This window comes from Elaeis guineensis, chromosome 13 (genome assembly GCF_000442705.2).
Source record: "Elaeis guineensis isolate ETL-2024a chromosome 13, EG11, whole genome shotgun sequence".
NCBI classification, from domain to species: domain Eukaryota; kingdom Viridiplantae; phylum Streptophyta; class Magnoliopsida; order Arecales; family Arecaceae; genus Elaeis; species Elaeis guineensis.
In genome coordinates, this window is record NC_026005.2 from 13,530,663 (window position 1) to 13,602,751 (window position 72,089).

Consider the following 72,089-nt stretch of genomic DNA (forward strand, 5'->3'; position numbering starts at 1 on the left):
AATCAAAAATCATAATTTTTAAAAAATAATAAAAATATTTTCGTCATTCAAAATTTTTAAATCAAAAATCAGAACGATAAGTATTAAATATGTATTGGAATATAGTAATCACATGAATCAATCACATAAAGTAGTGCGTTTCATGTTAGATTTTCTATATCGCCCATGATATACAAAAAATTTCACAAGGACTTTATCGCTGTAGAACCAATGGGCCGAAACTAATTTGTGAGTTACCGGGTCGCTTTCTTTTTTTATTATTTTCATATTATGGGCCCCATATTAGAAGGGACCACAAAATTGAATGGATAACATTACAATTATAAAATTTAAAACAACTATGCTATATAATATACCATTTTAAAATATCATACTACTAAAATAACTATGTACCATCTGCTTTATTATTATCAGATATTATATATTATACTACCATGTCATTGATAACAAGTTCGTCGGTTCATCACGATGATATTGGATAATGCCATATCATTACATATTATATAGTATAAACTATACGTAATATGTTACAATAAATTATTAAAGTTTCATATCTCTGGTTACAAATTTTATGATATATTTTTCATATACAGTGTCTAACTAAATACCTTATATAGTTTAAAAAAATAAAATTTATAATTTTAGATTTCACAAACATTGCTTTCCATGCCTCCTATTTATCATGCGCATCAGTGTATGTCTCAAACGTCATCTTATAATAAAAAAATGAGATGCATGGCATAGTGCAAGATGATATTGATATGCATGATGTAAGATATAATTTATTATCAAATTAATTATATTTTTTCTTTATATCTTTTGATCATTCTTATTCCAGAGAAAAAGTAAGGATTAGATGAGTATACCTTTTCTATGCGTGGAGATTAATGCTGAGTGGTTGCGTCAAGATAGTGGTTGAGGATTTTAAATCAGAAAAAAAATAAGTTGATTGACATAATACGAGATGATATTGATATGCATGCTTAGGATATAATTTATCATCAGATTGGTTATGTTCAATTTTTATATTTTTTTTCTTATTTTTATTTTGGAGAAAAAGTGAGGATTAGATGAGCATGTTTTTCTGCATGCGGAGATTAATGCTAACGGATTGCGTCAACACAGTGGTTGAGCACTTTATATCGCGTCTATTTGTACTCTAATACCTGTGACATCAACTTGGAAGTAATCCAGAGGACCAGAATAAAAAGGAACAGCACCACAAAATGAAAGGCACGTTCTCAGAAATTCCCATCCCAGGTTACTCCGCGAGGGATCATAACATCCCACGCGTTATAAGATGCTGCTCCAGGAAACTGGCAAACCGCAGCAGCTCCCAGCCTCCCACGCCCGCCTCACTTTTATCTGTCCATTCCCACTCCCTCCTCCACTCAACTCCAACTCCCTGCGATCCCTCCCCCAAAACTCTAATCCTAACAATAAGTTTCCCACGATGGAAACCGCCCGCCGCCTCCTCCGCCGCCTCCACAACCTCTTCTGCCTCATTGCCGCCCCGCTCCTCTCCTTCCTCCCCCTCCCCCCGCGGCGCCTCCCCAGCCTCGTCGCCGTCCGGGAGGCCGTCCTCTGCCTCGCCTTCCTCCGCCGCGGTCTCGTCCCCCGCACCGTCGCCGTCGGCCCCACCTCCGCCTCCCTTCACTTCTGGATCCCCGCCGCCCACCGCCCCGGCCGGCCCTCCCTCGTCCTCGTCCATGGTTTCGGTGGCAACGCCAAGTGGCAGTGGGAGCGCCAGATCGGGCCACTTTCCCGCTCTTTCGACCTCTATATCCCCGATCTGGTCTTTTTCGGCCGATCCCGATCGGATGGCGAGGATCGGTCTGTGGGGTTCCAGGCGCGATGCGTGGTGGAGGGGATGCGGCGGCTCGGGGTGGAGCAGTACGCGGTGGTAGGGATCAGCTACGGCGGGTTCGTGGCGTTCCGGATGGCAGTGATGGCGGCGGAGGCGGTGGACCGCGTGGTGATCCTTACCGCCGGGATCTGTTCCGCCGAGAAGCGGCGGGAGCTGGTAAGGAATGAGGGGAGGGACGTGAGCGAGATCCTGCTTCCCCAACGCGCCGAAGATCTTGTCACCCTCCTCCGGCGATCAATGTACCGGCCGCCCCGATGGATCCCCGCCTTCTTGCTACGCGATTTCATCGAGGTAGGTACCCATTCCCCCGCTCTTTCTTTCCATGAATCTCGAATCAAGCGTGATGCGGAAGCTCCGGTTCAAAAAAGACAAGAGACCAGCTGTCATGCATCGATCGCCGCCACGTCTCCCATCTCAGAAATGGAAGGCTCCCTCATTTTTGGAAGCTGGGGCCGTCGTGGTAGCTGCCAAACACTGTGTAGGGGTGTGCCCTCCGTTTCAAAGATGGGCAATGTGGTGGCAATCCAGGCGTGCACAGCCCTCTGATCCAGCTTCGAAAGTCATTAGCCGAACACGAAAATTGTGGTGACGAGTATTTGTTCGACACGTAAGGGAAGCCCTTTGTTTGTGTAGTTTGATGCGAGTACGCTTAATATCGCTGTTCGCTTGGTGTCGAGATTCGCAGTTTAATTGTTGCAGTCTACGTGGTTTGTCAAAATGGATAAATTGTTGGTTAGGACGATTCTATCACTTGCATTTTAGGTTATTTAATAAAATATTATTATATCATTCGATAAAATAAAAATTTTAAAAAAAAATTAGATTTAAAATAATTAATCATAATTAATTATATATTTTATTTTTATTCATACTTTCAATCAGAGGTAAAGTTTGGAAATTTTGAAACGTAATGATGTGAAACGTTTTATGATCCAAAGTCCACAATTCTAACCGATAATTTCTCGTCAAAATAGGTGGAGGCTTGGGAGCGTGGCCGCCATGGTGTCCACTGGACAAAAGCCACGTGAGACGTGACTCATGTTACTGGTCACAAGCAACCATGAGAGGGGACTTTGTCTCTCTTACCATAAAAAGAAAAATAATCATGAGAAAAGACTTGGGCGCCTTACCTCATGATAGGCGTGAACCACCCACTCACCTCATCCGGTTTTCTTCGGTCAGTGTTGACGGATGCTTTTGCTTTTTCTAAAATCGTAGCGATAGAGTTATCGGATGTCCGTTCTCCGATCATGGTCCTCGGATCGGGTTAGATCTTTCGTGGGTCCTTCACGCATGCACCCAATTATGCTTTTAAATACGGCATAGTGATATAGTGATATGGCTACCAAAAAAAAAAAATGCGGCATAGTTATATGCAAGTAGGCGACCGTCCACAATTCCGTATCCCAAATGGATATAGACGTGATCTGGTGGTCGTGCGGACCTCACACGTCCCGTGTATTAAATGATTTGTAATTCAATGCGTTGTGGGCAGGCTGCGGTAGGCCCTACTGTAAAGGGCCTCTTCGACGATCGTGAGGGTCCGATCCTAGACGTCGGTCTCTTTTTTACCGCATATTATCTGATCTCGATGTCGGTCGGCCTCATCCTCGGTGGCGTACCTGCAATTTCAATAAGAGAATCAGTACATATTCGGGGACAAACGCAAAGCGAAAAGACAACCGATGGATCGGACAGTACTTAGACGGAGGATCAAGCTCAGGCCAGCGTCATAGAGGACTTGTTCGGTAACAAGCTCCCTCTGCTTCGATACCGACATATCTTTGAGTCGGTAGAAATCCTCCCGGTCGTCCGCCTCCACCTGGCTGTTCTCGTTCGCCTCAGTCCGAGGCTCGCCCCAGCAGGAAGGAAAATCCCAAAGAGAAGAAGAGGAAACAAAGAAGAACTGATTCTTTCACCTATGAATGGACGATGGAAGATCAGTGATGAAAGAAAGGCTCTTCCGAAGATTGAAGAGCCACCACCCTCGGGCTTTAGGATGGGGTCGGAGGACGAAGAACGTCTGGAAGAGAGAGATTCGAGGGTTGGTCGGCAAAAGCTAACACAATAGGACAAAGCTGATTATTAATCGAACTGAGTTCGGCGCCAGTTGCGCCGGACAAAGTCCGTAATAATCTAGGAGATTCCGAACAAACTCCGGAATCGGGAGGCGAAGACCAGCCCGAAGGTCCTCAACATATAGAGCCACCTGGCCCGCGGGCGAGTTGTTGACCCATCCCTCGGCCCCAGGGGCGAAAAGTCGGAACTGCTCCGGGATACAATACTGATCCCAAAGCCGATCGACATTCGACCCCGAAAGCGAAGAGACCTCCACTTCCGGGGTCGACCGAAGATCATCAGTTGGATTCTCCGACTGAGCTCCCCGAGGAGAAGTCCTGGCCATGATGCCAGAACCGGGAAGAAGGAAAAGACAAAGAAGAAGAAGGAGAAAGGATTCCAAAAGAAGTAAGAAGAAGGCGAAAGAAAACAGAAGTCTCGGACGAACCTTCCAAGGAATGAAAGCAGAAGCAGCTACTTAAGACAGGGGGGATCCCTTAGGCAGAGTCTCCGCAGCAAAACTGTGAGAGTGGGGTTCTGGAAACCAGTGACCTCATATATATAGGGCTCCTCGACGGTCGGGATGAGGGCGCACCAACGAGGACCTCTCGGATGGTCGACACGTGGCAGCATCCGGGCTCTCCTCCGGTCCGACGGTTCGACGCACCCATTCCAGATCGGGTCACGTCGCCTTCATTTACTTGAATGACTCCGGCCCAACGACCTCCCGACACATGGCGACAAAACCGCGTCTCAGAATTAATCCGCTGACGATAATCCGCATTCCCGAGGGGATGCCTGACGACGGTTCGCGCTCCCAAGGGAGCGCCAGACGGCGGTTCGCATTTCTCCAGGAATCGTCTGATGCCAGATCGTCTGACATCGAATCGTCTAACACCGGATCGTCCGACATCGAATTGTCTGACACCGGATCGTCCGACACCAAATCATCCGATCCGGATCGTCTGACAACGGATCGTCTGACATCGAATCATCGAACATCAAGTCGTCTGACACCAACTTGTCCGGATCGTCCGTCGGTGAGATCAGCAGAATCAGGGCATGACGCAATAAAGATCCACTCCTTTCGCCCGACGCCCCACCTGCCGACGCTGATGAAACGCTGGCTGACGCGACATCAGGCTCAGGAGTGGGGGGGCAACTGTTGGGATATACCGACCGATCCTGATGCCGACTCACCGACGGATCACGATACTGACCCATCCTCGAGGATGGACCGACCGACCTTGCCCGTCTGACGACGGGCAACACCAACGGTAGCCATCGATCACGTCCGGTCGGAGCGTGTCAGCCTAACAGGCCAACACTGCCTCCGATCATCACTGACTCCCTGTCGGGTGGGGCACCACCGACTCTCTGTCGGTTTGGATAACCGACGTCCGACCTTTACTGGCCCTTCTAGGCGTCGAACGAGCGGCATGGGCTGCAGTCCTGTCAAGGACATGCCGTGCAACCGTCAGGGGGCGTTGCCAGGAACCTGGGGCGCCGTACTGTCCAGGATGCGAATTAATTTTTAGGACCTGTCAGCTCATCAACGACATGACAACCCCCGGTGATTTGACAACTCTTCAATTGTCTACATCACTGACGGCGGGACCATACCACCTCCTACTATAAAACAAGGTAAGGCAGCAGCTTGAGGGGGGGAGGCCTTTCTCTCTCTCGCTCTCTCCACCGCTGAGTCCCCTGATTCCTCTCTACTGTTGCCTAGTCTCCTCTGACTTGATCGTCGGAGGGTCCCCGCCGGAGGCATCTCCGGTCAGCGTGGACTTTCTTTTGCAGGTGCTCGTTCCTGACGATCAGGCGACGAGGGGATTGACCGCAACAAGAGTGGCGTGCCAGGTAGGGGGCACCCGCCTCCTGTTCGCACATGCACCCTCCAGAGTGGGGGGCATGTTGTGGGCAGGCTGTGGGGGAACCTCTTTTAATAGTCCCACATCGGGCAACTCTGGTGTGTGCATATGCTTAAGAGGGATACGAGCATACCTTTCCTCACGAAGTGCTTTTTGCCTATAAGATGAAGGATAAAATCGTGAGGCCGTCTGCGTGACGCTGGGTTGGAGGGTACAACTTCTGGTGGGGCCCGATCAGGAGCTCCAGGGACAATCTCCAGTGGGGATCACAGGACATAGCTCTCTGTTCGAATCTAATCGAAGTGAATAATATTTTGTGGGATGAAATGTGTGATCTTTGACGATCTACTTGATACGTGCACACAATACAATAGATTATACATTATATGTAACCAAAACAATCTATATGTCAAGCTTGCTCAATCACATGCTTTTCACCGGCAAGATTTTAATTTTAGTATTTCACATCAGAGTTCTGCCTAGAACAGGCTTCTTTACCCCGTCCCATATTCCACCTCTCTCCGTTTTTTCTATCTTTCTCTGTCTATCTTCCTATCCTTAATAGATGGCATAATTGTATGGGGCCTGTCAATTAGTCATTTCATGTTCAAGGCTGCACGAGGATTTAATGCAGTTTTCAGTGGATCAGTTCAAGCACGTGGTCTTGTTCTCGAAGTACAGCCAATCACGTAACCCTTCCCCGCACGCATTTATCGCCTTTGATTTCCATACAACACGAAAAGCCTGAGCATATCTGTTTACCAAACCAAGGTAATCCAACGCGGATATTGTGGGCAGATGAGGGGGGTCTTCGAGTTGTGTGCTGTGACAAGCTTTGGGGAATCTTCGACTTGTGCGCTGTCCCAAGCTTTGTCACGAGCCTCGTAAATAAATAGAGTTCGATGACAATCGAATCAGATCGGATGGTTAATAAATAAATCATCCGATTCGATTTATTTAATTTATTTACTAAATAAATTAACTATTTAATCAATCAAATTCAATCAATTTAATTTATTTATTAAATAAATAATTTATTTATCCAATCTTATCTGAAAGAGGGGAAAGGAAAAAAAATTTAGATCTCAAACAGCTAAAAATCCAAATGGCACATGTCCCTTCAACGATGGCCGTTAGAGAGGAAAAAAAATGGAAAAGGACGTAGATTCAGATTCCCTCGATGCCGACAAATATAACTATCTTCTCTCAAAAATCAATAATGAAGAAAAGATTAAAAAAAATTTAAAAAAAAAATTGAAGGAGAGTTGGCTTCACAGTTTGTCCAACCATTGATGAGAATGAAGTTTGTTGGGACAAGTCAATCGACTTTCAACTCTGATTCTACATCGGTCGTATGAACATATTACGTCGACTTACGATCGATGAGCCGATTTATAGTCGACTATTATAACCATCAACTAACGATTTGGTATACTCTTGATCGAAGACCATCGGTATATCAGAGATACCAGCTGATGCTCATTCGGATCTATTACCGACTTATCAGTAATATCAACATATAGTCGGCCTATCTACTCAATATATCCTAACCGTTATGAATGATTATCTACTACGTATCACGGTCATTAATGAGAATAAACAGTCTATTAACTCTACGATTATGGCTCAATAATTTAGCACCATAAAAGACGGGACTACGTATTTGACGGTTACATCAGAATCATCTATAAAATGGAGGTAAATGAATAGCATGGATAAGGCAGTTTTGGGTTAAGACTCTGCCACTCTAAACATTCTTATTTGCTGTTCACTCTGACTTAAGCATCGGAGGATCTCCATCGGACACAACTCTGATCTGTGAGGATTTTGTCTTACAGGTACTCTTCACCGACGACAGACGACAGGAGATTGGCCACAACAGATTAGCGCACCAGGAAAAGGATAGATTACAGTCAACCATGTCAAGAATCAGAGTACAACATTCGACTGGATCGACGAGGCAGTCTTTCTGTCGGAAAAATATTTCTCCCCCACCTCCGGTGCGAAAGTCCAATTCCTCGTATCCTATGGTCATCACGGACGCACAGATTGCTGCACTTATGCAGCAAATGAAGATTTTGACGAAGGTGGTTCAAAACCTCCAGCAGCAGCATACTCAGCAGCAGCAGTCGTCAGTGGAACAACCGGTGGCTCAGTCAGTGCTATCCAGGCACAGCCGCTGTCTTCTACGGTGCTCATCCTCATCTTCGAAGCGACCGTCTCAATATTCTCATCGAGATGGACAACTGCATTCTCGACACTCTCACTGTGCCGCTCATCATTCGCGGCATTCTACCTCACCTTCTTGTGGACACAGTATCAAGAAGAAAAAACGATCGCGGACACCTTCTGCTTCTTCTTCAAGCTCTTCAGGGGGTTCTACCTCCAGAGTTTTTCAACGACGGCTTGATGACTATGAACGCAAGTTTAGAAAAATCGATCGTCAGTTCGCTCGAATTCAGATAAAAGGTCGAAAGTCTTCCAATGACTACGACTTCCACACTGTCTAGCCTCTCTCTCGATGCATCTTAGATGAATCGATTCTCTCTCAATTCAAGATGCGGCAGATGGAGTGATATAATGGCTCTATCGATCCGATCGACGATCTAGAGAGCTATAAGGCTCTCATGACAATCCAGGAGGTAACTGACGTCCTCTTATGCATTGGTTTTTCGACAACTCTTCGGAAGGCTGCTCGAGTCTGGTATTTCGAGCTCCAGTCGAAGAGCATTAATTCTTTCGAGCAGCTCGAGCATTTTTTTGTGGTCTATTTCAATAGTAGCCGAAGACCGCCACGAACATCCAACAGTCTCTTCTCAATCAAACAAGGTGAGACAGAGACATTGAGGGACTTTGTAGCTCGCTTTAATATGGCCACACTTGAGGTCAGAGATCTCAATGAAGATATGACTATATCAGTCATGAAGAGAGGTCTGAGGGGATCTAGATTTACTTATTCTCTAGACAAAACTCTCCTCCGAACCTATACTAAACTTCTAGAGCGTGCGTACAAGTATATTCGCACGGATGGAGCTGCTTCTGACCGACGTCAAACGGACGAAAAATGTCAGAAAAAGAAACAAAAAAAAGTAAAGCTCTGGTTGAATCAAGTAGGCCGACTATCAATTAAAGAGCTTCACCTCGACGATGGAGTCCGAAGTCGAACAACTATGGCAGGTATGACTCCTACACTCCTCTTTCTACTCTTCGTGCGCAGATCTTGATAGAGATCGAAGGAGAAGAGTACTTACGACACCCCTTACTAATGAAAGCACCATCGAGGAGCCGAGACAGAAAGAAGTACTGTTGGTTCTATTGTGATCATGGTCACAATATCGAACTGTGTATCTAGCTCAAGGATGAGATAGAAGTCCTGATTCGATGAGATTATCTTAAAAAATTTCAGTATGATCGTCCGACTCAATCTCCCACCGATCAACAACCTCAGTCGCAAGCTGAAGAGACACTCAACAATCGACCAATGGCGGGAGTAATCAACATGATCTTTGGGTGACAGAAGAACTGGAGGATAACTTTCGAAGAAGAGTTGGCGAAGAAATGATGACTCGATAATGTAATTATCTTTTGAAAAGATAATGTTTGGAGAATACAAACTCTCCATGATGATGCTGTCGTTGTTTATGCAACGATAGCTAATTATGATGTAAATAGAATCTTAATGGATAATGAAAGCTCGATGGATGTTTTGTTTTACTCAACTTTCTCTCGAATGTGACTACTGATTGATCGATTTAAAAGAGTTTCGACGCCATTGGTTAGTTTCACAGGAGACGCAGTTACTGTGGAAGAAAAAATCACTCTCTCATTAACCGCAGAAATTGAACCACAACAGAGTACTGTTTTCGTGACATTCACGGTTATCTGAGTTTTTTCGATTTATAATGTCATACTTGGATGATCTGGTCTGAATGCTCTGAAAGCAATAGTCTCGACTTATCATCTACTAGTCCGATTTCTGACAAGCAATAGAGTCGGAGAGATGCGTGGAGATCAATAACTTGTCTGACGCTGCTTCCTAATTTCCACACAAAATAATCAACCTGAAGACTCTTTGTCCGTCGATAAATTGGATCAAAGAGAAAATGAAGAGAGGGGTGAATCGGTCGAACAATTAGTTCCATTCTGTTAAAAAAGAAGATTCTGAGAAGACGATCCAAATTAAATCGCAATTATCTGATCCGAAGCGATAGTAACTAATAAATCTACTTAGGATAAATGCTGATATTTTTGCTTGGTCAGCTACTGATATGCCAGGTATTCCTCCAGAAGTAATAATCCATCGGTTAAATATTGACCTAAAGGTTAAGCTGATGAGATAAAAGAAAAAGCCATTTGCTCCTGAAAGGTAGAAGGTCATCGACGAAAAGGTCGATAAGCTCCTCGCAGCTGGCTTCATCAGAGAAGTTACTTATCCCGATTAGCTCGCCAATGTAGTGATGGTGAAAAAGGCCAATAAGAAATGGAGATCTGCATCGATTACACAAATCTAAATGAAATTTGTCTGAAGGATAATTTTTCTTTACCAAAAATCGATCAACTAGTTGATACGATTTCGGAGCACCGACTCTTAAGTTTCATGGATGCCTTTGCAAACTATAATCAGATTCGGATAGCATCCGAAGATAAGGAGCACACAGCCTTCGTAACCGACAAAAGCATTTATTATTATAAAGTAATGCCTTTCAATTTAAAAAATGTTGGAGTCACTTAACAACGACTAGCCAATAAGATCTTCAAGGCACAGATCGGACGAAATATGAAAGTTTATGTAGATGATGTGCTAGTGAAAAGCTCTCAAACTACTGATCATATTCGAGACCTAGAAGAAGCCTTCAGCACACTTCGACAACATGAGATGAAGTTGTGTGCGTTCGGAGTAACTTTTGAAATTTTTTTTGAATTTTTCGTATCACAACGAGGAATCGAGGTCAATCCTGAAAAAATAAAGACTATCATCAGCATGAAGCATTCTAGTTCTAAGAAAGAGATACAGCAGCTCAATGGAAGGATCGCCGCACTTAGTCGGTTTATTTCAAGATCGACAGAAAAATGCTTATCTTTCTTCAAGACCTTGAGGCAATTAAATGATTTCATATGGTCAGACGAGTGTCGACAATCCTTCGAAGATCTAAAATGATATTTGGCATCTCCACCGCTGCTTACAAAATCAAAAGTCGGAGAAATTTTGTATCTCTACTTGGCGACATCAATGAAAGCAGTTAGTTCGGTGCTTGTCCAAGAGCATAAAAATCAAATTCAACGATCAATCTACTACATTAGTAAGGTGCTTCACAATGCTGAAGTGAGATATTCAAGAGCGGAGAAGATGATCTACGCTCTGATCATATCATCACAGCGACTCCGTCCATACTTTCAAGCACATTCTATTGTTGTCTTGATAGATCCACCGTTGAAGATAATTTTGCACCGACTTGATACGTCGGATCGAATGATAGAGTGGGCAATAAAGCTTGATGAATTTGATTTACAATATTATCCATATCCATCAATGAAGGCGCAAGTTTTGGCCGACTTTATCGTCGAGTGTACAAACCTGATAATAATCTTGAGGATGAAGCTAACAACAAAATAAAGTAGGCTGTGACTTCCAAATTCGACTTAACGTCGGCATAGGTGCTACATATTGATGGAGCATCTAATGCACAGTGTAGCGGAGTCGGACTCATCCTCATCAATTTCGAAGGGGTTATTGCTGAATATGCCCTTCGATTCAACTTTAAAATTTTGAATAATCAAGCCGAATATGAAGCACTCTTAGCCGGCTTAAAAATTATCAAGGAGCTTAATATCGATAGTCTGAAGGTCTTCATCGACTCACAACTGATTGCTGGACAGGTTAAGGACGAGTTTGAAATTCAAGATCCCATTATGATGAAGTATTTTCAGAAGATGAAAGATCTTGTGTCAACTTTAAAATATTTTGAAATCTTTCACATTCTAAGGATAAAAAATGCTCGAGCTGATGTACTTCGCGACTTGCAACCACTTCTTTTAATTCGCTGGATTGGATATTCGTCGAATATTTTGAACAGCCGAATATTGATAAAGTCAAGAAAGTGCTACAAATCACTGATGAATCAAATTGGATGGATCCGATTGTCCAGTACTTGACTGATAGAACTCTTTCTACAGATCTCTCAGAAGTCAAACGACTCAGATGAACGGCCTCACAATACATTTTGATGAATGGTCAATTATATAAGAGGTCATTTTCTCTTCCCTTACTGAAGTGTTTGGGACCGACAGATGCCGACTATACACTTAGAGAAGTTCACGAAGAGATTTATGAAAATCAATTATGGAAAAAATCTCTAGCTTACAAAATCCTTCGACAAAGATATTATTAGCCCACCATGAAGAAAGATGCAGCTGAGCTTGTCCGAAGGTGTGAACTATGTCAGAAATATGCAAATATATAATATCAATCGATTAGTCAGTTGACTTCAATTGTTGCACCATAGCTCTTCGCACAGTGAAAAGTTGACATACTAGGTCCTTTCCCTCCGACATCTGATCAGAAGAAGTTCATAGTGGTCGTCATCGATTACTTCACCAAATGAATGGAAGCTGAACCTCTGGTACAAATCTCTGAGAATAAGATAGAAGATTTCATTCAGAAATCATATGCAGTTCAGTTTACCACACATCATCATCACGGACAATGATTGGCAATTCGACAATCAGAACTTCAAAGAGTTCTGTGCGAAATTTTATATTACGCACAAACTCACATCAATCGACCATCCACAATCCAATGGAGAGTTGAAACTAATAAACCGAATAATTCTGCATGGACTCAAGATCAGACTGAATGAAGTTAAAGATCTTTGGGTGGAAGAATTATATTCGATCTTATGGGCATACCGAATGACTCCTTTTATGCCAATGGAAGAATCATCATTTAATTTGGCTTATGGAACAGAAGCGATGATCCTACTTGAGATCGGATTATCATCAGCAAGGATAGAACAATACAGTGAGCCGAGTAATTCAGAATGTCAGAGAGTTGATCTAGATCTACTTCTAGAAGCCCGACAACAAGCTCAACTTCGGATGGCAGCATATCAACAAAGAGTAGTCCGGTATTATAATACAAAAGTTAAGCCGAAGATCTTCCGTCTAGGAGATCTGATCCTAAGAAAAATTAAAGTTTCAAGATCTTTGAATCAGAAAAAGTTATCTTCGAATTGGGAAGGGCCTTACAGAATAATCGAAATACTTAGACCGGACGCATATCGGTTGAAAACCCTTGAGAGAGCAGCTATTCCTCAAACATGGAGATGTATTATCAATAAAGCTGTTCATATATACAATATTCAGAATGAAATATTGAATTTCAGAATCACAAAAGCATCAGCCAACTACAAAGTAAGTTTAGACCGATAAATGGATGGTCAATTTCTATCGACTATATTTTGATTTTTCACTGTAAAAACTGACATATCGACTGTATTTTGATTTTTCACTGTAAAAATCGACATATCAACTATATTTCGGCTTTTACTATAAAAGTCAAAATACCGACTGTATCTCGGTATCGACTATATCTCGATTTTTCACTGTAAAAATTGATTCTAGTCGAACAACTATTATGCTGACTTAGTTCTAACTAAGCAGAATACTATGCCAATACGATCCAGATCGAATTGAAATTATTCCGATCTGACTACAGTTAGTGGAAGGATATTCGGCTTGTCATCGATCATCAAATAATTAGACATACTAACCCGACTACGGTCGGTTGAAGGGTATTTAGCTTATTACCGTTTATCTTAATACCTAAAAGGTAATGTCTATTAACATTCGACTAATGAAAAAATTCTACAAGTACGTTCGGCTTACCGATCAATTTCGATAGTTAAATGGTAATGCTACAACATTGCAAACACAGAAAAGAGAGTTGGTATTTAGAAAAATTTTCTTTCATTCATTCATTGAAAAGAAGATTACAAAATTGGACCAAAGTTCGAATATAAAAAATTTTTTATTACAAAAAAAAGACAAAACATTACATCGATCACCAGTCGTCGCCTGATCTCCTTGCTTTGGCATAGCATTGGCAATTGGAATGTCTGCTGGTGCAGTCGATGTAGCTTCTTCAATCGGTGCAGCTTTATCTTCGATAGCTCCATCTTTCGGAATAGAAGGGATGATGCTGCTCAAGTTCAAATCCAGATACAGCTTTCCGATCGCATCTCGACCGTCTTCATATCCGATATGAAAAGAAACGAACCCACCTTCGAGGATTTCTTTTTTGAACTCTTCAGAGTTTTTGAAGTTCTTAATGGCATGGTTCAAAGCCTCCCTTGCCGACTCTACTTTCGCTCTCGCGAACTCTGCATTAGCTCTGGCGGAAGCTGACTCATCATCGATCGGTGCCAACCTTTCTAGGATGGCCCGATGTCTTCCACATTTAGCTTCGAGTTCTTCAATACAGTCATTCTGTTCTCATCGAAGTCGGTGGATCGAATGCTTCTTGCTCTTGATTCGTGACTCAAGAGACAGGATGTTCTGAGAAGCCGACTAAAGTTCGTCTCCAGAAGATTGGAGATCAGCGGTCAGATGGGAGACTTCTTTCTGAAGCTTCGCCTCTTGCTCGGACGCTGCCTGGAGTTGCTCGAGGGCAGCCGTCTTCTCAGCATTGGTGGCCGCCACTCTATCCATCCATGACCGATGGAAGTCAGTAATCTTTCGATAGCCGACCTCCAAGTTATGCATGTCATATGCCCGCGAAAAACAAAAGACGAACCAAGTCAGATCAGATTATATATATATATATAAGTTATGCATGTCATATGCCCGCTGAAAACAAAAGACGAACCAAGTCAGATTAGATTATATATATATATATATATATATATATATATATATATATATATATATATATATGAGTATCATCGGATAGAAAGAAGCGAACATTTCGAATACAGTTCGGTTATTTCTGTTCTCCCGATTAGTCGGGAGAAGAGCGACTTGGATGAGCCGTTTGGCCAGGATTGGCCAAGACTGACTCATGCTCATAAACTCAGATGTCGAACAGAATCGAGTGGCTTGCCGATGATCCATCATCTGCCGAAGTTGTCGGCGCCTTCCTCCGGTCTCTTGTCGGCAGCCCCGCACTTGAGAATATGGAGAAATCGGAGCTCGACTGCCCCCGAGATGGTTCTATTGGGGGAACAATCGGTGCAGCTGTTGATTGCTCGACCGTGACTTTCGCCATGGTTCGAATTTTAGCTGGTGGAGCTGCTGATGGTATCGCTGCAGCTTCATCTTCTTCTGTCGCCCCAGCTTCAATGGACGGTACTTCAGAGAGCGTTATCGGAGCCGACAACGTCAAAATCGGCTCAGGAACTAACGCCGACGGTATGTTGGATTCTCTTATCAACATAGATGGAGGAGCTGCCCGACCCATCTTCGACGGTCGAGAGGGTCTAGCTTCAAATGCTACCTTCTTGGTAGCATACTGACGAATATCGATGGTCGATATTCGTGTCCTCGATTGCATAGCTGCAATCAGAACAAAAAAATCAATACAGTTCAGAAACAAAAAAAATGATGAAAGTGATCAACTTTGTTATACCTAAGGAAGTGACCGAACTAAGATCGATATCGTAGAGAGCTTGTTCGGTCATCAGCTCTCTCTGCAGCGGTACTGCCATATCCTTCAGTCAGTGAAAATCCTCCCGATCGTCGACCTCCATCCGATTATTCTTGTTGGGGTCGGTCCTTGGATCATCCCAGTGTGAAGGAAAGCCCCAGAGAAGAGAAGAAGAAGCAAAAAAGAATTGATTCTTCGATCCATGAATGGACGATGGAAGATCGATGATGAAGGAAAGACCTTTTCTTGGGTTGAAGAACCACTAACCCTTGGCTTAGGATGGGGACGAAGAACAAAGAAGGTGCGAAAAAGAGAAGGATGAGGTTCGGTCGGTATTAACCGACACAACAAAGCAAAACTAATTATCAGCCGGACTAAATTCGGTGCCAGCTGAGCAGGGCAAAGACCGTAGTAGTCAAGCAAATTCTAGATGAGCTCTGGAATCGAAAATCGAAGACCGGCTCGAAGGTCTTCAATGTGGAAGGCAACCTGATCTGAAGGAGGAGGTTCATCTGACCATCGAAGTCAGGAGCGAACAATTAATACTGCTCCAAGATACGATACTGCTTTCGAAGCCGCTCAACATTAGGTCCGGATAGGGAAGAAGCTTCCACTTCCGAACCCGAAGGAGATTCGTCGGTCGGATTTCTCGACTGACTATCTCAAGAGGAAGAAGCCCTAGCCATAAAAGGTGGAAAACTAAAGATGACCCAAAAACGAAAAGGGGAGACGAACTCAAGAAAAGATGAAAAAAAACTTGACTTGAAAGCTAAAAAAGGAAGTGGAGAAGAAATCCTGGAGCTCTCTGGTACTGGGGTGATCTTCCGACAGAGCTTCTGCAGCAGAGAATGGTGACAAAATGCAATGTAAAAGTTTGGCTGAAAGCGATCCTATATATAGGATCCATCAATGGTCTAGATAAAAGCGATCGAATCAGAATCTCATCAGATGACGACATGTGGTAACATCCGGACCAATTATTGATCGGATGGTTCGACGCACCTGCTCATGATCGTACCATCTTACCGTCATCCGCTTGAATAGCTCCGACCCAATTATGTTCGAACACATGATCAAGATCTACTAGTCAGAATCATATTGTTCGATATCGAATTATTTTTCTGAAACGACGTCCGATACCGAATTGTCATGTCAAAATGACAGTCCAATAATGATTCTGCAGCTATCGAAATAACAAAACAGCCGAGGAACTCTCATACTCCAAAAAGACTAGCAGTTAAGTCAGAGCTCGAGGCAACACGTGACGACTCCCTTCATCCAACGTGATAGATCAAGTGATAATGTACACGTCGGATCATCTTGGACTTGGGAGTGATGGCAAATATTGGGACAAGTCAACCGACCCCCAACTTCGACTCTATATCGGCCGCATGAATACATTACGCCGACTCACGATTGGTGAATCGACTTACAGTCGGCTACTATCAACCATCAACTAACAATTTGGTTAACTCTCAACCGAAGACCATCGACATATCAGAGTTACCAGCCGATGCTCATTCGGATCTACTACCGACTTATCAGTATTACCGACATATAGTCGGCCTATTTGCTCAACACATCCTAACCGTTATTAATGGTTATCGACTACATGTCACGATCATTAATGAGAACAAATGGCCCATTAACTCCACGATTATAGTCCGATAATTTAGCACCATAAAAAGTGGGATCACGTATTTGATGGTTATATCAGAATCATATATAAAAAAGAGGTAAACGAACAGTACGGATAAGACAATTCTGGGCAAAGATTCTATCACTCTAAATATTCTTATCTACTGTTCACCAACCTCCTCTCTGACTTAAACATCGAAGGGTCTCCACCAGACACAACTCCGATCTGTGAAGATTTTGTCTTGCAGATGCTCTTCACCGACGACAAGCGATTAAAAATTGACTGTAATAAAGCTAAAATCATCGACCACCGAAGAAGAAGTGGAGGATCTCCGATTGCCGTTGAGAAATGATAAGGAAGCTAGAAGCATCAGCCATTGAAAAAATGGATGATCGAAGGAGGAGATCCAAAAACTCTAAATCTATAAGTCATATCGAAAAAGAAAAGAGAGTAAAGAGTTTTTTATATTTGAGATGGGTCCGAAGGGTGAAGCATCAATGGTAGCGATCAATTTAAATTATTTAATGCTTTAAGCTATAGTACTACGAGTTCATGGATTACAACTCGATCTGATCTGATCTATTTTAATTTATTTATTAAATAGATTAGCTATATAAAATTTGAATTCGATCTAATTATTAAATAAGTTAAATAGATTAATCTATTTATGATTCGAATCCGTTTAATCTAAATTTAAATCTAGTTAAGATGGATCAAAAATAGATCAGATAAAGTTTTACTACCTCTAAGCTAGATAATAGTAGATGATTTGATAAAGAAAATTATGCACCATCGTGTCCAAATAAACACGTAGTGCTCGGGCCATGCTTTTGTTCCATTTCTAGGCATCAAGTTGTGTAAGTGACTGTGGTGCAAGAAATATATTATTTTAAATTATTTAATAATAAATTTATATTATTTAAAAAATAAATTTTTTATTTAAAATAGTAAAAGTTATCAATTGGTCAATGATAATAAATAATAAATTTTTATTTAAATTTTTTAATTAAATTTGAGTAAAAATGTAATCTTTCCATGATGCGTGGATTTATTATTGGATGATCTAACATATATATATATATATATATATATATATATATATATATATATATATATATATATATATATACACATACATACATGCACGCACGCACACACATGTATGGATACGTATGTGTGTATTTGTATATATATATATATATATATGTATCCATACACATATGCATATATATATATATATACACACACACATATAGAGAGAGACGTGTATGTATGTATGTATGTATGTATGTATGTATGTATGTATGTATGTATGTATGTGTGTGTGTGTGTGTGTGTACAAACAGTACAATCCATCCCCTCTCTCTCTCTCTCTCACACACACACACAACTTAGGGACTGATGGCGAAGATATGGTGCCGATTTGAATCATAATCCTCAAGTGTTTTACACCAGAAACGGTTGCTTATTCTTTTTACAGTACTAACGCATTGGGAGTATGTTAAACTAAACCCAGGTGATGTACAAAGATCGGAGAAAGGAGAGGGTAGAGCTGCTGAAAGAACTGCTTCAGAAGGGGGTTGATATGGAGCCCCTTCCAGTTCTTAAACAGGTGATTCTTTGCTACCGCAGTTTCTTTAGTCCATTGAAAATTTTGTTGCATGCTAGAATTTAATAAAATAATTTAAAGACAAAATGCAGCGATAAAATTGTATAGGCTTCAAATGTTGCAACAAATCTTGCCTAGCTACTTTGGAACATGTTCAAGCTTAGCACTACGACGGGAATATTTTGTTCTTTCCACAGGAAACTCTTATTCTATGGGGTGACCAGGATAAAGTCTTTCCCCTCTCTCTTGCATATCAATTACAAAGGTACGCATTCTGTTTTTTGGTAAATGACAAAGGTACGCATTCTTCAAAACGTAGTTTGCACATGGTTTTGTTGACCATGAAAGAATGATTTACAATATGATAAAAATTGACTAGATACAACCCCCGTTTTGACTTGGGCACGGGTGAGCTACCTGGTTATTGAAGGGGGCTGAACCACCAGAGTTCTGACTTGGACTTGGTGCAGCCTTCTTTGCGTCAGCTTGCTTTAGGATGAGTTTCTATTGATTATATTAGGTTTATTTAATTTTACGAGGATCCATATAGATATGTATTTAATCTTACATCGATTATATTCATGGAAGATCTTACACACACACACACACACACATATATATATATATATATATATATATATATATATATATATATATATATATAACTAAGGAATCCAAATAATACTGTTCTTGACTAGTTTTTTAGGATGAGGTTCTACACTATTATAAATGCTATTAAAGTAGATTTAACCCATGGTCCATTTGGAATATGGGGTAAAACAACATGGGTTCATTTAAGGTTGACCTCAAGTTGGTCATTGTATTTGTGATTGGATTTAGACTTTTAGTCTAGTACAAATTTTAGAGCTTAAAAGGGAGTTTGTGAGCATCCATATGGGGTTGTTTGGAAAGATCTTGATTATTTATAAAGGATAAACAACCTAAATAATGCCTTAAATAAAATATAAAACTCTTGGATAAATTACATTTACACCTAATAGTTTAAAAATTTATACTTATCCCATTGAGGTTTATTTTTATCCAACATTTTAATTCATACTTTAACAAAATATTAGTCAAACCATTAATCTTAAATAGGATCTAAGTACCATGTTAGAAAAAATTTCAAAAGTAACCAATATAATCTTAAGTGATATAACTACCATCCATAAACATTACGAAACATAATATTCTCCTCTCCATTCAAGGATCTTTTTGATTTTTTACATAAGTTAAATTGATTTTACTAATGCTGTTAATTTATCTGGTGTAAATATATATTTTACAAACTATTAAATACAAGTGTAATAAATATAAATCTCAAAAATATTTTTATGATTTATTCTAACACCTCCTTTGCAAGCTTTTTTGATGAAATCTTAAGTGATATAACAGCCATCCAAGAACATAATGAAACATATGTATCCTCCTCTCTATTCAAGGATCTTTTTGATTTTTTACATAAGGTAAATGATTTTACCAATGTTGTTAATAATCTGATGTAAATATATGTTTTACAAACTATTAAATGCAAGTGTAATAGATATAAATCTCAAAAATATTCTTACGGTTTATTCTAACACCTTCTTTGCAAGCCTTTTTGATGAGATCCTAGATTCATTATAAGTTAAAATGATGATGTGTACTTATAGATTGAGGGTCCAATGACTCAAGCTACTGTAGCTTAAGCTCCATTGAGGCTTCTACCCTAGGCGAGAATAGAGCAATGAATCTCAAATCTCAAATTGCAGCTTTCTCCAGTGGATATGTCCTTTGCATCAATAACAATATCTAGTTTGCTTGTCGAGTGCTTCATCTCAAAAATCTGGAGCTTAGTGGAAAATCACAAAGGATCAAAATACTTGCATATTTTTCCTATTTCCATCATCAATGTTTGAATGAGAAAACCATATAGAGTGCTTATTGCATAAGGTCAAGAAAAGTAATAGAAAATTCACAAGGTCATGGTTGCTAATTAATATGCTCAAATTGCTAACTAATATGTTGGTTGTATTAGCGTGACACATGCTTCGTGAAAGTAGTTTCTATATTAATTTTATTTGTAAAACATCGGAAGCTATCCTGGATTTTGCATAAAGGGAAAACATGGAAAGATTTGTTATTGGGCGTGGAGGCTAGCAAGACCGGTCTTAGGTCCTTGTAGAATAGGTTCGGCCCAATCCATTTGACGCGGATTGCTGACCTCAAAATAGGCTTTGCTGTCGTCCAGAGTTCATCGCAAGCTTTGCCTGCTTAGTCTAATGGGTTATGGTTCTATTTTCTTAGTAGAAGTCCAGTGTTCGTAGACAACAACCAAATGATCGGCGTGAAATGAGTTTTTAAAGTCGGGGCTTAGGTTTCAACCCTCTACTTGGAAAACCTAAGCATCATATCTGGACAACAAACACGAACACATGGGAGCTCTTGGCAACATTCACTGGTGCCACCCCAACCTAGATTATCTTGCCAATGACACGGTTCAACTCGTTTCCAAACTCGTGTATCATAGCTCAACCACTCCAGCCATCGATGGAATTTTTTTTTTTTAATGATAGATGTTACAGAAAAAATATAATAAAAGGTTTTGCAGGCCACTACAAAGCCTATGCCGATTTGGCAGTGAATTGTCTACGATCCAAGTATATAGCTCGTATACCTAGCTTGTTTTGGTGGGCTAAATGAGATGGTTTAATCAGCAAAATGCCTTGTTCTCTAATGCAAGCAATGTTAGGTTTATGCTACCAGAGTGCACCATCATGATGTTATGAATTGCACCTGTTGAGCAAAGAGGCTCTAATTGATGATGTGGCAACTAAATTATAGGCCATAATCTATATCTTTCTTCTTAGGCGTAAGGCGGCACACATCGGTAATCAGAGCCAACATGTCCATTTGAACATAAGTTAAAAAATATGTAGCATCTTGGACTGCTACTGCGGTAGCATTTAATCAACTCCTTGAAAGCATGACTTCCGGTTGAATCAATATGGCCTCCGGAAGGTTTTGATTTGTTTTACACCCATCTTATCCTTCTTCACCTTTGTGGTGCGTGCGTGGTGATTGGCTCATGGAATTTTTTTTTTTTTTTTTATCCGGCCCCGTGCGTGAGTCAATTACTGCACGCATCAATCACCGTGTGTGGTGAACAAAGAATTTTCCTTTCAAAAAATTACAAATGGGCCCTGAAAACCAGTGGCCTCATTTTTTTTTTTGCCGGATGCACTCTTGAAAAAAACTCATGCTCTCTCAATATCTCTTCTAATGAAAGCAGGCATTTGGGAGCGAAGTCAAGGTTGGAAGTCATCAAAGATGCTGGGCACGCGTTGCAATTGGAAAAACCCGAACATGTTAGCCGCCTAATCAAATTGTTTCTTTTGAATGCAAAAGATACCAAATCCACTTAGCCTGTGCACTGTTATTGCTGGTAAATTATGATGCAAAGCTATGATATCTGGGGAAAGAGGAAATGGCCTCTAAAGCATGGTTTAAATGGCCATAATTTTTAATTCCTCTCTCTCATCATTTTTTTTTTTTGATAAAAATGTCCGGAGGAGTTCGGAATGTACCCTTTATCTTTTGCCCCAACGCAGTGGGTTGGTGTGGGACTGTGTGGGCAGGTTGTCCCCAAGTAAATGTTTATAAACAGTAGTTCGCCTTGTCAAAACAGGTAAAATGACCAGCTCTAATGCTTTCGAGTCTTCCGCTTTGTTTGCATGATTTGTAAAACCGCTTCTCGGATCTGATTCTCCACTCCACTCTTTCTTCTGTTCACTCAACAGACGACTTAAAATTGCAATGTTGATGCTGACGCATCCATTTGACTTTATTTAGCTTAATCTCTACCAGGTAGATACCTGAGGCTGACCTATCCTGATATTTTATATTTAGGGTAGGTTGCATATTTAGTATGTACCTACAACCACTACCATCTTGATTCAACAATTTATTTCTATTTATTGCACGAAGACATTGTATAACATCTCGCATATCACAATGAGCAATCACAACCAGCAATGATAAATTGTGGATTATTCATAAATTGTGCAATTGGTGCTTGCACGTGAGTGATCATGAATTAACAGTCTCATATGTCAGTACACGAATGTATGTTTGGTCTTTGAAACTTGCGTTTGCTACATAGTTTTAAACCATTTATCGAGTTGAGTGTGCACGTAAGCTCGTCTTTGATAGTTAAAGGTGATTTAACAACTCAAGGGCAGAAGTTAAAAACTCCCAAGCCCAAGAAGGGTCAGCCATCCAAGTGAAAATTACTCTTAAAATAAAATCAAAGATCATACTATTGCTGGGTGTCGTACTTTCGTTTTAAATTCTGCCCTTCTAGCCTGTTCGTGTGAAAAAAATGGGACAAGGAGAATAAATCCATGTTGGGAAACGAGAAGGAAGAAAGAAAAAAAAAAAAAAGTAACGTAAAAAAAAAATGAGAATGAAAAAAAAATGAGAGAAAAAAAAAAGAAATAAATAAAAATATAAAAATATAAAAAAGATAAAAAAAATAGATGATATACACTATTTATGGATTGAGATGGTAGGATGAGCAAGTAGTGTTTCATAGAGAAACATGAAATTTAAAGATTTTAATGTTACGTGATCAATAAAGTCAAATATGCTTAGAGGGATGGCTCTCCCATTGGTTAGTGTGGTGGTATCTTGTTCATCCTATTGTGTCATGAGGATATCTTTTGGATAAGAAGTTATGTTAGTATTTTTTTTAGGATTGGCTTCAGAGCAGGATCAAAATAGGAGTGAAACCAAAATGAATATGGACGGATATAAGTATGTCCATATCTATATTTATTTTATCTGATAAATATAAATATGGATACAGATATCATTCAAATGTAAAAATTTGTATACATATTTGTTTTAAATGGATATTGATACAATTCGGATATTAAAATTATAGATTTAATTATAAATATAAATTAAATAATTAAATTTTATGATTATCAAATATATTATTAAATAGATAATAAATTAAATCAATCTTATTTATATGGTTATATATATATATATATATTATAAATTAATAAGTATTATATAAAATTATATAGAATTAAAAATAGATTCAGATATTCGGATATGGATCAGGTGATTGTCTATCTATATCAATATCTATTTTTTTTTAGAGATATAAATATTTGTTAAATTCTCAATGAATGCACGGTGCAAAAATAAATCAGGACATGTATTATCCGTAATACTTTCATCCCTACTTTAGGACATAGTGTATCAGCTCAGCGGTGCATCGGATCAACAAGGACATTCTGCGTATGTCAGCATAGCAAAAAAAAAAAAAAAAAAAAAAAAGGCGCTACGCTTTCTTCTCGTGCCCCACCACCCACCTCCGGCCGCGCGCGACTTCCGCTTCCGGGTCCTCTTCCTAAGCGAGCTCCACACGCGGTGCGGCCCCCTTCCCTCTCTCCGCTTTCTTCTGTACATCAGATATGCCTCCAGAGTTGGTCATTTAGTTGGACTTTATCGCTCAAATCCAATGATCACAATCTTTTTACCTACCGGCTCCCTCGGCCATCAAAATCCAATTTTTCGTCCACCTGCCAATGACTCGAAATCCGACGGTTTCCGTCTCCCGCGGGACAGCATTCTCCAGTTGTATGGTGCACCCCAACGATGGTATTTTCGTAATTTCATCAATATCCAGTGCCATATTTTAAAGCCCTCCCCCTTTCCGGCCAAAACAACCATTATCAGTTATCTCGCTCCCCTTGACGTCCCCCGCTTCTTCTCTCTCTCTCTCTCTCTCTCTCTCTCTCAATTTTCCAAAAGCCCCCTCCAATCTCCATAATTTCCTCAAACGGCCCTCCAGCCTTTCTCTGTCTCTAAAATTATGACGCGTTTGAGCCTCGTCCCGTTCATGGAGTCGTTCCTACGCCTCTCCTTCATCTCCGCCGGCCTCCGCCACCGCACAATCGCCATCGACGCCGAGACGACCCTCCGCTGCTGGATCTCCAACTCCCTCCCCATCCCTTCCGATTCTCCCCGTAACAGCCGTAGCACTAAGCCCCCGCTCGTCCTCATCCACGGATTCGGCCCCACCGCCACGTGGCAGTGGAGCCACCAGGTCCGCCCCCTGTCCCGCCACTTCGACCTCGTCGTCCCCGACCTCCTCTTCTTCGGTGGTTCCACCACCCGCTCCCCCCACCGCTCCGAGGCCTTCCAGGCCGCCGCCCTCGCCCGCCTCCTCGACGCCCTCGGCCTCTCCAAGATCTCCGTCGTCGGCACCAGCTACGGCGGCTTCGTCTCCTACCACCTCGCGCGGGCCCTCGGCGCCGAGCGCGTCGACCGGGTGGTCATTGCCAGCTCCGACATCCTCAAGGCCGCCGGCGACGACCGTGGCCTGGCGGAGCGTGCCGGCGTGGAGAGCGTCCAGGACCTGATGCTCCCCCGTACCGCCGCCAACCTCCGGGCGCTTATCTGCCTCGCCGTCCACCGCCCGCCACGCTTCTTGCCGGAATTCCTGCTCCGCGACGTCGCAGGGGTACGTAGCTCTCCATCTTTTTCCCGTGGTCGTTGCAAGCGGTTGGGAGTGAGCTTGGGTTGTATCTTTCGCGCGAAAGAATGATTCCCTTCTTTCGTCACATCAACCGTTGGATCGCACAATATCCATTATGAGATCTGTGCACGCTGAGATTGGAGTGCAAGGCGAAAGGAATAAAAAGATGGATCATTCTTTCGTGCGAAAGATGCAATCCGAGCCCGTTGGGAGTTGGGTAGTTCTCGTGCACCTGCGGAACAATTTCTGCTGGCTTAAACGTGGCATCAATTTATTTATTGGCACCATGGAAGGAACGATAATATCTCTCGTCCTTACGACCATGTTCACGTTCCCTACGTCCGTAGATGCGGCGGTTAAAGCGTTGCAATCCAACGGTAGATCCACTCTGTAGTAAAGAGACCAAATTAATTTTGCATGCCACTTGGTATGATTTGGCGTCGCCATCTAAAATTAGTTTGCAGGTTCTCGTAGATTACAGCCGCAGTATAAGATAGTGGGTAGATGTGGGTGGGGGTGTTGAACAAAAATGCCTTGTTAGTTCGGAAATGTTTTTTGTAGACGAGCAACAACTTTATGAGTAGTGATGTGACCAGTCACGCTAAACAAATTTAGTACTTGAAAGAGTGATCGATCTAAATTTTTCAAAAAAAAAAAAGAAAAAAAAAAAAAAAAAAGAAGTGTGGTCAACATGAGTAGTGAAGGGCCCAAAGGATAGCAGAAATTTCGATAGTGAGCTTTCTACCTACTAGGGACCTGCCACCCAAATTTTATTAGGATTTCATCAAATTATATGATGTCATTACTACTAATTCCCAATTGTTGAAGGAATAACAGGTTGCAGGTATTCTTCAAATTTTTGTTGCATCATTATTCATTGACATTTCCTACACCACGTCCATTTGGCAAGTTTGTGTGTTATAATGGGAACATAGCTGACCGGTTTTAAATTCTGCATACAGCCACTGAGTAATATAGATTAATACCATCTCTTTGAAATATGTGATCAATTTTATTTACTAGTCTGTTTTGTCAGTCATCAGCTCCATTAATTTAAACAAATGCCTCTATTCCTAGTTGCTGTTCTGAACTTGACAATGAGTAGAAACGTGAAATAATATAATTATATCGAGCTCCATGGTGGTCTTAACTCTTAAACATCAAGGCTGCATTGATTTATTAAGGTAGGTGGGTTCGGTAAGAAATTTGTGCTCGTTGGGAGTATGAATGAGCATGCATGCTTTCATTGATTACATTAGCTGGGATCAAATTAGGAAAAAGAGACATATGTATGAAAGAATTTATTTTCTTGAAAAGAAGAGGAAGCAACAGATGCAGCAACATGTGGTGGAATTGGTGTTGCAGATCAAATCAACTTTAAAGAGACAGCAAATTTCACTGATACTGGAAACAGATGAAGGTCCATAAGTTTACTCTGCCTATCAGGCAATGTGGACCATTTTATATATGTGCTTTGCTTTCATCATGAAGATTGAAGCTAACAGATCTAGATATACATTTGCTCACAAAGAAAGCAACGTACTCAAAGCTCTACTGTATTTTGGAGATGCAGATGAGACCTTCATGCCTTTAACTATTTCCTAGCTAGCACTTGTCTGTGAGAAGTAGATGACTGGATCAAAAGGTAGATTCTTGTTGATGTCATTTGCGATTTACTTTTCTATTTCAAGAGACGGGAGTATTTGATCAAGTTGAACAACTATAAACAACTATGGTTTCACTGATTTTAAATGTATACCTGACAGATGCCTGTGATTTAAAGGGAAGGAATATTTCGACTATTGGGAGTTATTGAAGAGGAACCGCTTGATAGATGCAAAGAGCATGAAGTAACGACTGGGATATATAGACATTTGGTATCATGCCTTCATAGTGGTCATATTAACTAGTGGATGAAAATATAATCAATAGTTAGATTAGTGTAGACACTAGAGTGGGCAAGAGTACATAGAAATGGAGAGGGAGGGGGAGGGAGAGAGAATTGCCTTTTGGTGATAGGTGCATCACAGAGCCTGTTAGTCATGTGATTCCTACTAGATCACAAAATTGGTTCCAAATTTAGCATGAAGGCTCAGTATCAGTTTGACTTTCTTCAATCATTCTGTTTCTGCTTGTTGTTTGTGATGATAAAATTGCTTGCACCTGTAGCCTGTGTAAATTAGTTCTTATCCTTGTCCACAAGCTTGTCATTTCCATGAGAAGTGGCTGATGGAATGGTTGTGCAGAATCTTTTAAATAAGAACCTAGAAGAAAAGAAGGAACTGATGAAAGCAATCACTCTAGGCAACAAAGATGAGTTCCAACTTACTCCTCTCCCTCAGGTGAGAATGATGTGCATGCATAATTGTAGCTGAAGTTGTCAGTAGCCTTCTCCAGCTAAATGATTTCTTTCTACTTCTTCTAGGATGTTCTAATCATATGGGGAGAGCATGATCATATTTTCCCCTTGAATAAGGCTTATGAGATTAAAAAGTAAGTGACCACTCCCCTTTGTTTTCCATCTTTATCATTCAAGCTAAGCTTACTGAATTATTAACTTGAATCAAATGAATGGGTGCAGGCGTCTTGGAGAGAAGGCGAGATTAGAAATTATGAAGGATACAGCTCATATGCCGCAGGTGGAGGACCCAGACCAATTCAATGAGATCCTCCTGAACTTCTTATTAGGTATTCCTAGGTCTGCAGTGTGAATTTTGACCTATGATGCTTGAGAGCCCCCCGGGCTCCAATTTATGGGCACTACAATATTATTTGGACTTGGATCAAAAGTCCAGCCTTTGTGTAACAAGGTGTTTAAGTTACTATGTTCCCTACTATTTTATGGTTAAGCAAGTTTTGTAGAGTAAAGAAGCAACAAACAAGGGAAAGGAATGGCTTATATGATTTTAGGATCCGAGATGTACCATGCATGCGAGAGGTAGCATGCTTGGCTTCACTCCTCCAACTTGATTATAGAGTTCTATTATTCTAGATTTCTTTTAGGACTCGAAAAGATTATAGATTTTTTTTATTCTTTATGATATTTGATGATTATTATTTTGACTTGGAAAGTTCAGTAGTTCTTTTTGTTTACCCCTCCTTCCTTATGATAACAATTGAACTGAAGTGGGGCTTGCCCTAATTGTGACACCCTTTTGCTAAGAAAAAAAAATGTTTAAGATTTGATTCTCATATAAATTCACTAAAAGAATCTGGATCCGAATAATTACAGTACCAGGAGGTTTCTCTCTTTTTCTTGCCAAAAAAATAAATAAATAAAAATAAAGTAAGTTGCATTTCTCTCATTCATTTTTTTTTAAAAAAAAATTTATGGAAATGGGATGGGGGACAAATCCGTGTGAGAGCATGACTCAAACCTTGGTTACTAAAACGGCTTTGGACAATTAGTTGGAGCATGATTTCCGTCACAACCAAAGACGACAACAAAAACAGGACTTGGAGATCGTTCTGTGAATGTCAGATGGATCGTTTTAGGGGCATAGAGTGCTGGAACCTGCTGTATGTCTCCAAAGAGACAACGTGGGACAATTTTGGACATCTCCATCAGAAAATAGAAAAAAAAAAGGAACTATTTGTGACATCAGATTGTCCGGAGCCAATGTGCTATTTTTAATGTTGCAATGAGCAAAAATGTAGACAAATGTTCTTTGTTTGGAAAACAGTATTCTTTCCTTTTAAGATGATTCTAACTTTCTGGCCATGTATCATAAGCACCTAGCAAATGAGGTAGTCTTCTGATTTTTCACATATTTTATTTTTGGATACGTACAAGTGTATTATCTGTAGATTGGTATGAATCAAATCCAGTTTTACACACACACACACACAAAAAATAAAAAATAAAAAACAAAATAAAAAAGAAGAAGACCTTTCGTATCAAAAGTTTGGTTGGATCAGTAATCTTACCTTCCATCAAAAGAAAAGAAAAGAACAATTTGGAGGTGATTACTTTGTGAGCTCAATATTTCATGCATCATATATATCCTTCTCTGCCTATCCAGAGATTGACAATTACCTTTATGCATAAACTAGCTATTAATAGTTGTTGTAATTATCTATGGTTGAATAATCTTTCTAATCAAATTACCATGCTTACATTAATATTAGACTTTCTTAAGCATCCTTTCAAAAATTCATAAGAAAAATTATCCATTTAATCATGAGTTATGACGCGATATCTGCAATACTCCAACTCTTGATTTCTAACCTGCTCTGTGAGATCAATAAAATGTATTAGAGATTATGCAATTTGAGACACCAACCATGCATTCCCCTGCAGAGAATATCCTAAGAGTGACAGTCCTCCAAGCGCTTCAAGCTGTTCTATTACCGTTTTGTGGATGCAGTGTACTTGATGTTCCCGAGGGTGAACAAAAACTCATGCGAGACTGCTCATTACTCGTTACTTGCGTTCAGAAGGGTTCCCTCCATGCATCAAGTCCCAATGAGCATCTCCATCGGCCCTTGTTAAAAAAAAAAAATTTCACATCCTTAACTTGGAAATGAATACATTTCACATTTTTCTAATGCGATCTGTATACAAATTGAAATTCCATGCATTATTGTTATAAATACCTCAACTAAAACATTATTTCGATTTTATACCAAAAAAAAAAAAAACATTATTTCAATAACATGCATTGTGGAAATCTTGACCAACCTTTATTTGTTCCATATAATGATCACCGTAATATAAAAATAGCTAAATAATGACTATGGGTTAGATAATTTGTTAACGCATGTTAATCAAGTGGAGGGACTAAATGTTCTGGCCTAAGGTTTTTAATATGGCTTGGATATGGTAAAGAACATGGAGAGATCAGGGTTGCAACCAGGACAAATTATGTTGGATTGATGGCTAACTCTAACATAGCCCAGCCTTTGCATTAACTCAATCTGGCCGAGCCATGGGTTGGGATTTCTTGCACCCAATCTCATCCTAAGCAAAACTAAAATCAGATTAGATCAATATCATGTTTAAATAGGTTGGATAAGATCAATTAGTTTGGTTGGATGTATAAGTTATATATGAGTGGAGAAAAGCTTTAAACAAATTTATTAGTTAAATAACATATTTGTTGGAGTTTTTGTTTGGGTACACCCATGCAAATTTTTAATTCAATAGAATTAATGATATAGTTATATGTTTTATATCAAAATAATAAAAAATTTATCAGTCTACCAGATTGGATTGGATCAAACCAATACAAGACTTATTTAGCATTGGGTTAATCTTAATTCTAGTCCAATCCCAACTTGAGATCAAATTGAGAGTAAGATGCTTAGAGCCAAAATTTAATTGCAATCCATAAAATCAGCTTGACCTGTCCAGCGAGTTATTTGAGTTTGTTGAGTCTAGTTTGAGTCCAGCCCAAATTGCACCTGAAATTAAGAGTAACCTTGGCCCTTTATTTTGGGTCTTATTTTTATAATTTTATTTTTTACTTCTTTTTTATCACGCTTTGTTTATCAGGAGTAAGAATATCACTCTTTTTTTAGTATCTTTCGGTCCCACTAATACAACAAAAGAGAAAAAAATATTAAAAGAATTAAATAAAATTTAGTATTTTTCTATATTATTAATAATACGATAGAAGAAAACAATATTAAAAATAAGATAAAATTAACATTATGGAAATCATGATTTATGAATGGAATTTGGGTTGAGGACACGTGTTTGGTCGCTTCTCTCTCTCTCTCACAGTTTATTTTTCTTTTTAATTTCATTATTCTTTGTGACTCGCCTTTTGCTTGTGTCCTCGAGACAACTGAACTCTTGTCAGCCTTTAGATTCGCCACGTTGGAGTTTGGAAGGCCGAGATTACGTATAGGGTTGAGAAAAGGACAGTCAAAGAGAACGACCGCTGACGACTGGTGAGGGTTTCCGATTGGAATCTTGAGGCAACGGCGCTCGGGCGACGAGAGTTACGAACTTACGATCTTCCCCCATCCGGCCGGCCACCGATCCCCGCCGAGGAGATTTTGCTCAACGAATTCTGTGAAACACTTGAGAAATTCGAGGGATCTCGTGTTTTCTATACCCCATTTCCCACATTTATGCCATCCAGTTATTGTGAGTTTTTTTTTTTTTTTTTCCGAAATCTCTTTCTTTCGTTATAGTAGAAGATTTTCTGCTGGTGGATTTGAATCAATATTTACGGTTTCCTTTTCGTTGTATTAAGTTCTAATTCATATAGTGGCTGGCTGAATTATTTCGCAGAAAAGCAAAGAATTCGAACAATTTCAAGTTGTTTGAATCAAGTAAAGATTTTGATTACAAAATTATTCCTTTTCTTGATACAGATAACAGTAGCATTCTTAGTTTGCTGGTTTGACATTTTAATCTGTAATGCACTAAAAATATTAATGTGTATTTTGCTGATCTACGGGAGTATCTCCTAATAAATTTTGAATCATTTAAGCAGCCCCTGTCGCTGACATCCAAATACCCGTCTTATTGTCGTTTTTCAGTTATTCATTTGTAAGTTGGAGAATCTAGTTCTAATAAATTATACTGTTTCTTGACTGCTCTCTGAAAATGGAAGCTTACATCCCTTAAATTCCAATGGTGCATTTCAAAACACGTATCTAGAGCATGTTTTGTAGAAACTGGAATACCACAAAGAGCAGTAATTTTGGCAATGAACTTTTAAATGAACTTGGCAAAATTCTGATGATCACTATCTAGTTCTCAGAGGTAAAAAATAATCCTCAATTGGCTTCATACACTTTCCAGATTGCTATCCCATTTTTGATACAATCTCTAAGCTGACCATTCATACAGAGTCTGCTTGAAATAAGAAAAAAGGAAAAAGAAAAGCTCTTCAAAGTTGGCGAGGAGCACGTGAAGGCTAAGTGGGACATGTGGATTTGACTTGCTTGTGTTCAGGGGGCAAAGCTGTGCAAAAACCCAATACGACTCTTCAAGATCATCTCCATCCGTTGCTTCCTTTGATTCGAGGGGCATATTGTCATTACAGGACTGGCTTACATGCCTCTTTCATCTCCTATATCAAAACATAGCATCACTCTAGGATTTTATTTTAATAAGATAACTTAAAAATGACAAGTTTTTCCCATGCTTGTTTTTCCACAGCATAATTACATGTGCATATTGTAACAGTAGGGGATGGAGGAGAAATATAAAAGGGCTCCTAAGGAACATTTGAAACTTAAACGTCCATCAAGGAGAGCTCGGAAGTGGATGAGGATCAATATGGTACTCTCTATAATAGAATGAGATGCTGCGTGCAAAGTGATGGAGCCATAATAAACCTATATGCTTTGAGTTCATCTTAAGGGATGTACTATACATTTTGAGCAAAGAGCTAGAGCTTTATCTCTAGAAGCCAGTCGTGAAAAAAATGAGGTGAACTAAAAAGATAAAAGCTAGAAATAGGAACTACTGAAAACCTTCTTGCATGTTCTTTGCAATTAGTTATTGCAAAATGGTCCCCCCTAAGTCGTCATTATCAACTTGTTGTTATCTACCTCTATGTTGCTCTCTCTGTGTTAGCTCTAACATATTTTTGGTTCATCCAGACATGTTGTAGCTTGCAGATGGTTAGCATCGACTCATCCAGATTCTTCTAGAGATGGAGTTATCCTCTATGCAAAGTTCACCACGGAAACCAGACAAAATGCATATTGTATGATATTCATGCTTGCCATTGTTCTTCACAGCATGGGTTCTTTCTGCAGCAGACAAAAACCTTACAATGAGGCAGATGCTGAAGAAAATGAACAAGTAACCTTCTTCACTGTTTAAAACATTGAGCATCAGCATTTGATGGTTTCATTGGCATATTTGACCCTTTAAAGTGCTGCCTTTCTTATGTTTTACATTGCCTAAAGATTTTTATGCCCATAGCCTCTCAGTTTGTTTGGCCCTTTTGTCTTATTTGAGCATTTTCAGGCTGAAGAAATTGAGAGGCGAATTGCTCGAGAAACAAAGGCTGAGCAACATATCCATAAACTTCTACTTCTTGGTATGGTTGAATATTTATCATTTATATAAATATCATGAATATTTAGGATATTACAGAGATGCCTTCAATCAAGATAGATGGTATTGAGAATTCAAATTAGAAGCAGGAATGTGTATTTCTTATTTGTGCTTGTGGCCTATGCTTTCCTAGATCAGTTTATTGGAAATAATGACTAGATAATAACAAACTTGCAATTTCATGCACTCATTGCCGATAAACCTAGATGTTGTATACTCTCAATGATCTGAAACTGTTTTTCTTGCTAATTCTTCCTAGTTTCACACTAATAAAAGAATGCATATTCTTGGTATTGATGAAAATGGCTGGGAAAGAAAAATTAACTGATGATGCAGAAAATTAGTACAGATTCCATGAAGGTTAATTGATAGACTTTTGTACTTTCTGAAAGAAAGAATTATGAAAATGCCTGAAGAGAGCCAGAAGATCTTGGCACACCCATGCCTCTTCCTGAAACAAGATTGAAGATAAGCAGCATGTATGTATGTGTATACATACTCACATGCATAATACATGTGTGTGTGTATGTATGCATGTGTCTGCATTGTAAAAATGGCATTCTTTCCCACTTTTCTTTCTTTCTCCTTTTTCGGGCTGTGATGAGGAAAGAGCTCTAGTTAGTAGTGATGGGTCTGAATCAGGGCTTGTTGGCTATTGGAAAAGTTAGCATCAGTGTAAGCACCAAGATTCGAATGCGGTGGTGTCGTGGCCTTATGGATCCATATCTGGATGCAGTGGCATATGGTTGTGCTGGTGCTGAATTGTATAGCAGAGAGTGGAGCAAGGAACTGAAAAGAGATACTTTTGTTATGTAGCCATTAGAGATTACCAGCAACTCCAAGAGAGTTACATGAAGTTGGGCCTTATATATTAAAGGAGCATGGCTGTTGCAAATTCTGCAACTTGGTGTATTGGAACATTTACATGTGGTATTTAATCCCGATAATAATTAAGAGATGATGGAGGATTAAGCTGGGTAGGAGGATGAGTGATGCTGAAGTGCAATTGATCTCTGCATGACATGCTAAATAGTTTGATAACGAATCACTCTTTGGGTGTGCCTATCCTTAATGACATATCTTTGCAGTGATGGAGTCAAGATTTTGGAGCTAATAAATAGTTTGTCAAGAGTTGCCATCTCAATGATTTTGTTGGCTTGAGAGTAAATATCCATGGATGGTCATGGCAACTAGAGTTTGGGAAGTGTTGGTGCAAGGAAATTGAAGGAAGGTTTTTGTGGTTAAGGAAAATTGTGATTGGGAGCTGCACAGGTTCGTGCAAGTTGGTCTTGCTGGTTTCAGACTATGATGAATGAAGATTTTATGTTTTGTTTTTCCTAGTATTGAGAGACAAGGAAGATAGCTTGTGTGCCTTCTTGCTTTCTGCAATGCCCATTCCTTGATTTTTTGTAGATTCAAGTTTGTTTGAAGACTTGTCCTACATGACCTATACCATCTTCGTTGCATGTGGGCAAATTAGTTGGCTTTTCCTTGTTCTGTGATCAGCTAGTGCAACTTCTGTTCCTCTAATTCCTCTCATTCTTAAACTTTTCCTCTCTAACATCGCTATAAATTCTCTAGTGTATATTCACTACAATAATTTTACATTGTTAATATAGAAATGTTCTTCTGACTTTGCAACTTATTACCTACAGGCATGAACATGCAGAAAACCTTTTTATGCTTATAGTCATAACTGTTCTATTTTTAAAATATAAAGATATAAATGTGATAGTCTAATAGATAACAAGTGACGTGCTGAGTGGTACTGTCTCCAACTAGCTAAGTCTTACCATAAACTTTTTAAAAAATTCATTTTAATGTGTTCTGAGCCTGAGCATAATAGCCAGTTATGCTATTTCGTGGCCTTCATCTTTGACAAAAGAAAGCACCACCCATTTACCAAATTATGATAAATGCTAAATAACAGGAATAATCTGAAACTGATATATAAGTTCTAGATTCATGTTTTTATATTTCGCTCTTCTTGTTTCGATCCCACTATCTGTATTCATTTGTAACTTGTATTTTTGCACACATGTAAGGTGATCCTTTCATTATCTTATTATGTTGATGATTTTTTTCTTTTTTGATTCGTAGGTGCAGGAGAATCAGGAAAATCTACAATTTTTAAGCAGGTCAGATAATTGATTCCATGACATTATTTCTGAACAAAATTAATTTTGACATGTCTCGTGGTTAAATTTTCTTCAGATAGAACTATTTGTTCAAACTAACATCATTAAATATAATGACTGGATTTTTTTTTCTGCATTTAATTCTGGCATTTTTTTTTTCAGATAAAACTACTCTTTCAAACTGGCTTTGATGAGGCAGAACTTAGAAGTTATACATCAGTGATCCACGCTAATGTGTATCAGACAATTAAAGTACGCAATACTGAAAAGGGTGTGTTTGTTTGTTTCACTTATTCAAGTAAAGTGTCAAGAGCTTGGAAGAGTTGAAAATTCTTTCAGTGTGATCGCTCATATTCTCTGCTTTCCTGAGGCTAAATTACTTGGACATAAACAGATATTATTTGATGGAGCAAAAGAATTGACACAAAATGAATCAGACTCATCGAAGTATGTTGTATCCTGTGAAAATAAGGTCTGTTTATGCCTTTCCTTGTTTTAAACTGTCTCTTGATTCTTCATGCATATCATACTTGCATGCATGACATGCCCACAAACAAGAGACTAGGAGTTGAGCTATTATCTACATTTGTCTACTTGTAATTTTGTCTTGAGGACTAAAGCCTAAGAGCATTGTTCATTAACGGGAATTTCTTGCTTACACCATAACTTAGACCAGGAACTTGATCATGAGCCCTTAATGTGAGAACAATATGTAATCCACATACTTTTTTCGGACTGTAGTGCAGTCAAGCCCAATATTGTATCATTGTTGTTTGGACACCTAGCTAACATCATGCTGACCAGAACTTGCCTAAATTGCCTTATGCTTTATATTTCATCATATTCGCACTAATCTTATAATTGCGATGTATATGAACTCCCAGAACTCTAGGAGTTTGAGATACGTCTAGTGTTTCATGAGTTTTTAATCCATAAATACTCTGAAATTGATTTTTGATAACTGGCAAACACTTGCTGCATTGCTGAAAGCATGTTCATGCCTTGATTTTCTTACTCCTCTAGAATGTTTTTTTTTTGCAATGCTATAGTCTTTAAGTGAAAGACACTTCTTTGTAAGAGAGGTCAGGTGTTTAGCATCATGATTGTCATCTACTTGCATAGATTTTCTTTTTGTTTTATTTTTTGTGAGGTTTGGTCTAAGTCTAGAAAACACTGTGATCTCTTTGACATCAGGATGTTGGAGAAAAACTATCTGATATTGGAAGCAGGTTGGATTATCCATATCTTACCAAAGAGATTGCAAACGAGATAAAAACTTTATGGAATGATGCTGCTATTCAGGTAAATTCTCGCCCATGCAATTATCATGCAATGGTGAAATTTTCATAATTCTATTTGTAGATGGGTCATAATGCTCATCTAATCATTCTTGATTGTTGATCTTGTATATTTGCAGGAAGCTTATTCTCGTGGAAATATACTGCAAGTTCCTGATTGTGCTCAATATTTCATGGAGAATTTGGAGCGATTATCCGAGACAGATTATGTTCCAACAAAGGTTTAGTATATGCAAAAATTACTCTGCCCTTATGTCTCAGTTCAATATTGTTAAAATTGATACTGCAATTCTTTTCTAGTTTTGTTCAGAGCATTTTGATTATGCTTCTGCATGCCTCTGCTTTTTCATGTTATCAGAAATCATGTTGTAGAAGTGGAATTCACTGATCCGTTCAGAAACCTTTCATTTAGTCATAATTGATGTAAAGGGTGGTCTATATTTCCCAACTGTGTTTCATATTAATTTAATGAGCTCATGTTTTAAATCCAGTTTGAGCTAGGTTGATAAGTTGTAACAGATGAAGGGATATCTTATTGTTGCCATTTCTGGGATTATTCGATTCCAAAATATACAGTGGAAGAATTTAGGGTTCACAAAGGGAATTAGAATGGAAGGCAGATTGAGAATTGTGAGGAGAAGGTTGGACAGGAGGCTAAATATACATTGCAATGTTAATTCGAACCAGTAGATAAGCTGGATAAAGAGAAAAAATAAACCTAGAGTCATGGGCAGAAAGGGGTTATTGCTTATAGTATGGGACCTGAAGTTCCATAGGTTGGGTACATAATCTTAAGAATATAGGCCGGAAAGGAAAATGTTAATTAATTGTTCTTTGGTTTGTGACAAGTTTTGGAGATTATTAGGTGATATTGGATTAGAGGTAGATTGTTTGGGTGATATTAGCATTGTTAAAGGAGTTTAAACAGCTTTTGGATTTTTGTTACCAAAAAAAAAAGTTTTGGATTTTCTGTTATAATTTGACAAACAAAAAGCAAATGAGCTCTTAAGGGCCTTCGTGAACATAAAATTTGGTTATTTACGTTCTTGCATTCTTGGATTAGGCTCAAATAGGTTAGAGTAAATGGTTAGATATTCATCTCCGTAAATTTTAGCCTCCTTGTGGTCAGGGTAATTCATACTTTACATGAAATTCTGATACAGAGGGGCAAAATTGTTATTTATCTTGATATCCTTTGGAGCCTTTTGTTATAATTTTCTATTTAATTTGTTTCTCTGCTATTCATCTATAATTCAATTTGGAATCACTTTTATGAATGGCAAGTGGACGGTGGTTGCCTATTGGCTGTACTTTTGTAAGAATGTTTTTAAGTCTATCTCCTCTTCAAGAGTTGCACCAATCATCTTTCAGCAATATAGTGATGCAAGATAGTTGATCTTTCCTTGGACTTTTCTCATTATGCTTCTTTCACACCCTGGATGTTGCAGGAGGATGTTCTTTATGCCAGAGTGCGAACAACAGGAGTTGTAGAGATCCAATTCAGGTGGTCTTTTTGCTTACCGTATCATTTCAACAAATAATTTTCTGCTTCTTCATATCATCTCATTTATGTATCGATGAAATAGTGATCTAAAGTTTTCCTTGAGGCTTAGCTTGATAATTTCTGTGAGTGGTTTTCTATTATTTAAATAGAATTCTGAAACTGAATTTTGAGTATGATAACCTTGTGATCTGTTGACCCATTGTTTTGAACATTTCTACCTATCAACATTTACCTTCTATAATATGTATTATGTATTCTATGATTCCATTAGTTTTATGTAAGGTGAAGATGTGCATGGTTCATGTTGTACTCATCTCTGATTTTCTGGTTAATGCACTTACTCCTTACCGTATTTTTTTTTTTTTTTTAAGTTATCACCCTCAAAAACCTATTTATTTTGTTAATACTTGTCCCAAAGAGTAAAATATTATGGGTGTTTGACACAAGTTCTCAAATTATTTTGACCTGTCCATGTTTATTAAATGGAGTTGTCTTTCTGCAGCCCCGTAGGAGAGAGTAGAAAAAGTGGTGAAGTTTATAGGCTGTATGATGTTGGAGGCCAGAGAAATGAGAGGAGAAAATGGATCCATCTGTTTGAAGGTGTTAGAGCTGTAATTTTCTGTGCTGCAATTAGCGAGTAAGTCTTCAATATCCTATATTATATGAATCCTGCAAAGCTTTTCTTTTAAATTTTAAAGTTTTCATGATATGAAAATTCGTGAGTTCTTTGATATTGTAAAACCTCCACTTTGCATTTGACAACTTTAAGGGTATCACTTAAACGTTAACATTGAATACCCATATTATGTCAGAGTTATAAGTGCAGTCAAAGTGCCTCTAGTCACGTGCTTATGGGGTCTCCAATGTTTTTTTTCGGAAGCCTGTCTTCTGATTAAATATGTCTTCTTTTTTTGGCTGCTGCTATTTGCTTTTTTAAGGCATACATTTTGACTGTTCTCTGTCCTAAGTAACTGCTGTATGCTTATGTTAATCCATGAGTTGGAATGGCAGTTTACCTGTGGCACACTCAGATGTTAATATAGTAATAAATATGTACTTGGGGGCCACTGGATTGGGCAATGCATTTATTCCATGCATGAATGTTTTGACAACCAAGGTTCCTTTTTATTGAGAGTGGCTTTTACAGGTATGATCAGATGCTTTTTGAGGATGAGACGAAGAATCGGATGATGGAGACGAAGGAACTCTTTGACTGGGTCCTGAAGCAAGCATGCTTTGAGGTCTTTCTGTAGCTTCCTTCGAACTTTCTAGTCTTTATTTTAGAATTCGGTCTCTTGTGTGCCCTTTCTAATGTCCATAAATTGCCTTGAGCAGAAAACATCGTTCATGTTATTCCTTAACAAGTTTGATATATTTGAGCAGAAAGTTCAAAAAGTAAGAGTTCTACTGCTGATCATCTGTCAAATATATGCATTTATGCAAAGACACTGATATTTTGTTTTCCACAGGTCCCCTTGAACGTTTGTGAGTGGTTTAAGGATTATCAGCCCATGGCATCAGGAAAGCAAGAAGTGGAACATGCATACGAGTAAGTAGTTTGGCGTTTTAGAAATGCAATGGCTGATCATCCAAATCCATTTTAGGATGCCTATGACATTTTACTAGAAGAATTCATATCATAGGAATAAAGAGATACCACTGCATATCTGTGTGTAAAGAAAATGAGCTTTCCAGATGAATTATGTGCTTTATAGGGATTCTTTGTGTTATCATTTTTATTTTCTTTAACTATTCTATAGAACCTCTACTGTTAAATGAGGTTTCAACATGGTTTGTTGGTTCCATCATTTGTTTGAATCATTTGATAAAGGGGAACCATACTTATCAAATGCAGCTGTACTCATTTCCCAAGTTGTATTCCAAGTCTCTGTCGGTTATACGAGGACAGCAGAGTCAAAGGTAACATGCCATTTTGTAAATAACTGGACTAAATTACTTAATGAAATCATAATGTTTAGTTCTGTAGAATGCAGCAACATACTTCAATAATTTCTTTGACTTGATATTTTTGGTCATAATGGACTTCCTTACCTCCTTGATCATCAGTCAGTACTGCATCATCTCAAATAACAATGTATGTGTTGGAATAGAGAAATTGGACAAAGTCATTTCTAAATAGGACTAGAGCTGATGAGTGGAATAGAAAGAGAGGTGCTTCTGCCATGCGAATCATGACTTGATGACTTTCAAGAAAAAAGGTAGATTGCTAATGAAGTTTTGTGTTATGTGCTTCAGAATGTTGGCAACTGAAATATACTGACATAAATATGACAAATGTGGGAGAGTTACAAATGTTGAAATGTAGGTGTGGCGGATTTAGGAAGAGCAAGGTGAGAAGCTGGTGAGAGGAATGAGGCACAGGGTTTGCCTAGCCCCCTCAATTGCGGAGAAAATGACTAACCTTTTGAGATTGTATTGGCAGAATCTTCTTGTACCTTGTGACTAGGGTAATACACCCACTTTGGAATCTTTCTGGAATCTTGAACCTGCACCTGCTTCTTAAATACTTCTTTCTTCAAGTGTTTCTAGAATATCCATTTTCCAGCAACCTTTATCTGATCAGGCAACTGAGATATGGACGTTAGAGACTTAGTAATAGGAGATACCAGAACATGTGTAGATGTTAAGAAGTGGATAACCCTTGGTAAGAGTAAATAGAAAGGGTTCTTCAAGGCAAATCCTATCGGCAATCATAAAGCTTGATCTATGCTTGTAGCTGGTGCACTGTTGGAACTGCGTATTTCCTTCAATTCACATATGTTCTATAAGAAATAAAATGTAAACTTTGTATTTATTTACACATGCACGTGTCAAACTTAATTTATGGCCTTTTCTTTCTCTCATCTTTACTTTCAATTTCACATATTTTGTCTCAATATCTAAGCTTCTGGCAGGTTTGTGAAGAAGAAATTTGAGGAACTTTACTTTCAAAGTACCAAACCAGAACGTGTGGACCGTGTCTTCAAGATCTACAGGACAACCGCCTTGGATCAGAAACTTGTAAAGAAAACTTTCAAGCTGGTTGATGAGACCTTGAGGAGGAGGAACCTCATTGAGGCCGGCTTATTGTGAGCACTCCTTTCCGAACATTTAGTGTGCTGATCGAGAATTTTGCTACCTATTTGTATTTCTTTTTGCCCTAAATGAAATCCTTCGTATATCCTCCACCGGTAAAGAAAATTGAAGCCTTTGCATCTGTTTGTTGCCATTAGATTTGTTGTTCAATTTACCCGAAGATCCTTCATTTGGCTATAGTTGAATGTACATCATTTTTCCCCCGCTTTTATTTTCCTGATGTCTGGGTTCTTAGACATGAATTTGTACTTGAACAGAGACTGGATCACTTTATCATTCTCTGATTATATTTTCTCAATATACATATGTTCTCAAATTGTCCAAAGAATTGTGTGATGAGACAACTTCCGTGTGTATAGAGGTGAACCAACTTTCCTAGACCCTACTTGCTGATTTTAATTTTGTAGAGTCATCAGAATATATCCCACTTTCATCCAATGCAGCGGCCGCAAATCTGTCAGTGTGTTGCATGAAATGGAAGACCTCGCATCTGCCACACCAGACCATCGAATATTTGGACGAGCAATAAATTTTACTCTTGCCCATTTCGTCCAGAAAAATGGGATTTTTATCCATAGGATTTCCAAATCCTTTGGGCCAATACTATTTTTTATTTTTTTTTGGTAAGTCAGAATATATTAAAGAAAAGCAGGGGAGCATATAATGTTTACAACCCACAAAAATGGGCCAACCACAACAGAGACAACCCAAAAAAGTGGCCCAACCAGAAACAGACAAAGCCCAATATGATACAAGAAATAGACACCCAAAAATTAAAGAATATAACATGCTGGTTTGTACAGAGAAAGGATCAGTTGCTTGAAGATCCAAGGTTACTTCCAACAGACAGGTGAGCAAAAGGTATAAGCATGAAGAATGATTAAAGAGATACGTGGACAGTATAATATATGGAGGAAGAAAGCAGCATGCTCCTAAATAATATTAGCAGAGAGATTTTGCTGGAGACTAAGTGAAACAATTGTTAAAGAAGTCTGTTCTATAGAAGACAAAGCAAAGTCAGTTGTGCGAGACTATGAACCCTTGTAGTAGATGAACCTAATAACAGTCCAAATTGAAACTTAGAGAAACTCCCCACAGATAGCTCCAATGGTATCCTCCTGGCATCCTTCAGGAAGACAATGTCAGTAGGAGGAACCTGCACACAAACAGAAAAATACTGTCTATGACTGTAATTTAACTGATTCTTCCCCTCAGTCATCCAATATGTCAACAAAGGATTCTTCTTTAGATGAATTAGCTTATAGGGAAGAAGCTGCACATAGGTATCAGAGCACAAAAACCATAAAAGAGCTAAACAAATGTTGTAATTATTGAACTTAGAGTTGACATTTGCCCAACAACAATTCATTTGCTCCCAACATTTCAACTTATGGCATGGCCAACATAGCTGATCTGGAAAAATAGGATCAAGATACATCATTAAGTGAAAAAATATCATCCAAACATAACGTATCAGCATCATCATCGTTCAAAAAGATTGTCCCTATAATCAGACAAAAGAATATCCATAAACTTAGATCGTAAGTGATGCCAATATTAAATTCCATACTCCTAGCTTTATTGGCCAGGTAATCAGCAGCTCTATTAGCTTTCCGGAATATATGAGTGACCCAAAAAATTTGAAGGGTGTGCCTCCAAGAATTCAAATCCTGCAATAAAAGATGGAGCAACTTATCCATTTTGGATTTTTATTTCAATCATTGCACCACCGACCAAGAGTCACCCTCCACCCATAGGTTCGATATATGGAGCTCATGAATAGCAATCCTGTATCCCATCCAGGCAACCAGCATTTAAGCACTAGGAACAGAAGAGGGTGACAATTTCTTGCTTCCAGCTCTCAGTAGTTTTCCCAAATGGCCCCAAATAATGCAGGCAGCTGCAAATCATCACAAGTAATGGAAGCATCAAAATTCAGCTTTAGGATACTCATTGGAGGAGAAAGCCAACCCACTAACTTTGGAATCATAGGTTCCAGCTGAGTTGAAACATTAGCTCTCCAGTTCAATGGTATACCCCCAAGTTGCATTGAATATCCCTATCTCACAAAATTCGGCAAATTATACATGGCATCCCTTAGAGTTTGGGAAAGAGGAGATAGTACATAATGGAATAGCCTCTGATTACGAGCTTTCCATATAGCCCACATCATACAAACAAGTGATTGCCTCCTCCCACGGTCAAGATGAAAATCAAATATAATATGCTCAATGTACTCCAGAGAAGTTGGATATAAATTTAAGCTTGTAATATTGTTAAAATTTTTCCAACAATCTTTAGCATAAGCACAATCAACAAATATGTGCTGACAATTTTTCACCATATTAACGCACTATCCACAATAAATCTGTTCTGCTGGAATAATATTGAAATGATATAGTAATTCTTTTGTTGGCAACTTTCTCCACATCAGTTTCCACCAAAATATTTTCACTCTGAGAGGGACCTGAAGCTGCCATAATTTCTTAAAATAGCCATTATGACTACTTCCTGAATTTTAGTACAACAACATATTAACATCTTTCAATCTCACCTTATTAGCTGTTGTAGGCTCCCACTGTATCTGATCCTTCCAATCTCCCAAGGATAAAAGAATTGCTTCCACTTTATTTTTTAATTCTGTAGGTACCAGTTCTGATAACATGGTATCATTCCATTGTCTGTCTGATATTATCAAATTCTGAACCTTCCATTGCTCACAAGCAACATCCATATTAAGGACTACTGGAGACATAGCCAATGGCACAGTAGAAATCCAGAGATCATGCATAACATTAATATCCATTCCAGACCCAATAGCCCAAATAAACTGAAATTGAACTTTAAGACCTTGCTCAACAATCCTACTCTATATAGTTAAACACCTCGATGGTTTAGTATAATTATGCCAATTTCTTGAAATATATGCTTGGCAGTGACCAATCTCGCCCATAAAGAATTTGGATTTAAAATCAACTGAACAACTATTTTTTTCAAAAAAGCTTTCTTTCTCTGAACAAGCAAAGATAATCTAAGCCCACTACGTTGCTTCAGAGAGCAATTTTTTTCCCATAAAAATGTTCTAAACTCTTTCTCAATCTTCTCTAAAATAGCAATTGGAGTCTGTATGGATGCCAAACAATAGAGAGGTAAGGAGGATAAGATTGATTGTAGCAAAGTTAATCTTAGAGGATAAAATTGATTGCAGCAAAGTTAATCTCCCAGCAAACTATAGTGCCTTCTATGTCCAACTTTCAATTCTTTTAGTATTTGCTTTCAATAAAAAAATTAAAGTCTGACACAGTCAGTCGATCTCTGAACAATGGTACCCTAAATACCTCCAAGATGTTATCTTTTCAGTCATATGCAACATATTACATATACATCTCCTTGTCCTCTTCTGTGTTGAAGGACTGAAAATAATATAAGATTTATGTTCATTAATAGCTTGCCCCAAAATTAAACAATAAGTCTCCAAAATTATCATTATTCAAATATAATCTTTTGTTGTTGCTCTCACCATAAGTAAAATATTATCTACATAAAAAAAATGAGACAAATGAAGTCCATTTATTTCCACTTTATAAGGTCTTAAGAGATTTTATTGAACTATCTGAGCAAGTATCTTAAACAACATTCCAAAGCTCAAAATGCAAAAGATAAGAAGAAAAGGGGCATTCCTGTGGCTGGTTGAAACTTTGAGACAGGCCCTAAGAAACTAACCCAACAACCATACAAAGTTTTGGGTGCAGCTATGCGACACCGGGCTCCTCATAAAAAAACAATCTCATGACCTGTCCATGTCCATCTTGGTAATCCATCACATAGCCTGCCGTTGCGTAACTCCACTCTTAACGCATTGAACTGGAAGTGGTTCCATCTGGTGCCCAACACTACATCGGGATCCAGCATCCAACCTAACAACCGACCGTTGCGCAGGAAAGGGACTCCACTAGTTTCTTGGCCATGACTCGTTTTGATTGTATTTGTCTATGAAAAGACTTCTAGAGAATTGCAGGTGGTGCAAAATACCACTTTAGAATTTTAAATTTACTACAACAAGACAACCGAAATATCAAAAAGGTCTCTAGGTCTTAGATAATGTCCCCATTTCCGAGGATTTAGTTGATGAATGAGAAAAATCCTAAATCCTTTCATGGAACCTAGAAGCTTCAAATAGTTAACATGTTTGAATTAATAGCTCAATTACCAACATAGGCGGTCAAGAAATGTTTATCTTGATTCTTGACAGCGACTTGCTATAAGATGATTCATTAATTTGAACACAAAATTCGTCACCTAAACTCATTAAATTGCCACCATAGGCTCTTCTTTTGGGGGAAAAGTTGTACCCGACGATGATCGCACCATTTCATGGTTCAATGCAACAAAGGGCCCTTGGATTATTTCTTCGAGAAGCAACAAGCACGTTTATTTCTTTCGTTTGTCTCTTTCTCAAAGCAAATCCTTCCCTTCGAAGTGTATCCGTAGTCGGCCTTCTGAACCGCCAAGAGCTTGAGATGCACAAAACTAGGGGGAATATAAAATATTTGTTCAGGTAGGAAGCTTTCAGCATAAGCATTTTTTTTGGAAATGCACCACGAATTCATTAGCTTGCGCAGTAAGTACTATTTTGAAGGCATTATGGGCTAATTCTTGGTCGAGGATCCATTTGGTTGAGATAAATCATATTATAAAATAATTTCAAATTTTTTAAAAATTATTTATTTAAAAAATTAATTATAAAAATTAATTTTTATTATCTAGATTAATGAAAAAATTATTTCAAAATTAATATTAAAAATTTATTATATTTAATTGAAGATAATCTTAAACTTATAAATATATCCGTCAATATAAAATATTTTTTTATCATTTCTAATCTATTTTTATACAATAACTATAATCACATAATCTTTTACATAATTTTATCTATATTTTTTATTTTTTATAATTTTTTTTATTGAATGAATTTAAAAAATAATCAAAACAAATTTAACGGCCACATATTTACTCTATTTTTTGAACTTTATTCTTCTCGATATTTTTTATTGACATCAATATCTCATTTTGTACCTCTATTTATTAAATATATTGAGGATATTTTTGTATTATCATCACTTCAAAATTTACTAATACCAATCTCTCTATTGTATTTATTTTATCTTTTTTTTTTAAAAGTATAGGATCCATCATTGTTTTTATCATCTCTCTTCTATTTTTTATATAAAATATAATATTTTAATATATAATTTATTTTTATAAAATATAATAACCTATTTATTTTTTTTATCATCTCTCTATTGTATTCTAACTTTGGCTACGGTATCAGCTACAAATGTTACTGCTAGCTGTCTTAGTTGTGGCTTCGATAGTTTGTGATGGGCCATATGTTTGTTCCTCCTAGTTCATCTTGGCTAGAGAGGATCAAGACGGCAGGTATTCAACCGGTATATCATCATTATTTTGAGGCTTTGTGCTTGGACTCTTCCTTCATAATTATTACTATTGTTAACATCACACATACATATATGTTTTAAGAATAATTTTTTATGCACCTCAAAATACATATATGTTTTAAGAATATTTTTTTATGCACCTCAAATGGTGTAAAAAATTCGACATAGAGCATACTATTTTATTCGATTGATCTATATGGTCATCACTTTTCAATACATATTTAATACTTATAAATTATTAAATATTTTATATAATGAAAGTAATTTTTTTTTATTATGACATATCTTCACAAAAATTATGATATCCCTTCAAAAAAATTATTACATCCTTATCTTTGAAAAAAATTATGACATCCTTTCTTAAAAATTATGATACTACTTCACAAAAATTATGACATTCCAATACTAAACAAAACATCGAAAGCATGTATCATAATTTTTTTGGAGTGTCATAATTTTTAAGAAGGAGTGTCATAATTTTTAAAAAAAGATGTTATAATTTTTTTCAAAGAACAGGGATGTCATAATTTTTTTGAAGAGATACCATAATTTTTGTGAAAGAGTGTCATAATTAAAGAGAAGAGAAATATTTTCGTCATATAAAATTTTTAAATAAAAAAATAATCTATAGATATTAAATATATATTAAAAAATAATAATTATATGGATCAATTGGATAAGACGGTGTGCTTCGTATCAATTTTTTTACACCACACATAATGCAAAAAAAAAAATTCATGTTTTAATCTTTTATATTAAGATTCTTTAAGGCATGTCTGCCATTGCTTATGCCTTTCAAAAAGCTGCTCACAAAAGAAGTTAAAAAATTTAAATTTTTTTAAAAGCTTCTTCCGAAAACATCCTTTTAATTTTTTTTCGCAGAAACACTATATTTGTTTGTAGAATTTTTTTTTCTAAAAATTAAAAAAAAATAATCAATTAAATTTTGATTTCTGACACCTATGACATCTCAGATTAGGAGAGATCTCGATCACTGAGTGCTTCCTTACATGCATAATATAGTCGTAATGATTGGAATATCAAAAATATTGATGGAGCTAGCAGTAGCAATTTTTGGTTAGATATGGAATCGGACAGAGTGGATGAGAGTTTATCCACTACTTCTTGATATCTGAAAATTTTTTGATCATTTTTTTTCGATGACTGTTCGATATATTTATTAAAAAATGAATAATATCGTGGATTAGATAGCATTGTTTGTTATCGATCACAGCGGAGATTGGTTATGATGCAATAGAGATGTGCATCCATAGATATTTTGTAAGATTTTATATATTAATTTTTTGGATTATACCCACGTTAGAATAGCATGGCTGTTTGTTTATATATATATATATATATATATATATATATATATAAAGTTTATTAACTGATTATATGATTCTCAAATAAAATTTAATTTAAATATTTGATTAATCTCATTTAAAAAGGTGTGAATTTCTGGTTACCCAGATGAATGAATAAGTACTAAAATGTGTGTTTTTTTTTTTCTCTCTTTTTGTTAATTCTCAAAATACCCTACTCAGTCACTGTCAGGGTTTTATGCAGGCGTATTCATGGTACGGCCGCGTGAGCGATCCGTGACAGCGATGGCAGAAGATCGGATCATTGGTCCCCGTTAATAACTTCACCCTTCAACTTTCAACGGTCAAGATCGGTAGTATTGTCATCGCAGGATATCCAACGTCTGGAAATGGGACTGATGTACAATTTAGATTGTGCTGGGTAGATATATCATCACAACCCTAATCCTAAATCCCCCTCTCCTCTCCCCATTTTTACCCCTCCCCTCTCCTGTCCTCTCCGCCGCCGCAGCGCCGCCTCGACCGCAGCTCGCACGGACGGACGCGTTCCAGTTCCACCGCCCGTCGTCGTCGATTCCACTCGTCGCCGGTGCGCTTTTCTCTCCCTCTGTGTTTCGCCCTCTCTATCACCACCACGCCCCCTCCCTTCTCTCCTGCCTCTCCTTCTTCCCTTCTCATGCCCTTCTCGCTTTCCATAGACACAAGATGGCCAGTCCCTTGGGCTAGGGTTAGGGTTTACCACCATCAGGAGGAGGAAGTTTATCGGGATCATTTTTTTTACCCGTAATGTAGTTTGGCCTGATAAGGGCTGATTTGCACCATTTCTTGCTATAGATCCTTCTGTTTTAGGCAATGTGGGAGAGAACGGAAATGCTTCACCCGAGAATATATTCTTATGCTTCTCTTTTTCTAGATTGTTTGCTTTTGTTCTTGTTAAAATGGTTCCATATACTGTGATATGGTATACATCCGTGTTATATGTCACTTCTCTTTGGTTTACTTTAAAGATCGCTAAAAGTTAAATTTTGTTTATCATAGAAAGTGGCGTTTTCACCTAATCTGTCCTTACGTAATCCCTGTCCTGAGATTTCTAGGGCATCGGGGGTCCACCGTTATGAAGCCTCAGGAATGACTGCTGTCACACTAAGTTCATACTTTGGCTATATGCTTGTGGTTGCCATCCAATCTTTGGTTGATGGCATATTATTGCCCGATCCCTGTTTCTTATTTCCACCCAATGACTTGGTATGGCGTTCCTGCTATTTGTTCATACCGATTCTGTTACCATGTCTTTTGTGACCGCTCCCTTGGTCCCCGCTACCCCACCCTCTTCCAAGAAGACAGGAAAAAAAGAAAAAGGAAAAGAAATCAAAATGTTGAAATAACCATGACATAAACGTAGGTGATTCTGATAATTAACATTAAATGTATTGAGATCTTACCTTTAAGTTTTTATCCAGGAGTTGCTAAAATCCAGGTTTTCTGTATCAGTGTTCTTGGATCTTTGCTCATGTGCATTTCCAGCTAATTTAACGTAGCCTAACTAATGTCCTTAAATATCTTGTGTGTTGAGGATCCACCATCCTCAAGGCTCAAGAATGCATACTTTGCTACATGTTTATCAAAATTCTTTTGATAAACCTCTCATTGTTTGTTTAGTGGGTGAACCTGCTCATTTTCTAATGTTTGGCTAATTTTACTTTGACTTGGAATCCTAAAAGAAAAAAATAGATGCAAAATGTCAAGAACTACCCATAAAATTTCAAGAGAACAGATATTAACAAAAGCCTAGATAAGAGAATAAGAGATGAAATTGGTCTTGGTTACTCTCAAAAAGAAATTTGTGTTGGTTGGGAGAAGGGAAATGAAAAGAGTGCTCAAATTGAATTTTTTTAATTATTTTTCAGTGTTCCTTTTTGTCGGGGCATTGGCTTAATACCAGAAGGTCGCTTCATCCATGTTTTGCTGGTCTTCCTTGAAAAATCATGATTTTGATATTTAATTTTGGTATTATAAGTATATGCTTGAGTCGTTGCCAAAGTGTAATTATTATTTTATTATCCATAATAACAGTGGTCCCATTTCTGGAATTGGATTGCTGCTGGAGCTGCTTTTGCAAAGTCTTGAGATTGCACTTATACAATTATGTCTTTACTATTGCTGCATGCTTGCTATTAGATATTGGCCTCTTATTGTTTGTTTTTGTTGGTCAGCATCGGTTGGTTTTTATGCTCTGATATTCCTTTCAATGGATATAGCTCTATTGATTCCATATGTGCAGTTGTGTTGTTGTTCCTTTTGATATTTTTTGCTTGTTTTTATATATATATATGGTAATAGAGAATCATTGTTTTATAGATTTCAATATGGAGACTGCGGCTCAAGATTTTCACCCTCGTACATTTTCAATCAAACTATGGCCACCCAGTGAAAGTACGAGATTGATGCTTGTGGAGCGGATGACCAAGAACCTTTCCACGGAATCTATATTTTCCAGAAAGTATGGACTCTTGAGCAAAGAAGAGGCCAGTGAGAATGCTAAACGGATAGAGGATGAATGTTTTGCTGCTGCTAATGAACATTTTAATAAAGAGCCTGATGGGGATGGGAGTTCTGCAGTTCAGCTATATGCCAAGGAAACTAGTAAGCAAATGCTGGAAGTTCTTAAGAGAGGCCCGAGGCCAAAAGAGGATGGAGAAGTGACTGTAGTTAGTGAGTCTCGTGCACCTGGCAAAACTGTTTTCGATATCTCTGGTGGACGTCGGGCTTTTATTGATGCTGAGGAAGCCCGGGAACTCCTAAGTCCTCTAACAGAGAAAGCGGATTTGTATACAAAAATTTGCTTCAGCAATAGAAGTTTTGGTATTGATGCAGCTCTTGTTGCAGAGCCTATCCTCACATCCCTCAAAGAGCAGCTGAAAGAAGTAGACCTTTCAGATATAGTTGCAGGGAGGCCAGAAGATGAAGCTCTTGAGGTTATGAGGATATTCTCGTCGGCCTTGGAAGGTTGTGTGCTGAGATATCTGAACCTATCTGACAATGCTCTAGGTGAGAAGGGTGTCAGGGCATTTGGAGCACTTCTAAAATCCCAGAACAGCTTGGAGGAGCTTTACGTAATGAATGATGGGATATCTGAGGAAGCTGCAAAGGCCCTGAATGAGCTTGTTCCATCAACTGAGAAGATTAAGATTCTGCATTTCCATAACAATATGACTGGAGATGAAGGTGCAGCTGCAATCTCTCAGATCTTGAAACGTTCTCCTGCACTGGAGGACTTCAGATGCTCATCAACGAGGGTGGCCTCTGAGGGAGGTATTGCATTGTCTGAGGCTTTGGAGGCTTGTACTCATTTGAAGAAGCTTGACCTCCGAGATAACATATTTGGTGTGGATGCTGGGATAGCCCTAAGTAAGACTGTCGGAAAGCTTGCTGGCCTTACTGAAGTTTACCTGAGCTATCTCAATTTAGAAGACGAAGGGGCTGTTGCGATTGCCAATGCTCTGAAACAGTCTGCTCCTTCCCTTGATGTCTTGGAGATTGCTGGAAATGAGATCACAGCCAAAGCTGCCCCAGCATTGGTAGAATGTGTCGTTTCAAAGCAGTTCCTCAGGAAGTTGAACTTGTCAGAGAATGAACTGAAGGATGAGGGTGCAGTTCTGATCGGCAAAGCACTGGAAGGTCATACCCAGCTCAAAGAACTTGATCTGAACACTAATATGATAAGGAGGGTTGGGGCAAGATGCTTGGTTCAGGCAGTGTCAAGTAAACCTGACTTTGTGCTTCTGAACATCAATGGTAATGCCATCTCTGATGAAGGCATTGATGAACTGAAGGAGATACTGAAGGCTGGTAAGAACTCAGTGGGTGTGCTTGGACCATTGGACGAGAATGATCCTGAGGGGGAAGGTGAAGAAGAGGGAGAAGAGGAGGCAGAAGGAGAGGAGGGTCCTGCAGGAGATGAGGGGGAATTGGAGTCGAAGCTTCAACATCTCAATGTAGATCAGGAGTAAAGATTGCCATTATACTGAGATACAAGCTTCAGTTGTATGACTCAATTTATGCTCTATGGACTGGTGTACTGTGAAATATCTTGAAAATGGCAGTAAACATTTTCTGGCATGTTGACTGTCATTGCTGTCACAGTTGAAGACCAGCTTTTGCTGGTGCTTGACAACTCTATATTAGGTCCCCTGTAGCTTAGGTTTGACCTTTAACATGCCTATGTTTCTCTTATTGTGTTGAATGATTTTGGATTCTCATGTCCCTTGGACTTCTTGCTGTGTTCTTGTGGTTTTGTTATCCTGTTGGTCATGATGCTCTTTTTGCTTTCATGGTATTTGGGGGTACTACTGCTCATTAAATATGGTTTGTCCTGCTGCTGCATTTCCATCTTAATTGTTGGAGGGTTCCAGTTATAGTTGGCTTCTGCTTTCATGTTGTTTGAGGTAATTACACTTTCTATGTAGTGTGTCATTTTGATCTTTGGACTACCAAATATATCGGGGGTCGAGTTTATAATGTCTGACCTGACAGTGGGCAAACAAACGTTAGATGGCATTTGATTGTGTGGGATTATATAAATGCTTTAATATGTGCATGTGTCCTGTTAGTACATCTGGCATAGTTTCTGGTGCTTGCCACGAAGAAAAACTTTTGATGCAGCTTTTAAAAAACCATTATTCAGAACCAACTTTTAGTGGGGAAAAAATGCTGAAGAGAACCATTAACAGTAACCCAGGGTGATGCCGGTGAAAATTCCGGTGTCGAGCATCCTTCGTCCTCGGGAGGCATTTGATGTGTGGTCCGGATAGGGATAATGGTCATAGTGTTGGAATCCTCTCATGCTGTTTCTATCCAATCCTTACCGGTCCGGTCGCTCATTGTGCATTCAAGTAAATTTCCAGAATAGTGATTAGTGGGGCTCCACTTCGTGGTCTTCCTGCTTCACCACCATTATTAAGCCGGGGGAAGGCAAAAAGCATGAGTTATGTATCTGAAATTTTTTAGCAACAAGCATGCGGATAATCTAATTAATTTGATTTTTTTTTTTTCCCCCCTTAGGCCTCAGATGACCTTTTGACGAGGGACTATACGTAATTAAGTAAATAACAACTGATGGTAAGATATAAGCTACAAGAAGGGTATTGGCCTCGAAGCTGGAAGAGGACCCTCCCTCCACCTTTGGCGAGATCAAGGTCTCCCGGCAGAAGGAGCCATCGTTCACAAACTGGAAAACTAATAGGAAAAAGGGAAGCCGTGGCTATCTAGAGTTAAATCCCTTTAGCTCCTTCATAGACGCTAATTTTTGGTGACTTCCATGCCAAGATTGGACTATACTTACTATAAATTTCTAAACCGCGGCTTTTCATGTGGAGGCCTTCAGTCAATAGTCTTTATCCTTTTTTTCTCCGATAGATCAAATTTAGTAAAACAATCTAGAATAAAAACATCCGTGGAAATCAGCAAACAAGATATTAGAAAATCCAGTAGGTCCTTCAAAGCGTAGATCCCGTATGATTTCCGATCTGAGTCAATATTGTCTCTACCGCAGACATTTTTGTTTTTTCACCCAGTGAAGCAGATGGATCTTTGTCTCATATACATTTAAGAGCATCAAAATATAATCTGCAGTCCCTGTGGGCAATCACCAACAAGTAGAGAAGTGATAGGCCACATGTGATGGGTATGTTTCCTTCTCCGACCATGTTAGATGCCCTGAAAGAATCCAGCCTTTGAAGTTCGGCCATAAGAACATTTGTAATGCAATAGCTGTCTACCTCCCATTACCAATACCTTACAAGTATGATCTCTGATAACAAAAGCTGCTCCTCCACCAGTGTCACGCTACCATCAAAATTAATCCTTGGAGGTTTCTAGGTATGATCTCTGATAACAAAAGCTGCTCCTCCACCAGTGTCATTGTGCGACACGCTACCATCAAAATTAATCCTTGGAGGTTTCCTTGGAGGTTCCTAGGTGATATGTATCTGTAACACCCCGGCCCAAAATTGGGCCCAGAATCAGCCACGGCACACAAAAAAAAAAAAAAAAAAAAAAAAAAAAAAAAAAAAAAAAAAAAAAAAAAAGAGAAAACGGAAAGAGACTCCCGAAGGGAGTCTTCTTCTCCGTTGAATCCCGATCGGAGAAGAGTTCTAGGACTCTTAAAACTCCAGGATCCTCTATGAATAAGCCTCCCCTCTCCCTCTCAAACCTCCACCGGCGATCTTCAAGCTTAAATCCTCCTCTTTTCTCCGTGGAACCCGCGGCAGCTTCTTCTTGTGTTCATCTCAAAAACTCGTCGGAGACCTCACCGGAGTCGGAGGTAAACCCGTCTTCTCCTTCCTCTCTTCCTTCTCCTCCTTTCCATGGCCTCGTGCACCCTCGCCGGCCATCGGGATCGCCGAAAAATTCATAAAAAAGGTGAATTCTGTTTTGCTCTGTTTCGGCCGGACTCTTCCCTCTCTTTTCCGACCACCGACGCCGCCGGTTGCGGCGTCTCATTCTCGAGACCAGACCCTCATCTCTCTCTCTTCTCTAAAGGTATTGGCCGTCGGTGACCGGCCAATGATCGGAAAATAAAAAAAAAGTAGCGATCCCTTGTTTTCCGATCTCTTCTTGATTCTCGCCGGCCGAACCTTGCCGCTGGCCGTCCCTTGCTCCACCGCCGCCTCCACCTGCTGCCGGACCTCCGACGAAGCCGCCGCCTTCGCCGGAGTCGAGCCACTGAACCCTCTCTGGTCCTCCCCCTATTTCGGCCCAAGGGAGGCCGCGGGAAGAAGAAGGAAAAGAAAGAAAAGAAAAAAGAAAAAGAAAAAGAAAAAGAAAAAGAAAAGGAAAAAGAGAAAAAGAAAAAGAAAATAAAAAAAATAAAATAAAAATAGAAAAATAAAAATAAAATAAAATAAAAAGAAGAAGAAGAGAAAAAAATTTTCTCTCTCCTCTCTCTACCTTCTCTCTCCAGTTTCTCTTTCTAGATTCTCTCCCTATTTTCTCTCTCTAAATTTTTTCTCTTTTATGGATTTTGTCTCTCTAGAGTCTTTCTCATTCTTTGATTTCATCACAGACCGTAGAATAAACTTGAGATGAAAATAAGATGATCTGAGATTGCTCCAAAATTCGTGCGGTAGATCTGATCCCAGTTCGATCCTATTCGAAATTTGTAACACTTGATTCATATTGAGTCACCCTGATAGGACCTCTAATGATCTCGATCATGAGTGCCTCATCGGAAGGATACGAAAGTTTCTCTCTCCACTTTCTCTCTCTAAAATTTTCTCTCTCTTCATGAATTTTCTTTCTCTAGAAGTCTTATGGATCAGTGGAGGATCCAGATACTTAGATAAATCCTAATTTTGATTAATCCTAAGAGAGGTCCTTGATTTGTGTTATCAGGATCGATTATCGGTAATTTCTCTATATGTGATTCTTATATTGATCAGGGTCATGAAGAGATGATTGTCTGCATATGATATCGAGTGGAATATTTTGTTAAAGAAATTCATAAATCAAAGAAGAACATTGATTTCTGTGCTTGGATCAGTCACCGATAAAGGTAAGAATCCCTGTACATGATCACCATTATAAATATACTATTTTACTGTTGGTCTTGTATTATTGATTTTGCATCGTCGGATTTGAGATCGATGAATTTATTATATCTGAGATATTGTTATTTGATTTTGAGCATGAGGATGTTATGTTAATATATATGTATCAGAGATTGATGGCATGATTATATGGATATAACATATCTAAATTGATCATAATGCAAATCGGAATTGATTCGATGAAATCAATACATAATGATTAAATGAAAAAAAAGAGATATATGGTATGGACTAGCCTTGTCATATAGAACAGCCGGCCAAGAGCTTATGCCTGGGACAGCCTCCACTGGCTTACAGGTGGATCAGCCGGTCAGGAGCTCATGTCTGGGACAGCCCGCCAGGAGCTGCTGCCTGGGACAGTCTCTCACGGACTTTCGTACGTGGGACAGCCGGCCAGGAGCTCATCCTGGGACAGTCTTGAAAGGCTTTTTAAGTGGATTCGATCCGGATGATGACTGAGGTATAGACTTGGATAGTCCAGAGCCAGAAAGAAAATGTTAAAAATCAGATGATTATGAAAAGAAAAATGAAAGATAAGACATGAGATAATTGTTGAACAAAAGTATTTCACCTGTTAACATATGATGATGCATCTATTTTAATAAGACAGAAAATTTATGGATGTTGCATTATTCTGGACATTGAACATGAGATTTTATATTTTATTATTTATTTTTATTTTTAAATTATATTATTATATCAGTGTGATATGGAAATTCTTACTGGGCTGTAAAGCTCACACCCCTTCATCTTTCTTTTTCTTCTCAGAGTTACAAGATGTCCATGGTTGGCTATGGTATGGATTTGTGAGTGAGCGGATGTATAGATAGAGTACCGTTGATACATGATCAGAGGATTGAAGGAATGTTAATTGTAATTATGTAAGTTTTATAAATTATTATTGAAATTAAATATTATGATTGTTAAGGTTGTAATGATTTAATTTGACCTTGCATATTTTTTAGGGCTTGCTCTAAAGAGTGTGCGGCCATCACGTATCCGATCCGGATGTTAGGTTCGGGACGTGACAGTATCACCGCAGATGGGAGGATGGAACGAGGGGCTGGAAGACGGGTGAGATGCAGCAGCAGTGTAATGGTTGGTTTGGAACACAGCTCCACGGAGAATGAGTTACCGTGGGTAGAAGGGGCCACTGAAAACATTCTCATCAGGCAAATGCATTTTTACATTATTTTCCCGTCTGTCCAAAGATTCCTAAAGGGAGCATCTAGTTTCAGTAATAAAAGGCAATTAACTAGGAAAAAAAAAAAGAAGAAGCAACAAGCCTTGAGCTTACCATGTTCAGAGCTCAGATGAAAGAATCGGTGCCCTGTATATCGATACAAACTGGTTTATGAAATGAATTTCTAGAAGTTTATTCTGAGAGTTGCACACAACACAATACAGACAGCTTAAGCCATAACCAAGAGCAATTGCTTCTGTAGTTCATCACACTTATTTATTTATATTCACTCCACAAAGCTAACACTACAGTCTCATTAAGCAATGACAGCATCTTTGTGGAGAAATAGAGTTCAGAACATTTATTTATTTATATTCACCCCATAAAGTTAACACCACATTCCCATTAAGCCTTGACAGCATCTTCGTGGCTACTCACCTCAGCCTTGCAGCTATCCACTGCCATAGAGGCTAGTCTTGTCACCTGCCAATCCATTATTATCACAAGCACCACCGCAGCCACTGCTCTTCATTACACTTCCACAACCGCCACCACATCCACCACCGCAACCACCACCACAGCCACTGGTCTTCATTACACTTCCACAACCGCCACCACATCCACCACCGCAACCACCACCGCAGCCACTGCTCTTCATTACACTTCCACAACCGCCACCACATCCACCACTGCACCCACCTCCACAGCCACCAGAATTTTCACCACATAAAGCATCTCCACAGCTGCCTCCACATCCACTGCCACAACCTCCAGCTTTTTCTGCAGCACCACCACAGCCTGAAGCACAACTGTTGCTCTTGGCTGGCGTCGCAGCACTACTGCTAGTCCCAGTCATGATAGCATCCATTGCCTGCGAGGAATTCATGATCTTGTCTTTTGAATTTTGCTTATCGACTTCCAGATTTGAATTGCTTCTCTCCTTAACATTCTTTTCACAGGCAATGAGAGAACTGTGTCCTTCTTTCTTCAACATGTCTGCGAGAATAAATGCCAGCAGGATCCCCGGCAACACAAACCACTCTTCACAGACCTGTAATTATTTGCGTAAGGAGAATTATGGGAGATTTCAGCATAAGTTAGAGGGAAATAGATACGGACAGGAAGAAGGATCTGTGCTACCTTGATAGACTTGGATTTCATGTCACACAAAGCAATTGCTTTTCCATATGGGTTTTCAGCACAGAACTCTACAACTGTGATAAAGTTGCGATCAGTTCGCTCCTTGTAGTTTTTGGGTTCATACTTTAGCTTTTTACCAAGAAAGAGTTTTATCTGTTCCATCACCAGAGAAGAATGTCATTACTGAAAGTTTGGTTACTGGGCTACATGGTCGAACCTTAGAAGAATAACCACAAATGGAGAAAGAGCAGAGGTCATAAGAGGAAAGGCAAGGTGCAGAAGGCTTCAAAAGTTATTATGCCAGATAATCCGGTCATTATAATTTGGTCAAGAACATAATATTATTTTTTTCTCAATAAGAGACAGTCAACTGCGCATAGGTAAGCAGACTTGCAATCCTTCTGCTGGTATAAATTAGTATCTGAAATCATCAAACTTACAACCCTACCTCATGTTGTACCACCAACAAATGCAGCAGCCAACTGGTTAAAAGATTTGTCAAAGCCAAAATACCAATATGGTGTAAACGATGAGCTACCGTTCCACACACATAACTTTGGCACACAAGTCCACATGATAAATAGGATAAACAATTTTTTTTAACTACTAAATATACATTTCAAGGCTGACAACTGTTATGTAATGTCTCTTTTACAAATTTTAGTTAATTCCAACATCCTACACCTTAAAAATGACACAAATACTGCCATTGGCTAAGAGATTGTCTCATTTGAATTACATTAGAAGTCTCTTAGACCTGGAATAAATATATGGTTCCTTTTCAGAGTCAATTATGAAATTTCAGACTTAGAAAGTTATATGTTTGTAAAGCTATCACACACAAAATATTCATAGGTCTGATAGATTAAAGGAACTTAGCCGATTTAGCTAGGTTAACATGTAGTCTTTCATTTTTTGGCTGGTGTTAGAGTGTCGGTTTGTCAGGTTGGGTCTATTTTGATTTTCCTCTTGCCAATGGCCTTCAAGAATGAGTTATGGTGACAAATGTGATGAAGTCAAGAGTGAGTGTTTTTTTGGAGAGAATGAGTAGTTTACTTCCCTACTAATCAGCAACACCAAAACAACTACTTCGTAGTTTAGTCACCTATTTCCTCTGCTCCATTTTTCAGGGGAGTTTGCAGGCTTCTCATCTGGATCCCCTCTCAATCGCACATTAAGATTGTATATAATCGAGTTTTAATATTCTTTCTATTCAAATCTCAGCCCAATAGATTCATGAAGGTCAAGAAAAAATATTACAAATGTTGTTATTTCATCCATGGATAGATCAATAGCATGCAACAGATTGTGATGCAACAAAAAATAATAAAAGTAGCAGCAGAGATAACTGTGATGAATCTCATGAAAGCATCAGAAGCCTCACTGTGTTGGAAAAAGTAATAATTATGCTAACACATCCTATCATTGGCCACACTGAATGGTGGAAGCATCATCAGGAACCATCAAATGGAGTAATGCACAATTCCAAAAGATCAGTAAAAGTACCAGCAGAATGACTGTCATGTAAACTAATATTTCACAAGAGCTAGCAGAAGAGATATGCCTACCTGGTGTTCACCATTGAGTTCAAGTATATGACCATGTTGGTCCGTACTCTTATCAATACTAAAGGACAGATTAGAATCATTCAGTGACCATTTGTTTTCTGCGTACTCTGCTAGCAGACGTGGCTTTGTTGATAATTTTGTTACTCCAATCACTTCCCTCTTGAAAATAGAGTTGTTACTTTCCTCTGTTTTCTTATAATTCCTGTGGTAATAAGTTCCACGCCAAAATAGGAAAAAAGGACCATCAATCTAATAAAATCTAATGCAGCATGCGAATTAAGAAAAACTGAAATGATAAGTGGCAGCATTCCCACAATTCCTCATCCACTTACACATGCTTGTTGAGGTGGCTATCATGAAAAGTATTTAACCTTTCAGTAATATGATAAAATGACATTTTGTACTGGTATAACATAAATCTTTCTGATATTTTCTTTTTTATATATAATTTTTTCATTTATATTGTATCCTTAGGTTCTAGCACTCTGCATACTGTTATATATGGAACCATACATGTGGATTTGAGGAGTCTAACTTTCAGATCTGCTAATATCAAGGATGCTCAGGGTTAGTAATTAATCATGAAGTGAGCATACACTAAGTCCAGGTCTGTGCAACAGTATGTATTTGAGTGCCAGGCATATGCACATGAAGGCAAAACATGAATGGCCATATAACATGAAAGACATTTTTGATTCTTTTCATGAAAATGTAACCATAAGCAAGATAATTTGTTTGAAGTTTGCATTCTACCATTTTGCATGCCAGAAGTTTTCTATTCTTTTCATGAAAGTTTAACCATAAGGTAGAAAAAATGTTTGAACTTTGCATTCCAGCATTTTGCTAACTGATACACAGCAAAAAAAAAAAAAAAAAAAAACAAAGGACAAGCTGAGTCTCAGATTCTCATATTAATTCCTGCTAATATCTGGGATGCTTGGGGTCACTAATTAATCAAAAAGGAAGCATACACCAAGTAAGCATGCACACAGGCAGGCCAGCTGGTGGGGTGGCTTGTGCACATGTGTCAAGCATGTGCACATGAAAGCAAAACAAGAATGCCCATACAATACAAAAGAATTTTCAATTCTTTTTTAAAGAAAATTTAAACTTCAGCAAGAAAATTGTTGGAGTTGAGCAGAAAAATATGTTATGATTTTGCATTCATCAGGATGGCATATATATATACAATAGTACAAAGATTCAGAAAATCGGAATCCCATGATGTTAGTGTAAGAAATAAACAGAATCGGGATCCCATGATTTAGTGCACATGATATATATTACAGAAATTTCACTGATACTCCCTAATATGGTACATTAGCTGAAATTTTTTCTTGATATTCTCTGACATTTTCCGATATTCTCTAATATTAGCTGAATGTTGGGATCCCATGGTTTTAGTGCACATGATACACATTGCAGAAATTTCTCCAATACGCCCTACTCTAGTACATTAGCTGAAAATCTTTCCAAATATTCTGTGATATTTTCTGATAATTTTTAATATGGTATATCGACCGGAAATTTTTTTGATATTCTCTGATATTTCATAATATTCTCTAATATCAGCTGAAAATCTTTCCTGATATTATCTAATAAAAATGTTTTTGAAGTTGGTGCATATTATACATACCTCATTCGTACACTAATTACTTCATTTCCAATGTCATCCATGAAACGAGTCCAGCTTTTTATCTGTTGAGTCTTCCCAGGAAGTGGGAAGAAACAAGTGTTTGCGGAGAAGAGTTGTGACCTGACCATGTGAAATGTACGAGGTGCAGGGACTGGAACGGTAGAAGAGGCAGCAACATGCAGACAAACCGGTTTTGAGTCTACATGTCCAGAATGGGGCTTTAGTTCAAACCATTTCTCTATAGACAAGTTGGAATCTGGATTTGTCAGGTCTTGAAGGGAAATTGAGGTTGTCCCAATAATTTTTGCTGGCTTCGATGAAAATACATTGGAGGTTGAAGTGGACATAAGGGTCAACATCAGTTCTCCAGTAGGTTCGCATTCGAAACCAGCTACCCGTTTCTCCCCAGATTCAGAGAAAATACTTAGTGTACAGCTCCCAGTAAAAAACAAATCTGGTCGTTTCTTGCTGAAAGATACAAACAAGCTTCCTTTTTGATGACTGGCTGGCAAATTTCTTATTCCCACAATTTCCAAAAGCACCTGTAGGAAAAGAACTAATTTACAACTAAAAAATTGAAGGACACAAAGATTACAGTGAGTATCTCCTATTCAAGGAAATGGGCATCCAGAAGAAAATGACCTCGATGACTTGCTTGACAGGATTCAAAATTTTAACTAAATTCTTCTTAGTTATTGATCTTCATTTTCTCAAGCAGCACTAGATAGACTAACAATCATCAAACATGATAAATTTGCCTAAAATTTTCTGAAAGAGATGAAAATGAGGAATAGGGGTATGCATGTAAGAAAATACCTCAAGTTTTTCACTTAAATACAAAACATGCATTTTCTTTTACATAACATAAATTTTCAGAATTCAGATTACACTATTTTTTATTCTAATAACAGCAAATTGATTAGGATTCGTGTTAAACAAGAAATAAAATCCAAGATACAGGTAGAATTCTCTTATTTACCAAATGTCTGATGATATGTTTAAAATTCCAAGGAGAGTATTAAAAAGCCACTATTTGACACTTGACAGTAAGCGGACATATGAATATACGCTAAAACAAAATGCTAGAAAGTGTTTGGCCTACTTCTGCTTGTTCCCTTGTAGATTACATTACATGTATTCTGCACCTTATAGCATGTCTCCAAGGAGAACTTCGTATTACATGCAAGTAAAATAGCGCTAAATTCTTGTAGACATATCTCACCCTCTCATACTCATTTTCGTCTTCCTAATCAAATGTGGGTTGGTTATCCATCATTGCTCAAACAATACTATTACTCCTGGAATATAAGAATGGAGCAAAGAAGCAAATCATGCTTACCTCCACCACCATTGTTCGAGGAAGAGGAAGGTAATTCTCAGATTTCTGAGAGATAATTTCATTTTTGCTATAATAATTAGATAAATATGGAGTTTCCACTAGGGGAGATGGCAAACTTCCTCTGTACATTGCCCCTGCCCTCCAGTATCGCAAACCGTATGTATCCTCCCATTGCTTCGTAGTTTCACAAAAGCCAACATCAAGTTTCTTTCCTTTGGTTCTGTTAGAGTCTGTATCATCATGCTCCAACACCCTCCCCAGCAGCTCTACCATGTCATTGCAATAAGAAAGGGAATGCAATTGGTGAGAATGCCATATGAGATCTATGTCATAAGTCGGTACGCAGAAGCATTTCATTGATTTCTCCTGGTTTCTCCTGATCAGATGAAGAAAGCCTTTATATCTGGCCACAGCTGCTTTGAGAAAGCAGTCTTTATGCATGCTGGCACGCCAGACCTGTCAAGAAAAAGAGGGATGTCATCTCTGTGTCAGTAAGAATGATGATCTCTCACTAAGCTGATAAAGAACTATGAGGAATAATGCATGGGCACAAGGCATCAGATAGCTGATAGACTACCAAGTCATTAAGAGCAACCATTATCCTTCATACTTACACCACTTTTATGGGTCCTAATTTGCAGAGTTATTATCAATTTGTTGGTGTTCCTTGTAGAAAATCCTAAAAGACATCAAACATTCCCAATGAAGACTTCAGCAGAACCCTGCAAGGGCTCCCAAGTATATTTCAGACAACAACAATGTGAACGCATTATAGAGTTCAGTTTAGATTTGTAACTTCACTAATATTATATATTGTGACTACCAGAAGACCACAAGCTCTAATACCTGGAAAACGAAGCATATGATCACTCACATAGTCCCTTCATTACTAGCTTCATCCTGAGTGCTTTAAAACTAAAATGAACCATAACTTCAAGTTTGTTGAACAACAATAAACATGTTTTCACTAAAAGAACACCCATACACGACAAAATTAATTGGAAACACTATTACTCTTTCCTCGATTTAAGGCATACCAAACTACAAGTTATGACGACTATTCCAGATACAAACTTGGAACATACAAAGGACAAGTAATGTTAAGTTGATCTTTTCTTAAATCATATGAAAAGAGAATTAATAGGAATCATATAATCATATTGCAAATAGTAATATTCATCCAAATCATCAAGAAACAAAAATAAACATGTTATTTTTTATTGTCATGTAGTTATTAACGCTGACCTAAAACTTTTAATTGTATAGGGTTCTACACAATCCATAGTGGAGGTTTAGCACTTCTTTTTTTTCATGTCTCGATAGATATACAGACACTAGTATGACAATCAAAAGAAGTAATATACAATTATGTCCTACCTCTCAAAGTGTATGTATTAAGAAATTCAAGTTCTTAAAAAATAAACTAATGAGTGCTTCATCAAATATTAGATTGATGATATATTGATTAATATTAAATACAAATCATGAATCCAAACGAACATACTATAGCATCAGAGTTGTAAATTTTCAGATACTTACTACACACAATGGGCGGAATACATCTTTTATTTAGAAAATATACTATCTTTAAAATATTATCGTCATTAATAAAAAAATATCATTAATATTATCAGTATTATTAATTTATGAATTTTATTATTTTTACTAAATAAAGTTTTACTTTCACTTAATGTATTAAAATATAATCCTCTAAACCTGCCGCCCATATACCTTCCTTTGAAGCCATTTAGTCTAGTAATGTAAATTGTCAGATCATAAAAAAATTATGCTTTCGCTTGATGCTATTTATGAAAAGACCAATTGAGTTTAATATCACTCTCGATGATATATCTATATCTCAATAGGACATACATTTTACTTGGTGAGAGAATGATTTATATGCAGTTGGATGCAATGCTTGATGAACTAAAGCATCTCTGTTTTACTTCTAATGGCTCTCCTCTACTCTTCAATGCAATCCGGTCTCCTCTATAGGTATAATTTCTCCCTTTCTATTATTATGATGAAAAGATTGACAAAGAATCACAAAAGGGGAGTATAAGAGCAAAAAAACAAGTGCTTGTTTTAAAAGAAACCATCTTCCTCTTCTCTCTTTATTAAAATTAGGAGTCAGCATTTTTTTCACTCTTTCTTCCTCCTTTAATGGTATGCACCCCTCTTGATATTATTAAACATTATTAATCTTCTGAAAATATCATTTATAAAAATATTGGTTTTACTAAAATATATTATTTTTATTAAAATACTACTAGTATCATCAATATTATTAATTTTACTATTTTTAATTCTAGACCTATCGAAGCTTTCCAATTTTGGAAAAAAAAACTTTACCATCATTGCCAAAGCTATGGCACACACCATCACCGCTGTTAGACTCTTCTGTCCATTCAATTTAAAACAATTTTTTCCCGAGAGAGATACAAAGGAGCCCGATAGTTTAGCATACATAGAAAAATTTAAACTATTAGAAAATGGTAGTATGGACAACATCAGGTGAGGTAAAAAAAATTGATGCAAGGGCTCACCAAAAAAAAAAAAAAAAATCCACCTTGGATTGGCTTCGGTTGGTTGCCTCCACACAACCTCATCTGTCCGATCAATGGGCTTGCAATTCCTTTAATTAATTAATTGGGAGTGTCACATTGGGACCATGGCAAAACCAATCATAGAAATGCCCTTCGTTTTTCCTAAACTACAACAATGCCCTATAGAAACACTTCCACATGGAAGTAAATTATAGAGCATTTCCGCATGAGAGTTGCATATGTGGTGGATAGAGGCTCTACATGTGTGTGTGTGTGTGTGTGATTACCGTAAGCAAGCCAAATAATTCAATGGAATAATACAAAATCCAGACTTTAAGTCATGTAATAATACCTCCCCTTTTTTTTTTTTTTGAAATGAATACCTCTCCTTAAAAGAGGCATGTGTTATCACAACAATTACTTATGCAGTCACAAATTTTTTATGCTCATAGAGTCATCACGACTGCCAACTAGTATTTCACCAGAAATTAATGACAGTCAGGCTAAGGATGTTGATATTTTTTCTTTATCTTTCGGTCTAATCCCTTGCAACTGGTATTCATAGAACAAGAACTGATTTTTTGCTATCCTTAGAATCTTTTGATCTTCCTCACTTTAAAATGCACAAAAGATAGTGCAAATTACTGAACAATAAAACTCCAAGATTCTGACTAAGAACATGAGATGTTCAACATAATACTGAAATATACAGAGTAATTGGTTTACCTACCTGGTAGTAGAAAGAAGACTGTCTTTTAACAGCCGAAACTAAATCATATGTGATACTTTCTACAGCTTCAACATACATATCAGCATTTTTGCCCAAAGAAGGATTGCTATCATCAATTTCGAAAGGCTCATCTGGATATAGTTCGGCCCATTTTTCTGCTGTTTGATGTTTGGATTTTCCTTGAACAGAAGATTCAACATTCTGGTTGCCCAGGATTCTCCCATAGACTTCCTCACAGTCCCTTCTGTATTGAACCTACATTTTGAGGTACGCAGTTAGATAAATCCTCTCTCAATGAAACTTGAGGTAAAAGAAAAAAAAAAAAAAAAAAAAGCAAAAAGTGAATCCATTGGATTTGAATAGAATCCTTATCATAAATGGTCACCGGATTAAGTCGATGGCAGTGCCATATCCATTCACAATCAAGAGGGATGACCAAAGACTGCTCTACAACTCCAGATTCAGTGTGTTTTGCAAGCAAAGGAAGCCAGAAAGCCTTATACCTGGATATTATAATCTCCATAAGCCAGAAAGTAAAAGATAAATCTTGGTACCATATGAAAATCAGATTAGATCAACAAAGACAAGTCCAATAAATGCAGTCATCCAGCACTTGAAAGAAAAAACAAAAGAAATGGTTTATGATGTATTAAATAAGTAATGATTCTGAATTTATTTGCCAACTCATCAAATTGTAATGTGGCAAAAAAGAAAAAAAAAAGCAATGAATTTTAAAATTTTTGAGAATTCATGGATGGATTCAAGAATTCTGGAAACATGTAGACAACATTTTTCAAAATGATAATAATTCAAAAAAGAATCAGATGAATGAGCTGCCCATAAAGCTCACAAAATTCTGATAATTATAAAAAAGAATCGAGCATATTTTGAGAGTCTTTCTACACCTTAAATAATCTCACCACTAATGACACAGAAAAGATTTCCATGGACAAAGCAAGAAAACATAACATGAAATTAATTCTTATTTCGAAAATAGAAGTGGGAAATCCGAGATAGGATTCAATGACTCCATGAAAGTGACCAATTATGTTGTAGAAGAAGTTGACTCTTCCCATCAATTAGCAGCGGTGAGCTGAGATTATGGCCATCGCATCTCTTTCCTGACAAATCCCATCAAGTCTTCAAAATAATCAATAGATTCCACTTTCATAAACCAAGCAACCATATATCATGTTATCGTAAATACACTAAATTCAGTCATACAAGCACTTCCAATTTTTCCATAACTACCCACATGCAATGCACGAATCCACTATAAGGGAAACCAATCCACTCGCTTGACGATAAGAATTTTTGCAAACATTCATAAAACTCCAAGGAAAAAACAAAATTAAAATCTGCAATTCTCCCTCCTTTTCCTCTACTTTTTCGCAAAAAAAAAAAAAAAAAAAAGGACACTTGTTTCAAGAATACAGTTACATTTCCATGCAAGACAATTGGCCATGTTGATGAACTCTTTGTTGGATTTCTAGAATGGATACCTGTAGATCGCCCGGTCCAACAAGGGGCCGTCATAGAGCCACCGCCGCCGGTCCACTGCTGCAAGAAAATCCAGCTGCCGCTTGGCGGCCGAGACGAGATCTTCTCCAATGACGATCTTTTGGGCCTCGAGCCATTCCAATTCCTGATCTTTATCCATTCTTTCTTACTTAATCCAAGAATACAACTGCGATTAGACAGAGACATCATTAGACCAGGATGGTATCAAACTAATTAAGAACTCGGATGTCTTCATACCCTGAGAAATTAATCGGAATACATTGTTTGGAATGCATACAAGACTTTTCAAGCTCAGGACTCAGATTTGAATCTTTTAAGACATCACTTTTTAGAAGGAAATCAAAAGAATAATTCAATACCCATTAAAAAGGTCTTAAACCAGAAGAATGATGTTTGGTTTCGAATTCGAGGAGAGAATTAAGGAGAGAAGCGACTCCCGAGAACAACCGAGGAAGGGAAGAACTGAAGAAGGAAGAGCGGTGGAAGACTTCCGGTTTTCCTTGGAGAAGACGAAAGAGAGAAGCAAACGCCTATCGTACCTAAACACGACACGCTGTGGTGGTCCCACGCTCCCCACCCAGCATTAATGAGATCTATCCTCCCGGCATAGCGCTTTCCATTCCCGCGCTTGCATTAGTGTTCATGTACTTAATTATGACTAACATTTATTATTTAATATATTTAATTTGTTGTACTATTGTAGTATATTTTAAAATTAATTTAAAAAATAATAAAATAAATATATACCATGAACACTATAAGACCGCTGCTAATAATACCGATATTTAATGATAGAAATTTTATAAAGAAATTTTTGTGTAAAATTTTTTATACCCGTAAGTATGATGAACATTTTATATTTATATTTTAAAAAAATTATAATTTGTATATCATGCAAGTCAGCATTAATGGTTGAAATTTCTGTAGCAAGACATGATAGTTTTTTTGTTCACCATTTAGATGGTAACATTAATATCAAAAATTTATGTTCAATCAGCACTAAAATTTATTTCTTAACATATAATAAAAATTCAACCTAATGTATAACAGAAATTTAGCTGTAAAATTTTTTTCTTGATTATAATTTATTTTATTACTATATTATATTTTAATAATATTAAAAAATTTATATTTTACATATTATGTAGATAATATTTTAATTATTTTTTAATGTTAAAATACAAAATTAGGGAAACCAATCCCTCACGAGGATGACTTTTTTATCATTAATTGTATGTGGTCAATTTTTTTTCTCTCTCTTTTTTTTTTATTGGATGTTTGGATAAGAGAGATGAATATGTTATTTTCTTGTTCTTTCATAAATATATTACTGACACGCACAAATGAATGTTGCCAATTGTTGACCGTAGTCCCTACAATCAGTTGTGATGGACAAAATTAAGCAGGTTATTGTCTTGATCAAAGAAAGACTATGCCCAATTAGAAGGAATTCTTGGATCCCCACTGGACTCCGATAGAGACTATTTATTTAAAGAAATATATTTGTGGTATCAAATTGTCTTCTAATGGCTTCATATTATTTTTTTTTGAAATAAATTTAAATATAAATATTTCCAAGCTGATGTGTAGTTAGTTGTCTTTATAACATGAACTGATAATACGATAAAAAATCAAGGAGCTTTATATGATATTTTTTTAAAAAATTGAGTCATATTATCATCATTGTCATTGTAACTTGCAACTTCTTCCCACGAAGATAAGGGAATTATAGTCGCGGTCATAATCACTTGCAACTTCTTCCCACCGCCAGTGGAAAAAATGCTTGATGGATCCAGCAATGAAAGAAACTCATGTGACCCTGGATTGAGTAATAGTTTATGGCCTAAACCATTATTTCGGTTGGCTTAGCCACTGCCATGCTTATAAGAAAGATGGTGCCAAATCAACTTCTCCCCTGGTTGAACGATGCCATTGCTGTTCTTAAGCTATAACATTTTATCAATTATTTATTATTTAATTTTTGATTACTAGGCTAGTTTTGAGGGACACCAGTGCCTTAACTCCCAGGCACGAAACAACTATTTAACAGACTTGTAGACTTTTGCTTAGATCATATCATGCATGTGCTTTCTTAGAATAAAATTAGTTTTGAGCCCTCATGTTATGCGCAGACTCCAGATCATATTATTACTTATTTTTTAAAATAATTATTTTTTAAATTAATAAATTAATATGATAAAATCATCTCCATCCAAATTTTTGATATTAATTTATATTGTTGGTTACATCATTTAATTGTGAGAGGAAATTTTTATTGTAAGAGTGAACTTTAATCATATCATTTAATTCACATATATAAATTTTAATTCAATTTTTTAATATTATAATATTTTTTATTTAATTAAATAATATTTTATAGAATTTTTTTGATCCACATGACATTCACAGATGATAAATTCGTGCTTATATGAATAGCTTAAATTATTATTTTATTTTTTTTAATTTTTATTTATATATATATATATATATATATATATATATATATATATATATATATATATATAGACCTCGCTCTTCCGACAAGACTGAATTATATATATGACCCCAAATCTTCAAATTATTTAATTTTTTCAAATTTTTATTACAAAAATACATCCCTTTTCTGGTTTGCCGAGCCGCTTTCTTTTTAATTTTTTACTGATTTAATATCAAATTTAGGATCCTGACAAGAATGCTCCCGACTCTTTAGCACGCTGCCGAAGAGCCGTTTGCTCTTACGTCTTCATTGAGAGTTTGGGAAAAAAAAAATAATAAAAAATAAAAAATAAAATAAATAAATAAATAAATATATATATTTGATTGAAAATTTAAAAATAATAATAATAATATTTTTTTCAATTAAAATTAAAAGAAAATATTTTAATCAATTTTTATTATTATATTTTAAAAAGAATCTAACAAATATAAAAAAAGAATCAAAAAAATATTTTATTTTTTAATTTTTTTATATTTTTTATTTTTATTAATTTTTTTCATTCACGAAAGATTCGATGGGACGAGAGACTTAACTGTTTAGATGAGATATTTGAAATAAATTTTAATATTAAAATATAATATTAGATAAAAATTATAAAAAATTTATTGTTTTTCAATTTATTTTTTTTAATTTTATTTAATTTGAAGGAGAAAAAAATTATGAATTTGAAAAGATTTATATTTTTTTATTTTTTTATTAAAAAATTTTTAATAAAAAAATAATAATTTTTTTATTTTTTTCATTCTCCTTTCCCAACTACCAACTAAGACGTTATGGTAAGTAGAGCAGGAGGGGGAAAAATATCTCCACGCTTTTCTTTCAATCTCTATCAATAATACTTGAATTGGAGCAATCGTTCTGCTACTTATGTGCGTTATACTCCCATGGTTTGTATTATATGACAAGTAACTCGTTATAAGGGAAAGATTTTGTTACTACAATAACTTGTGCAGATTAGGTTCTGAAATCGGAGAACTGTAAAAGAAGTAATTGTACGAATTGCGAACATACAGGTTATAGCGATCTATGCAACATTTGTACAGTTTCAACAAGAGATAGGGCTAAATTATCACCGTACAAGTCATGTTATAGAAATTGAACCAAAGGAGGATTGTATGGAGACATCCACCAAAAAAAGACTACAGGTCAATATTCGTGATTTGCCGTTTGCGATGGAAGCTAGTGCATATCAGATTCCATATAACTATAGCACGATGAATTATTGATTAGAATTATTTTATTATATATATTTTGGATCATTTAATAAAAAATAAATTTTTTAAATTTATAAAAATGCATATGTAACATATGATCGCACCTTACATAGGGCTATTTGTCCCATGACGGCATTGTCTAGCACGGAGTTGGGTTGTACTGCGGGCAGTACACAGAGACAAAAATGGTTGTGTGCAGTACATGGTAGTACAAGTTGGAGCGCGCGAGCCATGAGCAATCAGTAACCTGGCCCAATTTATGTAATATAAGGCCAATTCTTTCGGTTGCTCCAACGGCTTCCATCCAGAAAAGCGTCACCATATATATATATATTTTTTTTTGGTAATAAAGCGTCACCATATATTAACCCCGCTACGTTTTAGTTGCAGAAATAAACGGAAGCTAAAGTTGTTGCAACATTTTAGCGCTGGAATCTAACCCGACCCTCAGATCGTACGGGTCGGATAGTTTCTTTTACATGTTTTTTTTTTTTAATGATGTACATCATTGGACCATTCAATATCTATACAAAATCTGTAGAGATAGATGGAAACGAGAATTTGAAGTGTTTTGAAATCTATACGAAAATGATCCAATAATTGATAATTATAATGCTAAATTTTATCAGCTCACGTAGAGAAAAAAAAAAAAAAAAGCTCAGGTCACTATCTCATGTGTTATATGTTACAGTAATATTAGCCTATTAAATATGTTGAGATAAAGGAGAAAGGACGTTCGGACGCTATAATTTTTAAAAAATTATAAATTTTATTTATTTATATAATTAATAAATATATAATATAATTTTTAAAAAGTATATTTCTCCCATCATTTTGATAAATAACTTAGGAGGCTTTCATAAATAATAAAAATTTAAATAATGCTTCACATAATTGCTATCTCATCCAAATCGTAGATATAATTTAACATGTCCATTGCCTATGAAATAATATTTTAATTCAAATCTTCATCTAAGTTTAAAAAGTTAATGTTTATCATGTGTGTGTATTGTTGCTGCTGAAAATGATCGAGATCGAAAAAT

The 72,089-nt window shown here is 37.6% G+C and overlaps 4 protein-coding genes across 6 annotated transcripts; 3 read left to right on the top strand and 1 right to left on the bottom strand.

Annotated features, from left to right (window-relative positions):
• Positions 1-1,271: 1,271 nt before the first annotated feature.
• LOC105056425 (guanine nucleotide-binding protein alpha-1 subunit) lies at positions 1,272-41,402 on the top strand. 2 transcript variants are annotated; one of them, XM_029267950.2, is made up of 16 exons: positions 1,272-2,158; positions 18,595-18,690; positions 18,885-18,952; positions 32,924-32,987; positions 33,156-33,228; positions 35,346-35,383; positions 35,546-35,635; positions 35,778-35,855; positions 36,578-36,685; positions 36,801-36,902; positions 38,130-38,185; positions 38,688-38,822; positions 39,333-39,426; positions 39,521-39,580; positions 39,655-39,734; positions 41,101-41,402. In XM_029267950.2, the coding sequence occupies exons 1-16, from the start codon at positions 1,301-1,303 to the stop codon at positions 41,276-41,278; spliced, it is 2,178 nt and encodes a 725-aa protein (XP_029123783.1). In that variant the 5' UTR covers positions 1,272-1,300; the 3' UTR covers positions 41,279-41,402. The 2 variants fall into 2 exon arrangements, with proteins under 2 accessions (XP_029123783.1, XP_010936916.1); XM_010938614.4 differs by lacking the exons at positions 1,272-2,158; positions 18,595-18,690; positions 18,885-18,952 and adding an exon at positions 31,088-31,313 and having other exon boundaries at positions 32,783-32,987.
• On the top strand, positions 24,130-28,276 carry LOC105056424 (uncharacterized). The gene is made up of 4 exons (XM_010938611.4): positions 24,130-25,204; positions 27,466-27,561; positions 27,645-27,712; positions 27,801-28,276. The coding sequence occupies exons 1-4, from the start codon at positions 24,554-24,556 to the stop codon at positions 27,928-27,930; spliced, it is 945 nt and encodes a 314-aa protein (XP_010936913.1). The 5' UTR covers positions 24,130-24,553; the 3' UTR covers positions 27,931-28,276.
• Positions 41,403-48,499: 7,097 nt separating the features above from the next.
• Positions 48,500-52,337, top strand: LOC105056426 (RAN GTPase-activating protein 1). The gene is made up of 2 exons (XM_010938617.4): positions 48,500-48,654; positions 50,424-52,337. Exon 2 carries the CDS (start codon positions 50,432-50,434, stop codon positions 52,073-52,075), a length of 1,644 nt encoding a protein of 547 aa, XP_010936919.1. The 5' UTR covers positions 48,500-48,654; positions 50,424-50,431; the 3' UTR covers positions 52,076-52,337.
• A 4,686-nt stretch (positions 52,338-57,023) lies between these two features.
• LOC105056427 (glycine-rich domain-containing protein 1) lies at positions 57,024-67,846 on the bottom strand. 2 transcript variants are annotated; one of them, XM_010938619.4, is made up of 9 exons: positions 67,695-67,846; positions 67,317-67,501; positions 66,200-66,317; positions 65,815-66,069; positions 62,539-62,994; positions 61,200-61,741; positions 59,564-59,765; positions 57,996-58,148; positions 57,024-57,906 (listed from the first exon to the last, which is right to left on the bottom strand). In XM_010938619.4, exons 2-9 carry the CDS (start codon positions 67,472-67,474, stop codon positions 57,307-57,309), a joined length of 2,484 nt encoding a protein of 827 aa, XP_010936921.1. In that variant the 5' UTR covers positions 67,475-67,501; positions 67,695-67,846; the 3' UTR covers positions 57,024-57,306. The 2 variants fall into 2 exon arrangements, with proteins under 2 accessions (XP_010936921.1, XP_010936922.1); XM_010938620.3 differs by having other exon boundaries at positions 67,573-67,815.
• Positions 67,847-72,089: the final 4,243 nt, after the last annotated feature.

What these genes read in the sequence shown, in the direction of transcription:
- LOC105056425 (XM_029267950.2), top strand. Translation starts at nt 1,301, where the DNA reads ATGCTGCTCCAGGAAACTGGCAAACCGCAGCAGCTCCCAGCCTCCCAC. An exon ending in AATCTACAATTTTTAAGCAG is followed by an intron (nt 35,384 to 35,545) that starts GTCAGATAATTG and finishes TTTTTTTTTCAG; the next exon opens with ATAAAACTACTCTTTCAAAC. An exon ending in GGAATGATGCTGCTATTCAG is followed by an intron (nt 36,686 to 36,800) that starts GTAAATTCTCGC and finishes GTATATTTGCAG; the next exon opens with GAAGCTTATTCTCGTGGAAA.
- LOC105056424 (XM_010938611.4), top strand. Translation starts at nt 24,554, where the DNA reads ATGACGCGTTTGAGCCTCGTCCCGTTCATGGAGTCGTTCCTACGCCTC. An exon ending in TGCTCCGCGACGTCGCAGGG is followed by an intron (nt 25,205 to 27,465) that starts GTACGTAGCTCT and finishes ATGGTTGTGCAG; the next exon opens with AATCTTTTAAATAAGAACCT. An exon ending in AACTTACTCCTCTCCCTCAG is followed by an intron (nt 27,562 to 27,644) that starts GTGAGAATGATG and finishes TACTTCTTCTAG; the next exon opens with GATGTTCTAATCATATGGGG.
- LOC105056426 (XM_010938617.4), top strand. Translation starts at nt 50,432, where the DNA reads ATGGAGACTGCGGCTCAAGATTTTCACCCTCGTACATTTTCAATCAAA.
- LOC105056427 (XM_010938619.4), bottom strand. Translation starts at nt 67,474, where the DNA reads ATGGATAAAGATCAGGAATTGGAATGGCTCGAGGCCCAAAAGATCGTC. An exon ending in TTGGACCGGGCGATCTACAG is followed by an intron (nt 66,318 to 67,316) that starts GTATCCATTCTA and finishes TATAATATCCAG; the next exon opens with GTATAAGGCTTTCTGGCTTC. An exon ending in TGAAATCCAAGTCTATCAAG is followed by an intron (nt 57,907 to 57,995) that starts GTAGCACAGATC and finishes AAATAATTACAG; the next exon opens with GTCTGTGAAGAGTGGTTTGT.